The sequence below is a fragment of the Mytilus edulis genome, chromosome 1, assembly GCF_963676685.1.
Source record: "Mytilus edulis chromosome 1, xbMytEdul2.2, whole genome shotgun sequence".
NCBI classification, from domain to species: domain Eukaryota; kingdom Metazoa; phylum Mollusca; class Bivalvia; order Mytilida; family Mytilidae; genus Mytilus; species Mytilus edulis.
The window spans coordinates 76,139,499-76,209,817 of record NC_092344.1 but is presented as its reverse complement, the minus strand read 5'-3'; the positions used below and the strand labels follow the sequence as shown (position 1 = coordinate 76,209,817).

Below are 70,319 nucleotides of genomic sequence, written 5' to 3'. Positions count from 1 at the left end.
CGCAGATGGGTCGGTCAATTTAATTTAATTATCATCGTTATAAGTAAATTTTTATTCTGTACGGAACTTGTAAGTACCGGTAAATATCATCTACATCATATAGACCACCACACCCAGTGCATTGCCTTTGATTTTATAAAGGGAACTACAGGGTGCTTAGTCATGTTAGTGGGCAAGCAAGCCAATATTCTGAGTACTTTTAACTATTTTTTTAAAATTTATATCCAGGGACTCCTATACATTTTTAGATGAAAATTTAATGTTGGAGCAACTTTCACCATGGAAAAACTTGTATTTACGCTGTTGCATGATCGAAAATATTTCATTCCCTCATTTCTATGTAAGGAATGCTGAACAGGCTGATACACATTGCTCATTATACATGTCATATATATATTTCATTATATAATAACAACTAATTTCCTTAATTGTCATTTTTATCAATTTATCAAGTTGCAGTTAACATGGTTAATATTCATGTTTTGTGAGTGATGATGTATTTATTTTTAAACTTGAAGAGTGATCAAATATTACATGTATCAATAATTGCTGTACTAATATGCTTTTTGGTATATATAAAATTATGTTCAGTTTAACGTCTTATTTTGTACTCTTTTAAAAAAGGGAGATGCTGATTGCGCAATTCAATCATATGTTCCACTTGTAATACTTTTTTCTCTGTCATTCTGTTAAAATACTGGATTTAACCTTTATCTTTTTTATTTAAAATTTTCATTAGCATTTGCAGACATTACCTAATAATCATGATAATGCATCAATTGTTAAAGTGATTAGTAATTTTTAGCCGGATATATCCCTTAGGGCTTTAAATTTGTAATCAGGAAGACCCTTTGGATTGTAATACAAAAAGCTTAAGGGTTAATTGATTATAGGTTGCTAACCAAGAAAATGGGGGTCGCTAGAGAAACAAAAACATTTTTTCTATAAATGAACAACAGCAGTTTTTTTTTACATTGTTTGAGGATGGCGGAAGATAATTTAATGATGGCAGTGATCTTTGGACGGTGGCAGATGATAATTTAACAATGGAGGTGCCCCATCTTAAAACAGGTCATGGAGATCCCCTATATTTATACAGATATAAGATGTGGTTTGAGTGCAAATGAGACAACTCTCCAAGTCACAATTTGTTAAAGAAAAACCATGGTAGGTCAAAGTCTTCAACGTGGGTCTCATTGGGGTCGAAGCGTGACACGGGATTGCTGATTTTTTGTAAGCGTGACACGTGAAAGTCGAATTATTGTGCCGTTTAAACGGGAAATGGAGTCTAGCGGGACCCGGGGAAATGACAAAGAAGAGTGCACACGCTGAAATGTCTCGCCTTCTATACTAATCATTGATATTATGTTGATAGTCCTAAGTATAAAGTTAAGCTTTATAACAACTGTCACATAAACTTAACATTAACCAAGATAACTATTTAAACAAAGACCAATGAACCTTGAAAATGAGGTCAAGGTCAGATGAACCATGCCAGACAGACATGTACAGCTCGCAATGCTTCTATACAACATATATAGTTGACTTGTTACTTATAGTTTAAGAAAAATAGCCCAAAACACAAAAACTTAACACAGTGCAATGAACCGTGAAAATGAGGTCACGGTCAAATAAAACCTGCACGACTGACATAAAGATCATAAAATATTTCAATACACCAAATATAGTTGACCTATAGCATATATATATAGTATTAGATAAAAAGACCAAAACTCAAAAACTTAACATTGACTACTGAACCATGAAAATGAGGTCAAGGTCACATGACATCTGCCCGCTAGACATGTACACCTTACAATCATTCCATACAACAAATATAGTAGACCTATTGCATATAGTATGAGAAAAACAGACCAAAACACAAAAAATTAACTATAACCACTGAACCATGAAAATGAGGTCAAGGTCAGATGACACCTGCCAGTTGGACATGTACACCTTACAGTCCTTCCATACACTGAATATACTAGCCCTATTGCTTATAGTATCTGAGATATGGACTTGATCACCAAAACTTAACCTTGTTCACTGATCCATGAAATGAGGTCGAGGTCAAGTGAAAACTGTCTGACAGACATGAGGACCTTGCAAGGTACGCACATATAAAATATAGTTATCCTATTACTTATAATAAGAGAGAATTCAACTTTACAAAAAATTTGAACTTTTTTTTCAAGTGGTCACTGAACCATGAAAATGAGGTTAACATGGTCAAGGACATTCAAAATGTGACTGACGGAAACTTCGTAACATGAGGCATCTACAAAATGTATATACAAAGTATGAAGCATCCATGTCTTCCACCTTCTAAAATATAAAGCTTTTAAGAAGTTAGCTAATACCGCTGCCGCCAGATCACTATCCCTATGTCGAGCTTTCTGCAACAAAAGTTGCAGGCTCGACAAAAATGAGAATTGCTTAAGTACATAGTGTATGCAGGATACGGGAATCTGTCAAAACAGTAAGCGGGATCCAGGATCAGAACCCCCCAATGAGACCCAAAAGGACTACTGATAAACTAAGTTTTCCTCACCACTATTTTCATGCAGACAGGTCGCCATTACATGTATGGTTCAGTCAAGTGATATGTATAAGATGGTGCAAATGCGAACTGGGTGTGACTTGTCTACGGTTTGCTTGTTTCAAACATGGAAGCCGTTACACAAACTATGTCCGGTTGAAATAGTTAAACTGAGGACAATTATTTAAATTATTGTTTTTATAAGAAATTTGTCTCTGATAGAAGAGGATCCCCAAAAAAAATCTATTAACCGTACAGCACTTTGAAAAGCAAAGGGTACCATAATTTCCCAGAGTATTTTAAAATTGAATAATATCCCAAGGACACTTATTTGTCCTGAAAACATGATTTTAACATGAGGGCTTAGAAATTATTTGCAAATGGCTAATGAGCTGCAACGCAAATTTTTACCCCGGCATCAACTTGTATATATACATAATATATTTTCCGCAAAGCCAACATTTACGATCTTTTGTTCCTAATTGTCAAGGTCCTTGGTCCCTTCCCCTCCACACCAGGGTTTCCCCTTGGTCAATTACTTTTTTCGCCACCTCTTTCGCCAAAACAATATAATTTTTGCCACTTTATTATTTTTTTCGCCAAGTAACACAGATATATTTTTCTTTTAAAAATTTCCTTTTTTTCCTAGCTCCCCCCCCCCCCTAAATAAGAAGTGGTTTTTACAACAAAACAAAACATTTTACCACTTGAAATTGATCCAATTTATATGCTTGAAACACGTTGGTCACTGAAACGACTTTAAAGTACCCACTCAAATCAATTATCTATATGAAATTTAAATGATAAAGTTTTAAATCAGAGACCTTTCTTGCTTTTGAACATTTTTCGTCATAACAACAGTTTTCTTTTCTGGACTATCACTAAAAGGAAGGAGAGGAAGCGTAAACATTTTGTTTCAAACACGTGCGTCGCGAAGTGGTTAATAAATCTCTTTTGTGACATTTGACAGAAGCCATTTAACCATATCATTTTGTCATATCATACAATCAACACTTGGTTATTATTTAGTCCTTTGATGTCTATAGCTATAAATGCAATCAGCTGATTATTGATTTTCTGTCAAAATCTTAACGAGTTCAAGGTGAATTCCGAGTATTATCTGATCGGTAAAATCAGAGAAACCCGAAAAAAGTAAATAAACAAGATGGTTGAAAATAAATCGTTATATATATTTCTTTCGCCAATGACGAATTTTAATCGCCACAATCATTATTTTTTCGCAAATTGCGAAAATGGCGACCACCAGCGGAAACCCTGCTTCACACTATATAAATCACTGTAGATAAATCTACTGATAGTTCTGATTTACCATGTTATATAAAAGTATTAAAGATTAGAATTATTACGTTAAATGGAAACTGACGGTATGAATCTGTTCCTGGACCTGTTCTCCATATGAGGCATTTTACTTAACGTGTAAATCGTCGAAAAGAAAAGACATCATAGATGGATAATCAGGGGCAGATTAAGGCGAGGGCTTTGCAGGCAGGGGCTTGGCAGGCGTGCGCCCCCTATAAAATTTGCAAAGCATTGGTTGTCCTCAGCTCAATAGAGTATCTGAACAGATGACGAAAAATTAATGTCGTCGCATTACATCTGTTAACATTCAAAGAATTATATAAAACAGTAAGTTTAACAGAATCAACATGATTACTAACAAACTGACCTATGATTTATTTATAAGTTCTATAAATATATTATACTTCAAAGAAAGGTGTCGAACGCGGTACTGAGTTTGATGACAAAAATGATAGGCTTCTGTCAGTTAAAGTAAAACAATTGTGACAGTGTACATGGTGTAGTTGCTGATTTTATAAACACTTTCTTTGATAATCGAAGTTCCAAAACATCCCAACATATGTACCTCACTTTCCCACAAAGTAAAATGAATTAGGCGAAAGGCCCTACCCGCGGTTGGATTGGTTATTTCATCATTGTACGGCCAAGAAAACAGTTCAGGTAAGATTCTTTCTTAATCATGTTAATGAAAGATAGAAATACTGGTTCAAACAAAAGGTTAGTTTAGTTTGTATCATAATATATATACAACTATACGTTGACAGGTCAAGGCCCCAACTCGTATTTCCATATTACAAAGGATCCCATTAAAATAAAAATATCTTTGTAAGCATCTTATTGTGATATAAGTGGTTAGGTTTGCAGTAAAAAATGTATATAAAAAGTTTGGCACGACCTCAGACATTGTCAGAAAACAACAAAAAACAATAATTTTTTTTTTTTGAAAAGACAATTAAAAATCACTTGCAAAAGAAGAAATATTTGTTTTCAAAATCTAAAATTGGTCAGGTGAGCCACTCCTGTGAGTCATTGAATAGAAGCTCACAGATTTCTTGTTATAAATTATGGTGATTGTAGATTGACAGGGGTGGATCTATGCGGTTTTAGCTTGAAACTTTTATTTCTCGTTAATTTACAAAGGCACTTGTCTCAAAATTTCCGCCCCCCCCCCCCTATATATACCTTAAAATAGGATTTTTTCTGAGACATTGTGCCTGTGTTAATTTACCACAAAATATTTCTCGCCACGTTTTGCTTGGCAGGCAAGATATCTACAAAGCACCCTCTCTAAAAGAATATTCCAATGTTTCGATAATTATACCTAAAAAAAATAACTTTGCGTCCCCCTCCCCTAATCTAAAATCCTTGATCCGCCCATCATAATACATGAAATAGTGCAACACAAATAAACTTTACCTCGCTGCTAGTTAATCGGTCGCCATTTTGTGCTTGGTCACATGATATGAATAAGATGGTGCAAACGGGGACCGAGTGTATAACGTCCGCGCTTTGCGAGTTTCCAACATGTAAGCCGTCACACAAACTATGTCCGGTTGAAATAGTTGAATTGAGGACAAATGTTTATAAAAATGTTTTTGTAAGAAAATTTGTTTCTGATAGAAAAGGACGCAAAAAAATTCGATTTACAGCACTTTGACAATTGGGGACGTCCCCGTTTGATATGTGTCCCCAATTGAAGGGTTTCCTACACGTGTGTGTCCCCAGTTGACACGACTGACATACGCACCCACCCACCCACACACACACACACACACACACACGATATAATGTTATCGGAATCTTGAACTTATGAGATGTATGTAGAACGACGCATAGTAAGGAATAAAATTCATAATTGATACAATTATTTTGCTTGATAATTTTGATTTGATAATCTTGCTGGTAATAGCATAATTATTTTACCGGGATTAGCACAATTCCGACTTAGCAGATGTATTCTATTTGTCTATCTTGGAGATCCTGAATTTTAATTGCGGGATAGTGTATAACAAAGGAGTTATTAATGATATGTTAATAGCTTCATGAATATTTAAAGAGGATTCCATTATACTGGACTTCTGATATTAGCGATCAACAATTGACTATTATTATTTTTTTTAAGTCACCACCAACTTAAAATGTGTTCAATTTGCCTGTCCGTCTATCCGTCCGTCCATCACACTTAAGTTTCAGTTTAGAAATGCATTGACCAAATGATTCTATTATTGGTTTGTTAATATTATGTTACAGGTCAATTTTGTGATTTATGCTGGAATAACATCTTAGACGGATGTGTGCCATAAGAAATTAAGAATTTTCTTACAATTGTTAGGGCCATATCTATCTTGCCTTGCCATAAGCCAGGTTGGCCCAGTTATTGTAAACCCATGAAGTTCATCATCTGCTAACTTCCAAAAATTGATAATCAGATGATGAACTCGGAACAAAGTCCGACCAAATTATCTTTTTAAGTACATTTTAAAAAATCAACATACCCCCCCCCCCCCCCTTTCCCCCCTTCCAGCCCCAATGTTACATTATATATTACATTTATTGAACAATCTGAAGGAAGAAAACCCAGACAAGACTGTGAGTTAAGCAAAGAATGAAGCCATATTCCAATTTGAAAATAAACACCCTCTATTTATGTATTTTTTTACATAAATTTCTATTTTTGCAGTTTTTAAGTGAATGTTGCTATGGATAATATGTGTTTCTGTGGTAACAATTGAAGTCAACAACACTTGACGATAGTAATTTAAAGTTTGCGTTGGCTTTTATGTATTTTCTTATTGGTTATAAAACAATTCAGGACATTTAAGCTCTAAAACTGCAATATTCTGCAAATAAAAACTCTGTTTCCAAGGAAAAAATCGGTTGCTATGGTGATAAAACTAAAAAAAATCCCACGCATTTTTCTATTTAATTTGGTAAAGTAGTATCCAACTTCATTACTACACTGCTAACTATTCTGTACACATTTGCACTTTTTATAAAAACACCTGAGAAAATTTGATAATTTCGAAAAAATCCCAATTTCAGAAATGTTGAAAATATGCATTTTTTCGAAAATTTTTCAAAAAATATACAAACTTGGTTGACTTGCAATCTTCACTAAAATGAGGCTTAAACCAAGTTGTATAAATGTTACATATGAACTTTAATGAAAAATGCATGATTCTATTCATAATCAGGCTCTAAAATGTGGTGATTTAGCTGATTTTTGAATGATTTTACAATGCTTAACAACCCAAAAATAGTGTGTCCGTTACCATGGCAACCACTCATATTTTCACACTCAAAATTATTTTTTGAGCAGTATTCATTTATTGCTTCTATTAGTCCAATTATAGATAAAATCTGGAACCCCCATATATCACATGTATATGGCACTCTGCCTGGTTCTTATAAAGAGCTGTACTTAATATAACACAATAAAAAAATTTAAGGGACCCATGCAAAATTTTTGACACTGCATCTTTTGACAACATCTAAGTCTTGATCAACATTTTAATGGGTTTTGGTTTTTTTTCTGTTACATATAAATTAAAGGAAAAGTTAGTATTCTTCTGAATGAAATTAAATTGGTTTAATTTTTTAATTTACATTTGTCTGTATTTAGCAGAGAAATTCATTGACAAAAACATCTTAGACAAACTGTTTTCTTTCAGGTTGTTATGAATTAAAGTGAAATAATCATATTTTGATTTTTTATTGACATTTTTGTAATCAGTTTTGATTTAAAGAGGAGGGGAAATATTATGACTTTTTTGTTTATTTCTTTAAGAAATCAAAGATGGTTCTGGAAGTTGAAATTTTAATAAAACTTATAATGATATAATAATCTTCATTGAAATCTTTGTTTAATTGACCATAAATTTGGTTTTTATGCCCCATTTATGGGCATTATGTTTTTTCTGTTGGTCCATCTTTAGGTTAAAGCTTTTGGTTAAAGATTTTAGGAAGTTTTTGATGAAGTTTAACTTGAAACTTAGTACACATGTTCCCTATAATAGGATCTTCCTAATTTTAATGCCAGGTTAGAGTTTTGACCCTAATCTCACAGTTCACTGAAATTATAAATGTGAGTGGTGCATCTTATTACTATTGACACATTATTGTTTACTATGATCATTGCAATTGTTGAGGAAAATATCTTATGATTTGAGATTTTTGTTGTACCAAATTATTAGATTTGGTTTAACCAATGACAGAATCAAGTGAACAATTCGCTTGTGTCTGCTTTGGTAGTTGATTTTATGCCCCTTTTATGGGCATTACGTTTCTAGTCTGTGCGATCATCTGTCGGTCCGTCTTTTCCGTTTCAGGTTAAACTTTTGTTTAAAGTTTTTGGTCGAGGTAGTTTTTGATGAAGTTGAAGTCCAATCAACTTGAAACTTAGTAAACATGTTCCCTATTATATGATCTTTCTAATTTTAATGCCAAATTAGAGATTTTGTCTAATTTTCAAGGTCCACTGAACATAGAAAATGATAGTGTGGATTGGGCATCCGTATACTTGGAACACATTCTTGTTTTCCTCTAAAGTAAAGTAGGAAGAGGACTTGATACATTAAAACTTTTTGTCAAGTTAGAAAAAACATAACTTATAGAACTTTGAAATAAGTCTGCTTTGTTGCAAACAAAATTTCTGAGAATGGATTATTGTGTATTATAAGGATATAGCTTTTTACTTTTTATTCTATCCTGAAATCATTGTAAAAGTTGTTAGCTAAAAGATGAAAATTTGGCACGCTATTATTACTAAAACAGCATTGTTTCAAACACAACAACAGTCAATTCATGGAATATAAAATGATATATAATACTTAACTTACTTCATTTAATTTTCTAAAATATATTATGCAGGTTTTTTTTTTTTAAGTTTTATAGTCTTCTTTTACTAAATCTGTCAGTTGTTTTACAAATTGACAGGTTTGATTGTTTATCTAGTTAACATAATCCTTGTCAATAAATACTGCTGAATGAAGTATTTTGTATTTTTCATATCATGTGTATTTTATTATTTTTTTAAATAAAGTTGTTTTTTGTTTTGCTGATTTTATCTATATCTTATACCCCATCACCCTCTTCATATTGCTCATCTCTCTCAGTCTGTTAGAGATCTTTTTATGACCCATTTATGGGCATTATGTTTTCTGGTCTGTGCGTCTGTCCGTTTGTCCACCAGCCCATTTGTCTGTTGGTCCGTCTCGCTTCAGGTTAAATTTTTTAGTCGAGGTAGTTTTTTGATGAAGTTGAAGTCCAATCAACTTGAAACTTAGTACACATGTTCCCTATGATATGATCTTTCTAATTTTAATGCCAAATTAGAGATTTCCCCCAATCACAGAGAAAGACATTCAATGTAGCTCAAGCTGCCAAAGATTGAATATAGAGTGATTTGTAAGTCATTTGGGTTATTTTGACCTTTTTTTCAGGTGACAGGTCAAATGGAGGAGAATTCAAATTATAAAGGGAAAAAAACAAATCTCCTTTGGTTTAGTATGTCATCTGCTGTTTCACATTTCTGTCTGAGATATTTCACTAATTTGAAGTCAAAGCTTCTTTTTATATTGCACATAACTTCATCCAATATGTCATACAGCAACACATTTTTAGTACATTCAAGGTTCTTCCCTAGATATGGGAGATGACATTCTTGGAAATCCTTCTGGTACAACCTTTATATATACAAGGTCTATTGTTTAGTTGAATTTTATTGACATTGAAAGACCAATGGGGTCACCCTCATTTAAGTGGTCTCAGGTAGGTTTTCATTATATATTTTTTTTAAGTATCAAACTGGCACATTGTGCCCTCTGTAAATATGAAAGACAGAAAGTTAACCCTAATTCCCCCTTTTTTAATGAACAAAACAAAAAAACTTGGAAACAGTATATCTGAAATTTATAAAAAAAATGAAAGGGAGCTCATATCAATAGATATAAACAATTCACCAAAGTTTTATGCATATTGGTTGAAATGTTTTTGAATTAATGTGCGACTTGTTGAAGTCAGATAGTTGACGGACAGTACGACAGACAGAATGACAGACCAGAAAACATTATGCCCCTCTACTATCGTAGGTAGGGTATAAAAATACAAATACAGGTGCCAATTCCAATTTTAGTATACAATTATAAGACACTTTTAGAGATATAACTAATAATGTCAACTATAAGATTAAAAACAACATGGATTATATAAAAGGTAGTAATATTGTAAAGATGTCAGTTACTATTCACAGGCAAACATAATCACCATATTAAATCCTCATGTGAGTGGGTAAATTAAAAATAGTAACTAACTTACTATCCTGTTCACAACAGCTGAAAAAAGATTGATTTATTGATTGATGTTTAACACCACTTTCAGCACTATTGTGCTATTTTGTGGCGGTCAGTTTTATTAATGAAGGAAGCTGCAGTGCCAGTTAGAACTACCAATCGTCAGTAAGAAAACTGACAATCCTAGTAAATAAAGTTAGGAATTGAGTACATCTGCCACATGCAGGATTTGAACTCACAACCTTAGTTTTGACAGGTAATGATTCAGTAGTTCTGAAGACCACTGAGGCCTTGGAAAAATGAAAAAAAAAGATGTAATGTGTATAAATTTATTGTTTATTTTTATTGTAATACTACAATTATATAGCTTTTTTTATCTATAGTAAATCAACAAAAGAAGCACTCTTAAAAATTTATTATAAAGATCTTTAATAATCAGGAACTATCTTCTAGCACAAAAAGGTACTGTGGAGTCATTATTATTCGTGGGATACTAACTTTCCTGCATTTCTTTGGTACAGGTGAACAACAAAATAAAAAGTTTAACAATTGACAAATTATACATAGGCTTGTATGCGGACATCGGCAAAACCACGAAATTAAATATCCATGAATATGCAAGTTTTCCATACACCATGAAAAATTGGTACCCATGAAAATAAATGAAATCCACAGTTTTCAGCATACAACAGTAAGTAGAATATTCCAGAAATAACATTAGTATTTTTTTTTTTTATCTTTATCCTGGATCTAATATATAATTGTTTCCCAATTCACTTTTTTTTTAATTCAACATTCAAAATTAAGATGACTCCTAATTTCTCTTCCTGGAAAATTCCTTGTTCAAGAATGCCAGGATTGCTCATACAATTAGCTAATGTTTACCCTGTGTTGACTATGACATTATTGTTAAAAATGCAAAAACAAAACAAATCCCTGAAAATCTAGTAATGACGAAAAAAATGCACTATTACATAAACTAATACTCAGATCTAATACTCATATGTGTAACTATTAAAAATTATTTACACCCGGAAAACCTTATAAGTAAAAATATATAAAGATAGATATTAAAAATTTACTTTCAAACTGACAAAATGATTGCATGTTATGTAAAACTCAACAGATTATGTCAGTGTTTGGTCTAGAATATGAAACTTGAGTTTTAGACTTGTTTTAGACTTCCGCCTATAAAGACATGAACGAAAATTTAATACTTATGTGAAGAGTCAATAACACTCAATGATGTGCATTTCAACTGTAATTTCATTTTTATGCCAGGGTTCTAATTTCGGGGATTTTGTGAACTATAAATACATATATGCAACCAATACCAAATTTCCTTTATGTGTTTTTGCAGAATTTGTGAAAAACAAAAACATGAATTCAAGAATCAACGAGAATTTTTTTTATCTTTAATTAAAAAATTTAGTACCCACAAAAAATAAAACGAATCACATTATCATTATTTTAAGCAAATATTCATTTCAACTACTGGTATAAAATAATGTTAAAATGACAACACGTGACAAATTTACCTATGTTAAAAATGTCTAAAAAAATCATAAATCCACACGGATGAAAACACTTGATTGCACTATTATACTACTGAAACAGTACAACTATTAAATTATACATTTAACAGAAAATGACTTAAGCTTCAATAGAAAATTCTCCATGTTACCAAACTGATGATACAATACTCACTCTTCTATAAGATGTTATTTGAATTCTAAACACAATTATTTAGGAATCATTTTCAATGGTAGAAATCTGGTGAAAGATAATTATTCAATATTTCGTTTTTTATTTCTATGCCCTATTTAGTATTTTACTGTAATCATAACTGATCAAAGGGATTTCATGTTCATATAAACTGCAAAACAGAAAACAATGCTGCTAAAAATGATGAGAAAAAGAACCCAATTTATTAAATTAAAACAAATGTGGTTGATGAGGATATGTTATAATTCAGAATACAGAGCTTGTAATGAAAGATGTGGACTGATTGATTGATTGTTGGTCCTTTAATGTCCAGTGGAAAATATTATTTATAATGTCATTGCTTATAAAGACAGAAGATGAACAATGTTACTAAAAGGACAATGTATGATAGAAGTAGATGGACATATTGACAAGGGCATTACAGCCAATAAATACATTCAGATAACTAGGTATTTTTTTGTGACTGTTTATCTTGCAAAAAAGGTCTATTAGTGAATAAAAGTACTATAAAGGTATCGTTTTCTAAATTTCATGGCAATGGGTACATTCAAATTTTATAACATATAGAGTGGGGCGCTCATATTTGCCGTGGACACAATTTCGCCGTTTTATGATTTTGAGGTATAAAAACTTCAAAGGATGGTTGAAATTGAATAAATATGCCAGTAAATTATATTTTTATAACAAATATGATTATTTTTGAAAATGAGACCAAATTTCGGCACTTACCGCAAAGGACCGAAAAACGATTTTCAGCCAATTTCCTGAATGAAAAAAACGATTTCAAAGAAATATTTCTTCAGTAATTCTTTGACTGATTGCCCTAAATTTTATTTTTTTTACACCTTTCAAATGTCTGCTATTCATCTATAATGAAATTTATTTGATAAATATTGTTTAAAGCTGCAGTTATTTGGTTTTAAAATAGATGTGTAACAACGGCAAATATGTGTCCCCTGTTGACAAATAGTTATCAAAAGTACCAGGATTATAATTTTATACGCCAGACGCGCGTTTCGTCTACATAAGACTCATCAGGCATCAGACAAAACATCAGGAAATTTCAAGCACCCTTTAATCCAACATTTCAAATGATTTTTCTCAAAACAAACACGTTTTAAAGCTAAGAATATTTTGAATTTGAAGTTATCTTCATATAGAAATATCAGTATACTTCAAAAACATATAGACCTGAACATAAACTGAAGAAAACATGGAAAGATATGGCGAAAATGAGCACCCCACTCTATAATTCCTAGGGAATTTGAGTAATTGTTTGACATGTGTTTTTTCCACTTCATTGCTGATCATGCTATTCAACTACATATTCTCTGGACTTTCAACCCATTTTATTCCATTCCCTGAATGACTTATAAAGATTATAAAAAATATTGTGCAACAGATTATCTATGATTCTAAAATCAATCAGCAAGATGTTAAACTTTGATGACTGGATGTAATACTGATAAAGTTAAAGTAGACAGAATACTGATACCATGGTATAGAAAATGAAGAAGTTGACAAATATAAGATATGGAGGGAGCACATAAGCAAAGCTAGATTTTTGAGTAGGATTGGATTGCTCCAGCTGGTAGACTTATCATAAGAAAAAAGTCAACTAGACTAAAACCCAAACTCCAGACCTGCTGGCATGACATAAATGTTAACAGAGGTACAATTTTATGAAATTTTATGAAATTGTACCAGTCAAAAGGTCTTTATTTGGAGAAAAATATGTCATCTGTAGCTAAACACAAGCTCAATCTGTATGACACTACTATATACTATTAATGTAATAGCAATCTAATCAATTCATTTGGTCATAAAAAAAAGTCTTAAGCAAATTGGTTTCAGATTGACAGAAGTACGAATAAGGTAACACTACACTTATTACCAATAACTTTAAATGATATGAAATATAAATCTAAATAATTTTACATTTTGAACTGGTTGTTGACATTATCTGCATTAATTATGATTTTTAAATGTTTTCATGTAAATATCAAACTTTACATGATGAAGAAAAAGATAAACATGTGTTTAATATTTACTAGAGATCATTTAGATACATGCATAGATTTTAATGATTAAGGTAAGGTACAGTATAAATTTTTACACCGGTTTAAAAATTGGTAAAAAATGTTCTAAATATTTTAAAATTAAAAAAATAACACATTATTAATGACCTCTTTGCTAGCATTTATCTGTTCACATTATTGTACATTTCCCCTCAATTCTTTTATACAAAATAAGACAATTTTACCAAAACAAAGACTAAAGCTTAAACACAGAGACAGAAACACATACTATATATAATATATTTTGGAAAGACAAGATAAAAGCAATGTTTGGAAGCATATGAAAAATTCTATTTATGGTCTTAGCCATGATCTACCTTAAATGTATATAAGATAAATATAAATAACTAACAACAAAAAGAAATATAAATAATGATTAAATGAATCGAGGTATGTGAAACAATCTTTGGCTAAGATCTTGTGTTGACAGTATGGGAATTTCAATCTTTGTCTTCTTCCTTATCTTCATTCTCCTGTTCTTCAAATTCTCTCATTGAATTTTCTTTCTGCTCTTTTATGATTTCAAGTTGTTTTTCTGTAGGCAGGTCAACTGAAAACATATAAAATAAGGTCTGTTGTAAGGTTCCATGGCATGCATATTATAATAGCTGTAGAATAGATGTGCTGAACTCCCTATAATGAATGAAGATCATATTTTGAAACATAGAATTATGAAAAAAATCTAGTGGTAAATAAAAATTTCTTTTACATATGTAATATTTATAATAATGAAAATATATCTTTTAATTCATTTTGATACCAAAATATCCTTCCTCCCTCCTCCAAATCTCAAAGCAGGATAAAATTTTTGCTGAATGATGAAATCAAGGATAGTTAATTCAGTTATCAACATTCTTTTCCTATTTAAAACTAGAGGCTCTAAAGAGCCTGTGTCGCTCACCTTGGTCTATGTGCATATTAAACAAAGGACACAAATGGATTCATGACAAAATTGTATTTTGGTGATGGTGATGTGTTTGAAGTTCTTACTTTACTGAACGATTTTGCTTCTTACAATTATATCTATAATGAACTTTGCCCATTAGTAACAGAGAACTATATTTGGTAAAAATTTACATAAATTTACCAAATTAATGAAAATTGTTCAAAATTGACTATAAAGGGCAATAACTCCTTAAGGGGTCAATTGACCATTTAGGTCATGTTGACTTATTTGTAGATCTTACTTTGCTGAACATTATTGCTGTTTACAGTTTATCGCTATCTATAATAGTATTCAAGATAACCAAAAACGGCAAAATTTCTTTAAAAATTACCAATTGGAGGGCAGCAACCCAACAACCAGTTGTCCAATTCATCTGAAAAATTCAGGGCAGATAGATATTGACTTGATTAACAATTTAACTTCTTGTCAAATTTGCTCTAGATGCTTTGGTTTCATTGTTATAAGCCAAAAACTGCATTTTACCCCTATGTTCTATTTTTAGCCGTGGCGGCCATCTTGGTTGAATGGCCAGGTCATCAGACACATTTTTCAAACTAGATACCCCAAAGATGATTGTGGCCTAGTAGTTTCAGTGGAGATTTTGTAAAAGATTACTTAGATTTATGAAAAATGGTTAAAGATTGACTATAAAGGGCAATAACTCCTAAAGGGGTCAACTGACCATTTTGGTCATGTTGACTTATTTGTAGATCTTACTTTGCTGAACATTATTGCTGTTTACAGTTTATCTCTATCTATAATAATATTCAAGATAATAACCAAAAACAGCAAAATTTCCTCAAAATTACCAATTCAGGGGCAGCAACCCAACAACCGATTGACCGATTCATCTGAAAATTTCAGGGCAGATAGATCTTGACCTGATAAACATTTTTATCCCCATGTCAGATTTCCTCAAAATGCTTTGGTTTTTGAGTTATAAGCCAAAAACTGCATTTTACCCCTTTGTTCTATTTTTAGCCGTGGTGGCCATCTTGGTTGGTTGACCAGGTCACGCCACACATTTTTTAAACTAGATACCCCAAAGATGATTGTGGCCAAGTTTGGATTAATTTGGCCCAGTAGTTTCAGAGGAGAAGATTTTTGTAAAAGATTACTTTAATTAACGAAAAATGGTTAAAAATTGACTATAAAGGGCAATAACTCCTAAACGGGTCAACTGACCATTTTGGTCATGTTGACTTATTTGTAGATCTTACTTTGCTGAACATTATTGCTCTTTACAATTTATCTCTATCTATAATAATATTCAAGATAATAACCAAAAACAGCAAAATTTCCTCAAAATTACCAATTCAGGGGCAGCAACCCAACAACCGATTGACCGATTCATCTGAAAATTTCAGGGCAGATAGATCTTGACCTGATAAACATTTTTACCCCATGTCAGATTTGCTCTAAATGCTTTGGTTTTTGAGTTATAAGCCAAAAACTGCATTTTACCCCTATGTTCTATTTTTAGCCGTGGCGGCCATCTTGGTTGGTTGACCGGGTCACGCCACACATTTTTTAAACTAGATACCCCAATGATGATTGTGGCCAAGTTTGGTTTGATTTGGCCCAGTAGTTTCAGAGGAGAAGATTTTTGTAAAAGTTAACGACGACGGACGACGACGGACGACGGACGACGACGACGACGACGGACGCCGGACGCCAAGTGATGAGAAAAGCTCACTTGGCCCTTCGGGCCAGGTGAGCTAAAAATGAACAGTAAATATCATGTCTGGGTATTTTAAAGATCTTAAAAACTCAAGTCTCAAGAATTATACATTTAACATGTTTAACATATCTTGAAAACTTTTTGATATTACTACACAGGAGTTCACCTAGGGAGAGAAATGAAAACAAAACAGTCTGAAAAGGTCATCATCTTTGTGTGAAGATTGGGAATCAACTCAAACATAGAAATCCCTAAAATCTTTGTATGCCTTAGAATCTGAAGACCACAAATCATTTGAGTTAATGGTGGGAAAGAACAAAATACTAAATATATCTGCTTGTAGACTAAAAAAATCATTTTATGTATATCTTTAAAGCGACTGGTATCCTAAAATTACATTGGTTTATAAAGCTGAAACAGTAATCAAAGAGCAGAATGCTCTGAGGGATACGATTGCCATAGTTATCATTGAAACATGTACATGTATAGCAGTTCTGCCAACTTTTCACTAAGCAAATGCGTGAGATTTGGCCAAAATTAAAAAGATCAAAGAGGGGAAAAAAATAGATCCAAGGATACTGCCGCAAAAAAGCATGAACATGCGTGAGTTTCACGCATTTTTGGCAGCTGGATAGTAATATTTTCAAAACTAATTCAACTGCACATGCAAAATGTAATAATCTGAATCTGTATATATATAAGCCAGTCCATGTGAAAAGGTACAAAAACGAAAAGTTTATGAAATTCTAAAAAGTGTGCAAAATTATTGGTAGTAGACTTGTGATTTATAAAACACATTTACTTTTCCTCATATCCTTAAGCTGTGAGCTACACGCACCTGCAAGTGTTATGCCCCCTCCCCCCCCCCCCCCCCCCCACTTTAGATTTATCAAGATTTTTAATGAATTATTTCATATATTTCAATCATTTTCAAAGTACAGTTTTAATGGCTTGATTTGCCAATTGATAATGTTAACCCCGGTAGCAGTGGGTATAAGGCCCTAGCTTACGGTGCTGATATCAATGCAATCAGACCGGGCAACGGTACGAATCCCGTGCAACGACGGTTCATTATACTATAATGTTAAATAACTTAACTTTATCTTAAATTTCAATTTCTAAAACACAAGAGGTCATAGTTTTTGTATTTTCCCTCATGTTTTAATGTTGTCTAACTTTCCTTAAACAGGTAAAACTGAAGAAAATTATTGACTTAGTCTTTCTAGTGTCGTAAAATTTTAATTTTCTGGTCGGTATAGCATTTATAGTCCGGGGAACAAATGATTTTACACTTGCTCAAAAACCAAAAATTCAAATATTTCTACGTCTTTTGCTGTTTTAATTGACAAATTCGGGACAGAATAGACAATGTTATGAATGTTTACATTAATGTAATTTTTTTTTCGGATAAAATCGTTTTTCAAAAATAGTATAACAAACTTTGATTACATGTCCTGTAAAGTTTATCAAAAGGACTTTTTGAACCTTTTTGCATGGACTGGCTCATATAGTCACTCAACTTTAGAAATAGCCAATCCCGGATACAAGTGTATGAGCAATGTACTTATTGTGTTTTATTTTTGTACTATCAATTCCAAGATAACTTTCCACAGCAGTCACTGAGAGTGAGAGAAGGTATTTAACTTCGTATCTTATCGCCGTTAATTCTAGGAGGAACCCCATTTTTAACTCTTTAAATATTAATTTCCTTTGGGTCCGTCGGCATGACTCCTTTTCTGTACACACTCCTCTGTTTAAATTGAGATCGTTCTTAATATAATACGACGTTTATCGACATCTAACGAGTTAATTTTTCTTGACGAGTCGAATTGTATTTCGACTGTGACGGAAAATACTTCCGGAAGGGAGACAACTCGAAACGATAATATGGAAGACTCCATTTCGGCTGAAGGGGTGTTAAAGGTAAACACTACATTTATCTTAATTTAAATGATGCATATGATTTAAAATTATGCAACAACAATAACCCTCAATAGCAGACAGACATAGAAAGAATCCAATGAGTTTCAAATTAATCAATGAAGCGGGGAATCCAGAGCAACCACTCAATCTGATACCCCTTGAAATCAAGAAAACTATACGCATGCGCATTAATACATAAACAAACCCGTGACTTGCGATTTGAAACAAGAACGCTTATTAAATGATATGATGAATGGTTCTCCATTTCTTTATGAGAGTACAGTATCAAATATCAGTTTCATAACGGTAAAATCTGAAAAATCTTCACTTCAGTTCTTATATGACAGAAATAGAATTATCGGAATTCAGAGAACTCTCGCATTTATCAAAACTGGGGAATTCCCTCTGACGTGTTTCTAAATTTATAAAAACACTAAATATAAATACTGCTTAATTCTGATTTTCCGTGTTGTTAAAAACACCCATATAGGTCAAGGGAAATATCAAACATAAAGATTATGAGAAGAACATTACAGGAAAGTTGTTTATGTTCAATCCTTTTGCTTGTTTTTATCTTTTAAAGCAAGACAATCATAAGAATCTGAGATGTTGCTGGATGTTTAGAATAAAACGGTTGACGTGAGGGAATGCAGCCCCAAGTCAACGGTAAAAGTCTACAGATTGCTTGAAAGCAATCGTATCCCAAAAACTGTAATTGTGTAACCAGTCTCATCATCATGCCTCTATCACGATAACAAAGAATCAATGCTTAACCATTGTAACTAATTTTAAAACATATTTTAAGAGCCTGACTGATACCTACCTCTATATTGTAAGGATTTCCAAAATTCTGATTGTATATCTATTGTGTCACAAATGCTTGTCACAGCACTGAAAAGAAAACAGTGGATTAAAAAAAAAATACATTTACAATATGTGATTTGCTATGTTATAAATAAGATTGCCTTTGAGTTGTTTTGATAAACCAATATATAGAATCAATTCACATTCACTTAATGTAGAAACTGGAAGACACTTTAATATTTCCAGAAATGAGCATGTTTGTAATACATGTATGTGTAATAAGAAAGCAATCGAAGACGAATATCATTTTATATTAGAGTGTGATAAATATGTAAATGTCAGAAGTAAATATATTAAGATATATTATTATAGAAACCCATCTACCTTCAAATTACTATCTGTAAGAAATATTAAAGAATTAAATAAGCTTGGTAAATACCTGTATGAGGCAGAGAAAATTCGTAACACTTGATTTTTTGTTATGTAGCTTTATTACCAATGTAAATTGTATGCCAAACTCCGCTATATATTAATGCTGTATATGTTTATGTTTATGTAAACTGTATAATTTGTGTATGTATTTAATCTTATGAGCTGTATATTTGCTTACAGAATAAAGAATTATTAGAATACATATCAGTTGTAATCTGTCAACAAAAATAGACAGTTTAAATACTGTAAATTCAGAAATAAATGCGAGGTTTTTATTATTGCGAAAAATGCGACTGCGTTGTAAACGCAATAATTTAAACTCGCATTTTGAAATATTTTATATGAATTTAACCGGATTTTTCTCAAAATCGTAAAAATTAAAATCGCATTTAAGTCTAAAATGACAAAATCGCAATAATAACTGCACGCAATAATTTCTGAATTTACAGTATAGTCATTGAATCATGAAAATAACTTCAAAGGCAACTATGCAACAACTCTTTTAGGGGTTAAGAGTAGGCTAGTTGCAGGGATGAATTTATGACACTATACAATACACCCCCATTTTTCAGAACTTGATTCTGAGCAGCCCATTTTACAGGACCTATGTATTGTTTATTTGTTCTAGTCTTGAACACACTTGAAATATTTGTAACTGTAAGTAAAGCAAACAACACATTCTGTCCCAAGTCCTAAGCCTGCAGTTCAGTGGTTGTCATTGGTTCAGGACTATCATATTTTTTTCTTCTTCAAAAATTGTATTGTTATAAATTAAACCTTTAATTTTCTAAATTGAATAGTTTCATATTTTTTATGATGGTCCTTTTATAACAAAATATAGAGTATGTTTTTTTTTCTCATTGTTGAAAGCTGTTTCCTATAATTGCTTACATCCACTTCATTTTAACCTTGAGTGGATAGTTGTCTCATTGGCAATCAAACCACATCTCCTTATGTTTTCAGAATATGAGGCATCTGAATACAAGACAATCATGTTTCCTTCCTGTATTCATAAAGGTTTATACAAATAAATTAGGTTACTACTGCCATCAGATTTATATCTTTGTCTGAAATTTAATGACATTAATTACAGGCATAGAAAAAATTCAATAATTCTTACCTTTGACTTGGTATCATGGAAGATAAAGAAGGCAAAGGGTCACCTAATAATGTAGAAATACAGTAGGCCATTGATTCTGATGTCATGTCCAAGTTATATCCTCCCTACAATAAACATTTGTAATGATATGTTTTGTTCAAGTCCCTAAAAAAAAGGATCAAACTATCCATATATAATGTTTCATTTATTATTTGCCAATTGTGGAGCAGAATCTGCTTACTCTTCAGGATAACTTTTCATATATGAGTTTCAAAGTCCCTTATATATCTTTCACTTCTTTCAATAGATGATTGAATTAAAAAGTATAACTTTGTACAATTTTAATAAAGAATAGCTTGAATTTATAATTTATTGATTTGGTGGCCTCAGTATTTTTATTGTATTGTCACTAACTATCAATGCAATTATTCACATCAGTCAATTCTATTAAGCTTGGAATAATTAAAAATAAAATTCACCATCTTAAAATCCTACTGAGAGCTAATTTTAAGACAAGGAATTGTTAAAAGTATAAAAATAACAAAAGTTTGACCTAGCAAGAAACAACTTCCAAAAGGAAAGATGAGGTTAACCAATCCATTCTAGTCAATATTCCAGTAGAACTAGCTTTGTTTGTCCTATTCCTGAACTGAAGAAAAGTTACATTGAATCTGCAGACCATCTTTTTAAACAAACTTACCTCTAGTGCCGTGCCAGAATAATTTTACCATGAGCTAGGCCTTTTAACATACTAGTCATGTGACCAAACTAACCTCCAGTGCCAGAATAAGTTTACCATGAGTAGGCCTTTTAACATACAAGTCATGTGACCAAACTTACCTCCAGTGCCAGAAAAAGTTTACCATGAGCTAGGCCTTTTAACATACTAGTCATGTGACCAAACTTACCTCCAGTGCCAGAAAAAGCTTACCATGAGCTAGGCCTTTTAACATACTAGTCATGTGACCAAACTTACCTCCAGTGCCAGATAAAGTTTACCATGAGCTAGGCCTTTTAACATACTAGTCATGTGACCAAACTTACCTCCAGTGCCAGAAAAAGTTTACCATGAGCTAGGCCTTTTAACATACTAGTCATGTGACCAAACTTACCTCCAGTGCCAGAATAATTTTACCATGAGCTAGGCCTTTTAACATACTAGTCATGTGACCAAATAATTCTGGAGATAATCTGTAATTTCCCTGAAATAAATTAAAAGAGACATGTTCTATTTTCTCCAAAGGCTGACAAAATAAAAATTGGTCCTTTCAAACCATGGTGAAACAATTTATAAGATCTTAAATTTTCAAGACTTTCTTTTGTAAATAGTAACCAAGAACTTTGATAATTGATGCATTACAGAATACAGATGGCTAGGTACTTTAAAAGGAGCAACCTAATAAATTCCTTTAAATTGTTTTTCTTTTACTCCAACCTCCAGAAATGGCAAAATTGATATCAACAAAATGAATTCAAATTATGTTCAAAATTCACTTACTAAATTGTCTCCTTTAGCACCATCAAAACCTGCAGCCACTAAAACCAAATCTGGAGAAAACTGAAAAGATAATGATAACCAATAAAGAAATTGAAATTAAATATGATTTTTTACTATGGAAATCAGTTTTATCTTTTCTTATTTGTGTAAAAACATGTTAAACATGAAGACATTGGTAATCATACCACATTTTATTTTTATATACACAATATCTACATGATATTGAATCTGGGTACATTTTTTGATGCAATATTTTTTTTGTCATTTTATAAAAGAAACATTCATCTCTGGTCATAAAACTACACTTCAAGTCTTAATTAAACTAAATCTAAAAAAACAAAAGGTAACCTGAAATTATTATATTTTTAATATATGAGATAAACAATATATAAATACCTCATAACATAAAGGAAGGATTACATTTTGAAATGCTGCTATGTAATCTGAATCCCCTTTGGGTTCCTTCAATAAAGAACAAACTATCAAATTGATGTAGCTTATGAGTACAATAATGTTTTATAGGTTATAATATAATGTTTAAGTTTAAGGCTAGACATACATATTCCTATCAAACTGTCCCAAAAATCATGCCTAAAACAACATCTGATTCAAGAACAGTTATTGTTAGCAGGAATTCCCTGTATTAAGCAACTATCAACACATTAACAGAGAATTTTATACTCAAATTTGTTTGCAATATGTAAAAAATGCCTAACATCTGACAGTAAAAAAATTGGCTCGACTGTGATGATTTAAGTCCAAGAACTCTTGAACAAACCTGTAAACAATTTAAATCAACAGGAATCTTTCTTTTATCTTTTCAAATATTCAATAAAACTTTCAAATTATCAAACTTCTGAAATAAATTAAAACATTGCCTATAATTCTCTAACCTAAAGATCCATGCATAAAATCTGACTTACATCGTTCCAAGCAATATTAACATTGTATCCCTGAGCAGAATTTCCACCCACACACTTGTGGTATCCTTCCCCTCCATATGGATAAAAGGATCCTTTATCAAACCGGTGTAGTGATATGTATAAAACACTGAAAATACATAATGTTTATTATTCTGACACTTTAAAACAGTATATTATCATGATTATAATTATCTTAATTATGAAAATATTATGAATATTGCAATAATTAAATATCTTAAAATTTGAATAATCAATTAAAGTAAATTGTAACTATCTAAACATCGAAAGTACCTTTAAATGTTCATATTATTAATTTTATTTATCAATGCAACAAAGATATTTGCATATAAATAACATTGCTTCCTTTCACATACAACTTTTACCTTGTATCATCATAAAATAACGTCTGTAATGCATTACCATGGTGTATATCCCAGTCTATAATCACAATTCTAAAACACAAATAATATGGTAATTATTACCCTTAATGAAACAAAAACATAGATTTCACCCGACTTATATTTGTTGCAAGCATTTATAGAAAGGAGTAGGTTCAGTAAGACCCCTTTTTGGCCCCAAAATTCAGCAGTTTTGCAAAATTGTGAAAATGTAATCTTTTAGCTATTTTTTGGAAAGTAGAATGCTTCTGCTACATAAATATGTGCTGTTTTTGACAATACAATGTACATATATCGTGTACTAGCATCATAAAGTCATGCTTAATTACTGAAATCTTCACAATTATAGCATTTTAGTTAAATTTTAGACGGTTTCCGTCTTAAATGAAAGTGGCCGCATTCGTTTTCATTCATAATATTGAAATGTAAGTTGTATTTGATGATAATACATAACATATATAAAGGTTGAGGATGAACACGGATGCGGCCACTTTCATTTTTGACGAAAACCATCTGAAAAGTGACGTTTTTTGGCATATTTGATAGATTTTTCATATTTAAGCTCCAATCGGAGCGTTTTTAATGACTGAATCAGTTAAAATCTTTTACATAAACTAATCGAATCAATTGAAATAGACACTTAAGTGTTAAAAAAGTGTCCTAAATATCTCGTTAGATGAAACTGAAATTTGGGGCCAAAATCGGCCCTTACCGGACCTACTCCTTTAACACAGCTAATGGGAAGTTCAGGCATAGCAATAGCTTTTAAGCTATTCAAAAGGGTCAGGTATATATAAAACAATGATTTGAAGGTGGCATTTGGGGTAAAAATGAAATTAAGTATCTTAGAAAAGTGTTGAAACAGAAATACCGAACTCTAGGAGAATTCAAAACAGAAAATCCCTAATCAAATGACAAAATCAAAAGCTAAACACATCAAACAAATGGAAAACAACTGTCTATTCCTTACTTAGTACAGACATTTACCTTTATTCTTATTGCTTTTGTTTTTTCCCATTAAATCATCAATGTATATACATGTATGATCAGTGCTGTACTAATTGATATAGTATTTCTTGTTTTTTTTGTGCATGTTTTTTTTTAAACTTACCTATTAACATTATGTTTTTGTTGAGCGTATTTGGCGGCAATGCCGACATTATTAAACATACAAAATCCCATTGTAGTATTGGCCTCTGCATGATGTCCTGGAGGTCTGCAATGGTGTATAGTCATGATTAATAGATCTTTTATTACCAATGGAAATATAGTGCAGATATATCTTAGAAAATAAAAATGTCTTCTAGTTACCAATTACTATTAAATGTATTGTGGAAAAAATAATTCATAACTTTGGATTCATTTATTTTCATGAGTACCAATTTAATTTTTCATGAATATTTGAAACCGTTATTTTGGCAAGGTCTGCTTATATTCCTATGGAAATAAACTCATCAGAGATACCAGGACTAAATTTTGTATATACGCCAGACGCACGTTTCGTCTTCAAAAGACTCATCAGTGACGATCGAATCCAAAAAAGTTAAAAAGGCCAAATAAAGTACGAAGTTGAAGAGCATTGAGGACCAAAATTCCTAAACGTTTTGCCAAATACAGCTAAGGTAATCTATGCCTGAGGTAGAAAAGCCTTAGTATTTCAAAAAATTCAACACTTTGTAAACAGCTAATTTATAAATATAACAATATCAATAATAATTCATGTCAGCACATAAAGTGCAGTGCTGACTACTGGGCTTGTGATACCCTGGGGAAATAAATCTCCACCAGCAGTGGAGAATATTCATTCATTGTACATTAGAATTTGTGATTCCTGGATACCTATTGAAATCCTAGAAAATGGGTCTTCAAAGAATAATAATGAATCCAGTTTATTTTTAAATTTGAATTTGAGAATTTTCGGGGCTAATCAAACCTGAATGGCATGACATGTGTGAGATGTCACAGTGTTAACCAAACATTATTGAGTTTGAATGGCCCAACACAATTGAGGCTGAAAGCTTAACATCTTTATGATGCACTTTAATAAACATAAGTCATTGTTTTAATGTTTAAAAATAATTTGTATGCTTACCTTATTAGGGCAACACCACTCTGAGACTGAAAATAAATATTTAAACAAGCATGAATATACCATTTTTACACTAACCAAATGTGTCAATTTGAATATACACAACACTGTCCAAAAAATATGTGTTGTCATAGCCTTCAAAGGCTTCTCAAACAATACAGCGTATTGAATTTAAAAGTAAAAAAATCTTTACTTGTTTTGCACTATCAAAAAGTTAGCATACTTTGAAAAAACAATAAAATTTATCATTATTTAACTCTGAAACAGTAAAACATGTAGCAGTAACAGTGAAAATCTACATTGAGGGCAGCAAATTCAGCAATATTGCAATTTTATTCAGTCCAAATCCATAGCAAACAAATAATAGTCCTGAAACCATTAGTGTTGGACAAACAGAAGGACAAGAGCTTTATGCTCTACCAAAATTTTGTGGATCATTCTAAACTGACAAAAGTTTACCGATCAGTCTAGATCTTTCAAACTGTTGCTGAGAACAGACAGGAGTTGACCAATATTCAAAAGTTATTTTAGTAATAGTGAGCAGTGACAACTTTCCTAGTGTGCTTAACTATCCATGCAGTTATACTCAGTGATATAAAACTGGCCTATGACTACTTAAATTGCCTGTAAAACCATAATGTATATCTGAAACCAGTACCCATCAATTCAATGGTTCAAAACTCATGTTACACTCAGCATGTTTACTAAAAAAATCTATCCTGTTGAACTTACTTTAAATAAAACTAATACTAACAATGACCACTGCCCTTTCCTCGATCTTGATATCTATATCATAAACGGGAAGCTTAATACAAAAAGTTGTTGGCATGACACGGGTTATGTTCTTCTCATATATTTTATGTTAGTATGATACTAAACCCCTAACAGGAGGGATTGTGCCTGATATTCATATGATGAAGACATAATCTTTCAATCAGTTTAATTGAGGACTGGAGCTGCATGTCAGTTAACTGCTAGTAGTCTATTGTTATTTATGTATTATTGTCATTTTATTTATTTTCTTTTGTTACATCTTCTGACATGGGACTCAAGACTTCTTTTGAACTGAATTTTAATGTGTGTATTGTTATGCGTTTTCTTTTCTACATTGGCTTGAGGTATAGGGGGAGGGTTGAGATCTCATAAACATGTTTAACCATGCCGCAATTTTGTGGCTGTCCCAAGTCAGGAGCCTCTGGCCTTTGTTAGTCTTGTATGATTTTTAATTTTAGTTTCTTGTGTATAATTCGGAGTTTAGTATGACGTCCATTATCACTGTACTAGTATACATATTTTTTAAGGGCCCAGCTGAAGGACGCCTTCGGGTGTAGGAGTTTCTCGCTACATTGAAGACCCATTGGTGGCCTTCGGCTTTTGTCTACTCTATGGTCAGGTTGTTGTCGTTTTGACACATTCCCCATTTCCTTTCTCAATTTTAACACATACCTGTCCTGTTAAAACATCATCCACAACTGAAAGCAGTGTCCCAACAGACCAACTAGCAGCTGTGAAACTCTCCTGTAAATGAAACAGACAAACTTTACTTCAGTTTGTGCTTCTAAAAAATTGCAATGAAGAATTCACTAAAAGTTTACTGCAGGTGAAAATTTTGAAATATAAAAATCCTCAAATGTCTGAAATATGTGTGCTGTACAAATAAATTTGTTTGTACGATTCTTTTAATTGCTTATCTAGATTCAAGCCAATAATTATTATTCTAGTTTCTGAACTGGAATGTTATTATGTTGCCTATTACTGGTGTCACGTTTTACTTTTAGATTTTTAGAGAAAATTTGCATTACATGTAAAAATTTATTTACTTTTGTATACTTTTTTCCTTAAAATACACAATTATTTTATATAATATCTATTTCTTATGTAATGTGATGAATATCTTATACATACATTTTTTCCTGTAGTTCAGGAATTTGACTATTATTGTTATTTGGTATTTTTTTTAAAGAAATTAAACTAATGTCATGACCAGAATTCTATCTGATTGTTTTTTATTGATAATTGCTAAGCATAGAATCTGCACTAAATAAAGCTAGATTGCAAAGGAGTTCTTTGACATTGGGTAGGAACTGTTTGTATGATTAAGTTGATAAAAGAATAATGTCAACAATACAAATAGAATTAGGAGATAACTGTATTGTATTTTAAGCTCCGACGGCATCAATTGGGGATATGATGGTGCAAATTATGTTTACTGGCGACGCGTTAGCGGAGACAGTAAACGGGTATTTGCGACCATCAAATCCCCAATTGATGCCGTCGGAGCTTAAAATACAATATTGTTATCTCCATTCTAATGAAACTGACAGAAAACAATGTAAAACATGTATTTAAAATCTGTCATATGCCGTCTGCGCTTGCGCGTACGTCCCATAGCATCAATTAGGAGATAACTGTAATGTATTTTAATCTCCGACGGCATCAATTGGGGATTTGATGGTCGCAAATTAAGTTTACTGGCGACGCGTTAGCGGAGACAGTAAACGGGTATTTGCGACCATCAAATCCCCAATTGATGCCGTCGGAGCTTAAAATACAATACTGTTATCTCCATTCTAATGAAACTAACAGAAAACAACGTTAAAACATGTATTTAAAATCTGTTATATGCCGTCTGCGCTTGCGCGTACGTCCGATAGCATCAATTGTCAATTGATGCCATGTAAATAAGTGACGTTATCCAATCAAAATGAATGTTACAAACGTTGTTGCATTAGAATTGTCAATTGATGCCATGTAAGAAAGTGACGTTCTCCAATCAAAATGAACGTTACAAACGTTGTTGCATTAGAATGTATCACAATATACCTGACAAAAGTAGACAGATTTAAAAGAAGACTGGTATTTGATTAAAGCATCTTCCTCCATTGTCTCTATTTTCTTCAGCTGTCTGATGAAGTCCGGACTGAAAAGTACAATTTGTAAACATTTAATCATTTAACAATATCATTTTAAAGTATATGTCTTCTTGAAATTTAACATGGGGTTAAACATTTTTTTCCTCTTTTATTTCACACTATACAATAACTTTAATATACATGAATTATAAATATCATAATGAAATACTTTAATTGTTTATCTTTGAAATGAATCATTTTTTTTCTTCTAAAAATCAAGTCAAAATAATTTGCAGGATTTATTACTAACTGATATTTGTAATGTTTATTTGTTGGTGTTTCATTTGAACCCATTTGTATTGGAAGAGTAGCCTAAGTACCTGGAGAGAACCATTGGCCTTCACCACGAGCACTGGCAATCATTGTGAATGAAGATTTGAATCCAAAACACATTGCACTAAGCAGGGTTGGAACTCACAACGTCAGAATTAAGAGACAAGTGGTCATCACTAAACATGCCCTTCTTATACCTCTCTGCCCCAAAGGTCCCTCTTTTCAAGTTTTGATCTTTCAAAATTTTTCAAATTCCCAAAGGTCCCCCTTTTCAAGTTTTGATCTTTCAAAATTTTTCAAATCGTCAACATCTTAATCGCTTATTCATCTAGAGTTTAACCAACCTTTATATAGTAAGGTTGGTGTACTCCAACTGTTGGAGGAAGATATAGAGGATAGATGAACAACCATTTTAACATTTATGTATTACCTGTGAGCAAGTGATAATTCATCATCTGTAGCTTTTCTTCCCTGAAAAATATTGGGTACTGTAAAATCAGAAACTATTGCAAGCATTCATAACTGTAAATTCAGAAATTATTGCATGCATTTATTATTGCAATTTTGTCATTTTAGACTAAAATGTGATTTAAATTTTGCGATATTGAGTAAAATATTGTTTAATTCATTTAAAAATTTTCAAAATGCAAATTTAAATTATTGTGATTATAACCGTGTCACATTTTTCGCAATAAGAAAAAAACATCGCAATAATTTCTAAATTTACAGTATATCATTTTTGAAGACTGGACTAAAATAAGAGATGCATTTTTGTAATTTCATGAAAAGCTGCATATATAAATTATATATATGCTTGAGATATGAGAATGCATGTTCTTATTATTACAATACAAATTCAGTCACATTATTCACATTAATGCAAACCTCACAATTATTTCTGAATTTACATTTTAAAAGTAAAAATAAGATGTGCTAGCTTAAAAAGTCTACAGAAGACATATCAATAAATTCTGAAACTTATTACAATTTCAAGTCACTTACTATCAAATGCTGTTTGTTAGAGAAGCAATAAATATTAATTTCAAAATTTTGAGTGACCTCCTGTATTGGAGGTGAGAAATTCTATAATAAACCAATAAGATCAGTTGATTGAATTATAATTTTAAAGTTTTTCATCTTCTCAAATGTTAATGTCAAGATTTTGGAGATCACCACTGCATATATAACATGTATAATAATAATAAATATACCGGTGTTATTAAACATCTATCCCATATTCCTTTATTCTTCAAGGTTTTACAGAGGTGTTGTAATCTTTCTGGACATTCTTCAAAGCCTCTGAAATATAAGTCTTCAATAAATGGAAGTCATAGAATTTGAGTGATTTGTCTATGACAATTCCAATTAAATGCAGTCTTTGGTTACATCTTCTGACATCGGACTCGGACTTCTCTTGAACTGAATTTTAAAGTGCGTATTGTTATGCGTTTACTTTTCTGCATTGGCTAGACATGTTTAACCCCTTGCATTTTTGCGACTGTCTCAAGTCAGGAGACTGGCCTTTGTTAGTCTTGTATTATTTCAACTTTTAGTTTCTTGTGTACAATTTGGAGTTTAGTATCGTGTTCATTATCACTGAACCAGTATATATTTGTTTAGGGGCCAGCTGAAGGACGCCTCCGGGTGCGGGAATTTCTCGTTGCATTGAAGACCTGTTGGTGTCCTTCTGCTGTTGTCTGCTCTATGGTCGGGTTGTTGTCTCTTTGGCACATTCCCCATTTCCATTCTCAATTTTATTAGTATAAATTTCAGTTCTTTCATTATCTCAGTTTAATTCTCAAATTAAGAATCAAAAGGATTATGGGTAATTTTGTTCTTTGTACCCCAAAATATTATTAACAACAGATCATTAATATGATTTCCTATGTTTGGGACATTTTTAATCAATCAAAACCATTTGAAGTGTGCTTTCAAAAATATTACCCAAAATGCATAAGATTCTGTAAAGGTGTATTCTTTTAATTTACAATTATTATTCAATTCCCTGTTCTATTAGAGCTTATCATATTGTATAAATGATTAAACTTTGTTTAAATTTTAAGACAGAAATCTTTGTTGAGTTGCTCCTTATATATAACTATATTTGATTTCATAGAAAATGTCAAAAAACATTTTTATTCGAATTCTTTTACTGCTTTATAACGTTTTTTAATCTATTTGCGTGTGCTTTTTTCTATTTCTTATTTAAAAGGTTTCTGTTGATATTATACAGACACTTTTTTACTAACATAGTATGATTGGTATATCAGTGAAGACTTACCCACTACTTATATCTTTATGTAATAGTGACTGTTCTGAATAGCCTAAGCATACTCTGAAATGTAAACAAGAAACTACATATGATAACAGTTACATTATATAGTCTAAAGTGATAATTGTTTAGTGATTAAGATTATAAAACAATGTTGACTGCTGTATATTTGTCATTTTAAAATATTATTTCTGTTTGTTTTGTTCACACATCATTATCAATGTAATGGAATTTGATGTGACTGTCATACAAGTGAGCTGTTTAGCTACCTATAAAACTAAGTTCAATCCATCATTTTCTACATAAGAAATGCCAGTACTAAGTAAGGAATATGACAGTTTTTATCCATTTGCTTAGTGTCTTTGAGCTTTTGATTTGGCCATTTGATAACAGACTTTTGTTTTGAACTTTCCTTGGAGTTCAGAATTTTTGTGATTTTACTTTTTTCTTACATTTCTAAAAGATTTTCTTAACTCATGTTTAAATTTCACAGGAAATTTTGCTCAAATATCCTCTTTAAAAATCCAGGTATGGTTCAAATTCCGGCGCTTAAATGTCCTACAATGTTGGTGCTCAAATGGCCCTATACCCTTTTAAATCTTGTACAATAAAAGAATTTGAACATACAGTTTTTGAATGAAAATGATACTAGTTTCAATGAATGCAAACTAAGGAACAAAATTAAATAAAACATTTAAATAGAAACACATTTATTATCATAGGCTTTAACAATTTCTTTTTACAATTCTAGATTTGTCTCCAATTCCCCAGTTTTATTTATTCATTCCCCCTATATTTATAACAGAACTTTAGAAAGTCCTACACTACTTGTTTGGTGCACAGGGCTGTAGAGGCTTTTTCATCAGTTCAGCAACTCTCAGTTTGAGTTCCTCTTCTGCATCTAAGTATTCAGGATTATAACATTCTTGACTCAGGGAGAAGGTACGAGGTCTCTCATTGGTGTAAAATTTGACATCTCTCCTGAAAATAATGTAAGATCTTATTATACATTTTCCTAAAAATACTACATTTTTGACACTTTCTAGAGCTTTTCACATGCTCACTCCTGCTAGTTTCTGAGGTGTTTTAAAACAACAACCTTTTTAACAACATTTGGTGTTTTGTCTATCATTCATTATCAAACACCTACATCAATTGTAAAGTACATTGGTATATGTATATATAAGTTGTATATCTTATCTAAGATAAAAATATATCTATATTTAAATATCATACTATACACAACCTTCTGCTAATAAAAATGATTAACAGAAATACAAAGTATAATCATAACTGTCCTGATAAAACTTTTGTACATATTTGTATCAAGGCCAATCAAGAACACCCTTGAATTCAGACAATACAGAATTATACTTACAGAGGAGGCCAATCCAGCACACCCTTGAATTCTGACACTACAGAATCATGCCTACTGAGGAGGCCAATTAAGCACACCCTTGAATTCAGACTCTACAGAATTATACTTACTGAGGAGGCCAATCAAGCACACCCTTGAATTCAGACACTACAGAATCTGATAAATGTCCTTGAAACTGTAAACATTTCCAGTGTGGTCGTAACGTTTTAATCACATTTAATATTGATTCTCTTGTCCTGAAAAAAACATGCAAAAATTGTATTAAAGTTGTAAGCCGATTATTGCTACATCTACTATTTACTTTATTCTTCTTTAAGCTGTATTGCTTACAAATAAAAGATTATTATTATTTAAAATTCAATTCTTGACTTTTTAAGCAGTTGCTGGTGGGCTAGTTTACTTAGTTATAATTTTAAATGATAAAGATCATGTGTCAATTGGAACACATAGTTTGGCTCTGTGGCATCATTTGGGTCAGATCCAAAATTTGTATTCTAATAAGATGTGGAAAGATTGCCAATGATATAACTATCCAACAGAGACCAAATGATGTAGAAGTTTGCCACTTTATGTCACTATATTGCCTTCAACAATGAGGAAAATCCATACATCATAACAAGCTATAAAAGGTCTCAATATTAAAAAAGTAAAACAATTCAAACAAGAAAACTAACGGCCTGATTTATGTACAAATCAATAAATGATATAAAAATCTGATAAACAACAACAAGTGACAATAAGAAGTTCCTGCCTTGAGACAGGAACATAAAATTTGTAACTGTTTCTTATGCTAACCGTTCTATAAATAGACAAAAATTGCCCAGCCAGGTGAAAATAACCTACACCTAAATAATGTATGCAAGATGTGGTTCTAAAGTTTATAATAATAAACAATGATCTGTTTGTTCTTCTTGGTGAAATATACTGTTATCACAGAGATATCTCTTGCCTTTTTGCAAATGATGAAATTAAAATAGCAATTCTTTAACATCTTACATAAGTTATGCAAATATACAAAGTCAATGAACCATGACTAAGGTTCATGGCTAAACAATCTCCATGTGAATGAGATGTGCCAATGCTAATGCTTTAAACAAACACAAACATTCAAGTCAATGAACCATGAAGAAGGGAAGAGCTATACAGTCTCAATTGAAATGAAACTTGCAAATGCCAATAAATTTGTATACCAAATATCACCGACTTAACATAAGCAGTTCATCTTAAACTGTTCTAATCACAAACTGATACGTGTAAACTGAGCAATAGTTTCAAAGTTGATAGACCATGACTGAAGAGGCGGGGCCAAATATTCTCCATGGAAATGATATGTGCTAATGCACAAACAACTGAATATTCATTAACACTGTCCTGCCACTAATGTTTCCCCTTGAAATGACCTAATCACAAACTAATGCATGAAAACTTAGTCAATAGACCATGACTAGGGGGCAGAGCCAAATAATCTCCATATAAATGAGTTATGTCAATGTTTATACAACTGCATAACAAATATGATTGACCTTCTACTAGTGGTTCCCCATAAACTGACCTAATCACAAACTAATACATATAAAATAAGAAAATTTTCAAAGTCCACAGACCATGATAGAGGGTCAGGCCAAATAATCTCCATGTAAATGAGATGTGCCAATGCTTATACAACTGCATACCAAATATGATTGACATACCACTTGTTGTTCACCATTAACTAGATCTAATCACAAGGTAATACTTTGTTTCTGCTGCCGCCAGAAACAGCAAACCTATGTCTCGCTTTTTTGACTCCATCATACTGTTCTTTGGATAAGGTTTTAATAGTTATACAAATGGACTATGTTCTCCTTAAATTTTCCTCCGTTACAAAGCTATATTACCAAACTGTAAATTGGATTATCAAACTGAAATTGGATGTGGTTCTGGTAAGATGTCTTACAATGTCAAGGATCTCATAGCAATGACCTTAATGAGAAGAATAACTTCAATTTTATACTGTACCTTGGATCTGGAGTTCCTAAAGGTTCTAACATGGGACATGGATCTCCTAGTAGAGTCCTCAATGACAAGGCTACACCTTCAGCTAATGTGTCTATGCAGTAACCTCCCTGGAAACAAACAAAAAAATTCATGGTTTAATACCTACATAATTGACAATGTTGTATTAAACTTTATATTATTAATATTCTTTGCTCTGCTATAATCAGATTAAAAGTTTGACATTTATATCTGCAAATTTAGAAGCAGTAATGACAATTGTTAACGTTCACTGTTGAAGATTTGATTTTGATAGACTCCTCATATGTATTGGTCTGCTATTGTAAATCATAAAATTCATCCTAGTTTATAGAAGCAAAATACAGATAATATAAGTAAATGTGCCACGTTTCGTGCCATTCCAAAAAGAAGACTGAAAGATATTTAGTGCTGACGAATTTCAAATTCAACTTATTGTTTTTGACTGTTCATTGAAATTTCCATTTTATTTTCACTATGCAATATGTGTAGTTATGACAGTAAATATTTTACTTATGTAATCCTGAAAAAATCATTATAGTTCAAATATAAAAAAAATAGATCAAATTCTTCACATTGTCCATTCTATACTTCTATGCTTTATTTCATTCTATTACATTGTAAAGTGTGGGACACTTTTCACTGAAAAAATATTTGTCAATGACAATTTGTTTTCTGAGAAGTATTTTTTGAAGTATTGTCTTTCCATTGTTTTTCTTCTGTCCATAGTATTGTCTTTTTTCTTTGACTTATGTATTTGTATTGTCCTTTGATATCTTGACAGAAGTTATTCCTTTGTATATACAAAACGTTCAAAAACATGAATTGTTTATCAAAATGGATCACAATACCAATAGATACTGAAAATCTATTTTGGATTGTATATAAATTAATCAACAAATATTTGAAAGAACTGGTGATAGACTAACATAGCAGTTACCTCCAACACAAGACAAAGTTTTCCACCAGCCAGCGATGAAAATAAATTAACAAAATGAGCAAAACATACAGGTGTAACTTCCATCTCACCCTGAAAAAACAACCATTACAATATGTTAATAATATTTACTCAAGGCTATACAGTGTAAGCCATATTTACTCAGAGCTACATAATATGTTAATAATATTTACTGCTTCATATACCATAACATGTATAAGATATTAAGACATATAAAAGATTGCTTTATCTGAATTTTTATTTTAATTACTCTTGAAAGATTGATCTGAAAATTAATATTGAAATGTTCTATTAAAAAAATAAAGATGTGACATGATTGCCAGTGAGCTATCCACAAGAGTCCAAATGACATATATTGATTTATGCAACTATAGGTCACTGCACAGCCTTCGACAAGAATGATAGTATACATGTTATCCAATAAGTGAGAATTGGTGAAGGTATACATGATAAATGGTGAACCATGCTAGGAGGTCAGATAGATGGACAGACTGGGGGTAAACAATCTTTGATTGGCAGTAACAACCTGCCCAATTTTTATAAAAACCAACTATAAAAAGATTAAGCTATGGATATTTTATTCCACTACTTGATATTCTAAGTAAGCCTACCTCTGGACAACCTAATGCAGCATCAAAGCCAGCTGATACTATTACTAACTCTGGATCAAACTGAAAATAAAAAATTATGTTTAATACATGTGTTATGTTTCAGGATACTAACAATTTTAATAATGAAAGTATTTTACCTTTTTCTGAACAGACATGCAATGGATTTCTAACATTTCATTTGTTCCATTGTTACTAAATATATTGTCATTCTAAGGTCTTGTCATATATGTCATATTTCTAGGAAATAATTTAAAGATATCACAGTGGACAAAATAAAGTTTGTCTGAGAAAAAAGTCTGTTCAGCTTCAAGACAAACTATTTCTAGGCACATTGCTACTAATCACTAAAATTGCTGATGCAATATTTTAATGACATAATCAGTGACCTAGTGACCTATCTGTCAAAAAAATAACGCCCTGAAACAGTAACTCACACTGATACTGTGGATTCATTGATTTTCATGGATTGATGAAAACCCGCAGTTTCGTGAATATTTCATTTCATGGTTTGTCATACAACCCAACATAAAATTTGCAGTTGGTAGAACATTTAAATTAGCGCTTCACTTGTAAACTAAATCACGAACATTGGTATCCAACCAATAATATAAATGAATCCATGGTGATTCTTCCTGATTAAAATTTCCTCTGCTTACCTTATAAAATCATGATTTTTTTAATAGTATAACAAACATTAGTTTGCTTTAATTTCTATTCTTTAAAATAAAAGACACTTTACCTCATAAGCTATTGGTAAAATAATCTGATGAAATACAGCCATGTAATCACAGTTACCACAACCTATCTGTAATATAAACATTAAAACATGTGTAAGTTATAAGTGTGCACATGTAAAATAATCTGATGAAACACAGATATGCAATCACAGTTACCACAACCTATCTGTAATATAAACATTAAAACATGTGTAAGTTATAAGTGTGCACATAACAGTCTATTATTTGAACTATGGAATTTGCTTGATTTCTTGTTATTGAAATTTTTAATAAATTCCATGATTATTCTGTACTGAAATGTTCTGTGCTGCGCACAACACTTTCTATTACAAAGAAAATAGTATATTTTCAATAGAATGTACTGTGCCGCGCACAACACTATCTAACCAAAATACATTGTATGGAAAGTGTTATTAACCGCTCAAAAGATCATAATACAAAATAAACATGGAATTTATAAAAAAATTTGAACACAAGAAATTATGCAAATTCCATAATTAAAAATAATTCCAAGTTCAAATAATAGCCTGTTACATGTAAAATAATCTGATGAAACACAGATATGCAATCACAGTTACCACAACCTATCTGTAATATAAACATTAAAACATGTGTAAGTTATAAGTGTGCACATGTAAAATAATCTGATGAAACACAGATATGCAATCACAGTTACCACAACCTATCTGTAATATAAACATTAAAACATGTGTAAGTTATAAGTGTGCACATAAAAAATAAACATGAAATCTTAAATGATAACTTGAAACAAAATTACAAATTTCAAAATAGTCAGTCATCCTGCATTGAACTCACTTCCGTAATACTACAGCATTATGTCATGTAGTCAAATTCTCTTATATCTAGCTCTTAGACATATCTAAACACAAATGTTAAATTTATATAAAGAAAGGGAGTCAACATTGTCAGTTATAATCCAGTGTGGTTAAAAGTAAAATGTGGGGTATACATCACTAATACAGTATCCCAACAACATACCACCTTTCCCCCTAAAAAACACAATCCAGTTATTCTGCTATTTTGTTCTTATACAGGTATTACATGTAGTACTGTGTTTTTAAGGAACTTAATAAGACTTAAGAGTGTTTTTGGCATTTGATTTTGTTGCAGTTCCGTGTTTCTGTTGTTCTGTCGTTTTCCTCTTATAATTGATGTGTTTTCCTCGGTTGAAGTTTGAAACCCAGATTTGTTTTCACTTAATGAGATACAAGCATATTTTATAACAAAATCAGCTATACAAATCTCAGTCTGCCAATATTCTTTTTATTACAATAACACATTGCATTCTATATTCTTCTGAATTAAATATATACTGACCACATTTAAAGGTATATTAACATTAAATCCGACTCCATCCCCTTCACCAGTATGGTCATAATCTGACTCTCGTAAATATGGCCATTCCTTCCCATCTAAATATTTATGTATGGAGACATATAACACACTAAAAATAAAAAAATAAAAGTGTTCATCAATTTAAATAATAAGTAAAAAGTAAATCTAAAATTATTACATGGCAGAGCAAAATATTTCTTTTACAACACTGAATTTCAAAACATAATGACCATTAGAGTTCAATGAAACAGTTTAAAATAACAAAAAACAAAAAATTGAAAGTTTGTTTCACAGTTTATCTTTCAAATCCTTGTTTAAATCCTCATCATTTTTTGATCGATTGTTGGTTGCCTAACATCCAGTGACAAATATTTTCAAGACAATCACTCTTAGGTGTAGTGGTGGATAGTTGTCTCATGGGCAACGAAACACCATCTGCTTATTTTCAATTTCAATCACTTATCTTAACCAATAAGATGTTTCTTAGCTATATAAAAACTTACTTTGGGTTATCATAAAAACAATACTGTATTCCTTGGCCATGATGGACATCCCAGTCAAGTATCAAAATCCTGAAATAAGAATGAATCCATATCTACAATAGGCACACAGATTGACAAACATATCTTATAAAAAGTTTTAGAGATGACTAAGTCAACATAAATAAAGATAATTTCTGTGTTATTTGCTCTCTTGTGAAGAGTTGTCTCATTGGCAATCATAATACATCTTCTTTATTCTATTCAAATATGTATGAAAGTTTATTAACCTTATAAATATATGAATCATTTAAATATATTGGTTGACTGGTGTTTAAAAGCCACTTCAACATTATAGTGCTATTTTGTTGCAGTATATTTTATTGGTGGAGGAAGTTGAAGTGCTGGGAGAGAACCAACTACCTTTGGCAGGAAAACTGCCAATCCTAGTGAATTTAGATTAGAGTTAAGTACACTGCCCCATGTGTGATTTGAAATCACAACCCCAGTGTTGTCTAGCTAGTGATACAGTCGTTTGACTACTTAGACCACTCTGCCATTGAGGCACTTCATTCATTCACATATATGTCTGTATTATAAAATTTTAGTCTATCCATTTGATAACATCATCAGGGCATTTAGACATTCATTTCAGATTCCAGTGTAAGCCAAGGCAAGACATTATTTTTGTCTCCAGGATTCATAAAATAACAATTAACCTTTTCTGAACCTTTTCCACATATATCTTATCTTTTTGATTTTTTTTTTAAATTTTCAAATAAATATCTTGTGTTACTTTTATAATATATACTTTATCTTTGTGATGACAATTAGAAGTCAAACTTATTTGATGATACATGTATAAACTAAATAGAACACAACTATTGTGTATGTTTTTCATGGACTATTACTTAAGATTTACCTTTTCAAACCATGATTCTTGATAGCTAACTTGGCTGCTGTAGCCACATTATTTAAATAGCAGTATCCATTGAATTCATTACTCATTGCATGATGACCTGGTGGTCTGCAAAAAAAAAAAAATTACAATATATTTTATTATTTAAATAAAAAGATTTCAAAAGCAAAACACATTTAACATTTACTTTCCTGTAAAAGAAGTCTGCACAATAAAAATCACATAACATACAAAAGTTTGTCAATTTTTGTGGAAAAATTATAACAGTCTTTGGACAATAGTCATGATACATGTACTATATTTTTGTATAGCATAGTAATTTTTCTAAAAATTGATTCAAATTATCAATTGATAACAAAGGAAACTATTTTTTAATATATATTGGTATATATAGAATAATGGCATTTTCATTTTTGATACTGACTTTCATCAGCAAAAATATCAAACAATCCAGTCATAATGTGTAATTTTATGAAGAGCTGAGCATAAGGAAGACCATAAATATTAAATATAATATATCATGAAAAAACAACAACCTTATGACTTCTGGGCTCTCATTCATAAAACTATACTCAGTAATTTAGGTTACCTTATAACTTTTGGTCTCTCATTCATAAAACTTTACTCAGTAGTTTAGGATACCTTATGACTTCTGGGCTCTCATTGATAAAACTTTACTCAGTAATTTAGGATACCTTATAACTTCTGCGCTCTCATTGATAAAACTTTACTCAGTAATTTAGGATACCTTATAACTTCTGCGCTCTCATTGATAAAACTTTATTCAGTAATTTAGGATACCTTATAACTTCTGGGCTCTCATTGATAAAACTTTACTCAGTAATTTAGGTTACCTTATAACTTCTGGGCTCTCATTTATAAAACTTTACTCAGTAATTTAGGTTATCTTATAACTTCTGGGCTCTCATTCATAAAACTTTACTCAGTAATTTAGGATACCTTATAACTTCTGGGCTCTCATTGATAAAACTTTACTCAGTAATTTAGGCTACCTTATAACTTCTGGGCTCTCATTTATAAAACTTTACTCAGTAATTTAGGTTACCTTATAACTTCTGCGCTCTCATTGATAAAACTTTACTCAGTAATTTAGGCTAACTTATAACTTCTGGGCTCTCATTGATAAAACTTTAATCAGTAATTTAGGCTACCTTATAACTTCTGCGCTCTCGTTGATAAAACTTTACTCAGTAATTTAGGATACCTTATAACTTCTGGGCTCTCATTGATAAAACTTTACTCAGTAATTTAGGCTACCTTATAACTTCTGGGCTCTCATTGATAAAACTATACTCAGTAATTTAGGTTACCTTATAACTTCTGGGCTCTCATTTATAAAACTATACTCAGTAATTTAGGTTACCTTATAACTTCTGCGCTCTCATTTATAAAACTATACTCCAGTGTTCTCCCCATGCCGATATGACGCTGCGGTGCCGCAGCGCCTTCATAATATTTTCGAAGATCCCGCAGGGTCTTAATTGTCCGCTGTCCCTTAATACTTGATCCCGCAGCGTGTTAATTTTCACATTTTCATTATAAATGTTGGTTAAAATTGTCAACTTGCTGATCTACGCTGAGAGGTCGGTCAGTGTTGCGCAATAACTGATAATTAGTTTTACCTGAGCCACGCTTATCTCAGCCTTATTGGACTATGTTATCATGTAATAGCGTACATGATCATCAAGAAGATAGATATTTGTAGAAGAAAAATTAACAAAAATAAAAACTTCAGTGCAGAAATTGAAGAAATAGATCGCAAATACATTGTATTTACGCATTGTGTGTGTGATCACTTGACCATTTAAATAACAAATTTTTTCATTGGTCGAAAAAAATAATCTATTTTAACATGACCAATGAACGTGATGAATACACGTGATAAATTTGAATACACATTGCTAAAGATATTTACGATGAAAATTATGAATGAGAGTATTTGTAATTGAAAAAAATGAAATAAACTTTGATTAAAGATAAAGAGAAGTGATTTATTTTAATATAAAGTGAAAAAATGTTACTTGCAAGGTAAATTGTCTCAAACTGTCGTGTTTTTAGAAATAAAATGATCATTGAACATCGATCGTAAGTAAAATTCCGTTCGTCGGGAAATATGTGAAAATCAACACGTACGGAATTACTGCAGCTTCTATATAATGTCACTAGTTGATAATTTCAATGGTCTTAACTTTAAAAAACTTGCAAAGTTTCGTTTATATCTACCTGCCAGAGATAGGTTTTAACAATAATACACACGGAAGTGTAATGTAAAACTACGGAAACTTGTCAGCTGTTCATTAACATATTTTTGTTTTAAAAAGTTGTATACCAAATATGATCAAATATCTTAACCATATTCGATTTTATTAATTCTGAATGAACATGTTCTCTGCAAATAACAAAAGGGTGACTTCTGAGCAAAAGGCAGATGATGGAAGTAGAAGTTTTTTTCTTCAGCCTAATGATTTCTAATGAAAAGGGGAATACACCTTCCTCTTCACTGTCAGTATAAGCAGATGTCATTGCTTCTAATCCCAACCTAGCTAAAGTTTTAGCAAGTGATAACAGCAAGCACCATGTTTCTGGTTTCAATGACAAGTGGCTGACTGAGTTTTCATGGCTTACAAATGTTAAAGGGGGTATAAGCAAAAGTTATTGTGAGAGGGGGTTTTCAACCCTAAAGAGGATAAAGACAAAATTTAGGAACAGACTGTCCAACAAAATAACACTATCTTGAAACATTATCCCTAGAAGGAGCAGAGTACAGAGATGAATATTTATATTTTGACTTATAAATAACTTTTGTGTTTAAAATCAATTTATTTCATATATATATATATATATATATTCTTGTAATTCATTATTAAATACTCTGCATTATCAAACACATAACACAAAGCATTATAATTCATATTGCATGTCATGGATTAATGACTGATTGCTTCAGATCACAAAAGTTCACTCTAAAAAAAGAGTTATGCGCCCTTGAATTTTGTGCCTTAAAATAATCCTGGGGAGAACACTGTTAACTCAGTAATTTAGGTTACCTTATAACTTCTGCGCTCTTATTTATAAAACTATACTCAGTAATTTAGGTTACCTTATAACTTCTGCGCTCTCATTTATAAAACTATACTCAGTAATTTAGGTTACCTTATAACTTCTGCGCTCTCATTTATAAAACTATACTCAGTAATTAAGTTACCTTATAACTTCTGCGCTCTCATTTATAAAACTATACTTAGTAATTTAGGTTCAACACCAGAATCTGTATTTTGATTGGTTGATTTCTGAGTCTTCGTGAGATAAACATGCTCAAAATTTACATAATCACAAGGCATGATTGTTATCTGTATGTTCTGAGTCAACAGTGCATTATGAAGATTTTAACTGTAAAAGTTTGTTTTTTTAAATACTTGTATAAATATAAACATTTCAAACTTACCTAACAATTGCAAATCCATTTAAAACCTGAAAAAGATTAGTAGTTCTTTAGCAGAAAATATATAATAGAATGTTCGAGAAGTCTTACACAGGTTATATGTATTATAGTTGATAATACTTGAAGAAGTCCAATAAAAGATGTAACTTGTGGTTATCTTTGAATATTTAGATACAATCTTAGTTGGACCATAGGCCATCTTAATCTTTTTGTTTTAATCATAGTTGAAGAACAGCTAATTGTAAATGATGAATTGCAAAAACAGTGTTTATGCTTGGATGATACCAAGTATTCTATAAAGAATAATTTTCTCACATGCAATTACCAATTACCATTTTTTCCAATGATAGGGCAAATATTTTCAAAAAAAAAATTCAACTTCTTATATGAGAATTTTTCATAAATCCGTAGTATGCTTTATGGTCAAATATTCTAAATTATAAATTTACAAGGACAAATTTTTGGCCATATAAAATTCTGTAAATATTAGATACAATTTGTATGAACTAACCTTTCCTGTTACAACCTGTTCCACTAAGTCTATGGTACATCCTAGTGCAAGTCTTGCATTATTATATATATCCTGAAAAAAATTAAACTATCAATATAACAATAATACATTTCAAAATCAAACTGCAATTCCCAGTAGTCAACCAGAACAAGTAAAACTGTGAGCTACTGCTCACTGATCATACCCTCCCCAAATATGTCAGTAAACAGAAAGTTGTTAAGAGATGAATCTGAAAACACATCACACAGTATAGCTGACTTATATAAACCTTGAAACCAAATTTCAGAAATATATCCTTGTATTGTAGTTCCTGAGAAAAATGTGATGAAAGTATACCTCCACTTTTTTAAAGCCGTGTATAATTAGCTATCTTGAGAACTTTTGAAAATGTTAAAAATAAACTCAATGTGGTTACTATCAATTTTATTCACGTTAAAGCTATTGCTTTAAATTACCGGAAATTATACCCCAATATTTTTTTACTAAATGACATATTATTATGTCACCAAAATATTTTTATAGCATTTTAAGGTAAGAGAAAACTGTAGGAAATATAAACATGCAACAATGTATGCTATAACTAGATGACATCTTGATAATGTCTGTGTTACATGATAGTCAAAAAATAAATAATGTAAAACATAACTATGACATGTATGTAAGTTGAATAACCTAATAAATAAACATATTATACACCTGGCAAACACCTCTGCTTGGCATATTACCAGAACAGTACCTAAGTCTTAAGGGTAACCTATATTTATTTAATTCTAGGTTAAAACTGACTTTTATACATGTTATATGTCTGATACAAAAAATAATGTGCAGCTCACTTCAATATAAACAGGGCAAATTTAATTATCTGAGTATAGATTATGCTTGATCATTTTAATATAAGATTTTCACAAAGTCTGTTTGATATTAACTCATTACAAATATGTCTATTCATTGAAACCTTTACTGCTTGACACGTAAGTGTCCAAAACTAAAGCTTAACAAGGAGTGTATGAAAGAGAAGACTTTTTCATCTCATTAAATATAAGGAGGCTCGTTGGCCAAGTGGTCCAAGTAGTTCTACTACTGTAATCACTAGTCAGCCAACACTCGGGTTGGGAATTTGAACCCTGCTCATGCGGGTGCACTCGACTCCAATCTTAATTGACTAGGATTAAGTTTGTTTTCCTATTGAAGGTCAATGGTTTTCTCTGGGCACTCCAGCTTCCTCCACCCATAAATACTGAGCTCCAGTGGCCCACGAAATAGCCCAAAAGTGGCCCTTACAAGTGGCATTATAACACCAACAATCATTCAATCAATCACAAAATATAAAATGTAAAAACAAAACTGCATCCACAAGGCATAAAAAAAATGACCTATTAACCTGACCTCTTTTTTAAACAGACACTGTCTGGTGAGAACTGGTGTCAAAAGAATAATTAAGTATTCCTCATTTGTCTCCATGAAATAAATTAGTTCGTACTGTTCAAGGTCTAAAGAACTACATAAAATTGACACTTTTTCCTAGAATATCTTTGTATAAGCACTTTTGTCCTTAGGAGCCAACTTCAATCTACCAGTAATCCATCAAAACTAATTGTAACTGAATTCTATTTACAAAAAAATGATTTACAAGGAATTTCTACACAGTCTTTTGGCCTACCTGGCCACATTTAAGGTCAACAAAACCATTCAGATTCAATTTACAAAATGAATGTTGGTTATAGATATATATTCATTTCCTCATTTCCTATTTTTCACCTTAGTCAAAAGGGGGTAGCAAGACATCTTTTTTACCTCCACACCTTTGTGTTTGTCTATATTTAAATCAACCCTAACAGAGGTTCAAAAGGAAGTCATTTCCGATATGTTATAACTTATTGTGCTGACATGAATTGTCATTGATATGGTTACATTTATAAATTTACTGATTACAAATTTTTGAATTTTTTGAAATGCTAAGGCTTTTCTACCTCAGGCATAGATTACCTTAGCTGTATTTGGCAAAACTTTTAGGAATTTTCGTTCTCAATGCTCTTCAACTTCGTACTTTATTTGGCCTTTTTAACTCTTTTGGATTCGAGCATCACTGATGAGTCTTTTGTAGACTAAACGCGTGTCTGGCGTATATACTAAATGTAGTCCTGGTATCTATGATGAGTTTATATTCAGAAAATAAACATAAAACAACTACAAATAGCTATTACAATTTCTAATCTTAATCACTTTCATATTTTCTTTCCTAAAAACAGTCTTGTTCAACTTTTATATCTTTCAAATAGTTGTGTTACCATGGTTACTGTTGAAATTTTACAAATGTTAAAAGCTATCAGACATGTCAGAAAAGAATCATCATAAAGACCTTTTTTTTTAAAAGAATAGAATGACTCTTAACCTTGACCAATGTAAACAATTTATTAAATTCTGAAATTTGGTCCACCCTTTTTCTACTACTTACAGTAAAACAGGAAATTTACCTTAATTTATCTGATTAAACTGTTTACCTTATGAAAGTAGAGGTAGTCATACAGTCGAGATAACTTTCTCATTTCTTCTAACGGCAGGAATTGAGACTTTTCTAGGATATCTATTAATTCTTTGGTATGATAAACCATCATTTCCTCTTCTGTTGCTAGTCTAGACTGTAAAGAAACAAAATGGAAAATTCTGACATAAAATTTCATGTCTATAGGCCAAACATAACTGATAGAAATTGTAAATATTTTTTTTGGGGGGGGGGGGGGGGGGGAGAGATCTTATTTTCAAATTTTTAATTAAAACTTTCTGCAAATGTTTTTTAGTTTTTAGATTTTCTCAGGTCTGATTAATTAATAACACATGTTTAAACCTTCCAGTTATTGTGTTATTTATGGCCTTTGCTTCTAAATTATAGGATACAAGGTTCCATGCCAGGCTACTTGAAAATGCAAATAAGTCATAAGATTATAAACTAATATACCTGTTGAAGTCTTCCTTTAAAAAGAATGAAAGACCAGGATAACATGGGTATTTGACAATCTGTTTATCACTTTATTCCCTTTGACATCGTTTATGATTACATTGACAACTGCATGTGCATCAACTGTGCATCTTTAGTTTCTGACTAATTTTATATATATCAAGCAAGAAGCATGATATGAAAATTCTAAAAAAAAAAATTAAAGAAAAAGACACAAAAAAGCGATACAGCTTGACTTTTTCCCATTAATAATTCCATTTGGAATTAATTAAAATATGTAATCATCTTAAACATGTTAGAAGTGAATATATTGGTGTTTATTTCATACTTACAGGTACATATTTACATCTCTCTAGAAGACCATATTTTTTACATCTTTTTATCGTCTCAGTAAATCTCTCTGGTTTTTCCGTGAAATCTTCTTTCCATGAATGAAAATGGCTACTCATATGTTCATCATAACTGACAGCAGTTCTATATCTTCCGGAAAAGAGGAGATATATATACATTGTAGCATATAATGCAAAGTCAATTAGTTCAAAATACATATGTAAACAAGAATGTGTCCCCAGTACACGGATGCATCCGCACTATCATTTTCTATGTTCAGTGGACCGCGAAAATGGCTGAAAATCTCTAATTTGGCATTAAAATTAGAAAGATCATATCATAGGGAACATGTGTACTAAGTTTAAAGTTGATTGGACTTCAATTTCATCAAAAACTACCTCGACCAAAACCTTAACCTGATGCCAGACGAACTGACGGACAGACGAACAAATGAACAGACTGACCGACGCACAGACCAGAAAACATAATGCCCATTTGGGGCATAATAACATGATGTGGTTTGATTGATAGTGAGACAAATCTTCACAAGAGAACAAAGGACAAAGAAATTAACAACTATAGGTCACAGACAGCCTTCAACAATGAGCAAAGCCCATACCACATAGTCAGCTATAAAAGGCCCCAAATTGACAAATGTAAGACAAATAATACGAGAAAACTAATATGCTTGTTTCCTATATTGAATATATGATTTACAGTGTAAGATCATATGTGCTGCTGTCTTGATGTAAAAAAAAATGAATGAAATAGAAAATTACTCTTACACTAGAGCTCTGAATATATATAAGAATTGTGAAAAGTGATGTAATTTTATATTACCAGAAGTGTGCAAAACCACATGACAGTATAACATGTATAACATTTTTTGATTCAATAATGTAAACAACCTGTTGACATAAATATGTCTTGCCTATACCTTACTTTTATAGTATACTGCAAATGTTGAAATTAAAATGACAATACAGTAGTATGTTAACCATGTTAACTATGTAAAACATTCAATACATAATTTATGTGTACACTATACAAAGCATTCAAAGTCAATGAACCTAGACTAAAGATGCAGGACCAAATAACCTCTATGGAAATTAGAAAAATATAGACTCGGATCATTACAAATATCTTTTTTCAATCATTTTTTTTTAACCAGAAAATCATCAGCCCCCCCCCCCCCACCCCCCCTCACAACTAAAAATAAATCATTCAACTATTAAATATAGGTCAACAATCCTTTTACATAAAATTTTTAATATTTTTACTGTTCAACTTCGAAAATATTTATAAACATGATAAAATTTTACATTAAACTTTACCAGGTAATTAGTATATATGTGTTAAATGGACGATTACAATGTGTTACCTATACCTAACATCTCATTTGAATTTTAATATAAGAAGAAATATCATGATTATCTAAAACAATATATAAATACAAATGTAAATAAAAAACTTACTTTTGACCGTCAGAATCAACCTCTTCCTCCATTACGGTAGATCTTCTATATCACATTTAATTGTTTGAAGTGTTAACTAAAAAGTAAAACAAAACTGTCATAAATTTAACAACTATGTCTTCACATCTTTTTTCATCATTAATCTTAATTTTCTTCAACTTATCCTTACAAAAATGACATTAAACTGTCACCTCAGGAAATTTTCGGTGGATGAAAAAATAGAAACAAATTCATTCTTTGTATCGTTAACGTCTTTTTTCTGTAATTATAAAATGTATGAAAATGACATATTTCTTACTGACACAAGATAGTATGATAGGTCATTATTGACTTTTAAAAGTATGACAAAGTAGTTAATTACATTAATTGTTAATTAATGTTTTCCAAACACTTCATACATTTTGTGTCATAAAACTTTGTGAAAAAAATATAAAATCTAAATTTAAGATTTTGTTCACTTATTCAAAGTTCAACATATATATTTAAAAAATTCATAGCATTGATGGAAACTTTCAGAACCATTTCATTATTTTTTTCAAATTGCAAATAATGTTCTGTTTTCTTCACTTTAAACCCATTTATTAGATGCTTACTGTATGTCACAAAAATAAATCCAGTATCAGAAATATATTGCCGATATCAAATTCCATACCTGCTTTTATATGGAACAAGTCAATCTTCTGATGAGTCAACTTTCTATTTTTTCAAACATAAAAAACTTCAATATTATCTGATTATATAAAATATTGCATTCACTTTATACAATCAATCCAAAAAAACAAACCAGCAAATGTGTTATGGCTGACAATCTAATTAAATGTTTCAATTGACAGAAAATAGATATGTAACTAAAAGGTAAATCACCCTAATTAACATTATTTTTTAGTTGAGCAGAATGTCGGCCAAACACCTGTTAGGGCAAAATGATCATGAACAAAACTAGCATTGTTTCTAGGTCATTTAGATCTGACCATGGTACAATGTGGTAGTTAACATGTATATTATATTTCATGTACTTTAAAGGTCACTTCGGGCCTTAGGTATAGTACATATGTATGTATACAACATATGTATGCATACAGTCAAACATGAATACACATGATTAAATGGGTCACATTTAAAATTTGGAATCTATAAAAAAAAAAAATACAAGAATATTATTTAAATCTAAAAAAAATTTTTTATAATATTTAATAATACATGTAATAAAGGTAATTCTTTTCTGAAACTAGGCCATGCATGCCTCAAGTGTTAGCTTGTTTTATATTTTAACAATATATTTCTGGGATAAATTACTGAACCTTGTGGCACAATTTCTGAAAATTGAAATTTCATACCTTGCTTTATATCTTTCAAATAAATACCTACATGTATATATATGTGTATCAAGTGTATGTAATATTCAAATTAATTCTTCATTTACAATTCTAGGTGTAAAAATAGACTTTGATAAATAGTTCTATTAAGTTATTTTGCAAAGAGAATGAACAACTGATTACAGTTATTTAAAACTTTGAGGTCAACTTTCTCATCAAGTACATAATAGAGACTTGGAGGAACTTTATTTATTACTGCTAAAATATCACTGGTCAACAAGCAAAATACAAATATGTCATGCATGTACATGCAGGAAAGGGACTTTTCTTAATATACTGTGGATTCATTTATTTTCCGACATGGGTACCAATTTTCATGGATGAAGAAAAACTTACATGTTCGAGGATTTTGGTTGTTTCGCAAAAGCCTGCATACAAGCCTTAAGAAAATATTTCATTTGTTAACATTTAATTTCATAGGTCAACTGTACTCACGAAAATGGTTTCTATCGACAAAAAAAAAAACCCACAATAAAGCTGAAGTCAAAGAGATCTTTAATCTCTCCTAGAAAGTTGTTTGTCTGAATTGAATAGCTTGTGATTGTGTGATGATCAATAACTTTAATGAACAACGCAGAATATGTCAAGAGTTAGAACCATAATAAAATATGAGTGATTGTAATACTAGTCAACTATGTGATATGAAATACATATACTGTACATAAAACATTAAAGATTATATTAATAATGACTTTTTTGCCACATTTTTACCTTAGGACTCCATGAATTATTTACTTTAGCTAAAAATTATCCCATTAAACATATTTCTTCCTCATAATCATAATATTTTCTTCAGATCTTTTTAATTTCAACTTTTTCTGAGGACATAAAAGTCAAATGTAATATGGATTGTTGAAAGTGAAAGTAGTGATTTTGCTAAAGTGAAAGGAGGGTTCAAATTACACTTTGACATTTTTAATAACCAAATCCTAGATTTTCATGATTTTTGCCTGCCAATTCATATACAAACGACCGACAAAAACCTCAAATGGTCTTTGTCAGTAACTTCGACATATATTCCAAGTGAAAACAATTTAAATAAAAAAAAATAAAAATTAAACTGCATTGTGGGTCATTAGGAGTACTCCCACTCAGGGGCACCCAAAGAGTATCCTGTCCACAAGTACCTGTGACAATGATAATCTCTTAATAAAAGAGAAATTTACATGACTAACAATCCTTTTTTCTAATCAGTCGCTGAATCATTAAAATAGGTCAAGGACAATGGGCAAATGTGGAAACTTTGTAACATAAAATCTCTAGATACATGGTTTGAAGCATTTACATCTTCTACCATGTCTACTAAATGAAATTAAGTGCTAAATTTATATACATATGTGACTTGTTATCTCTATTAGGTCTTCCATTCAACGAAAGCCACAGGTTATTCCCTATAAAGAATAAATATGATTGCCAACTAGACAACTCTCCATCAGAGACCAAATGACATAGACGCTACGACCAGTTCTGATTTTAATAACATTATTTGATATTGTATATTGTTCAATATTGTAATTTACTACTAAAATCATGTAATTCATGTTATTAAATATTTCTCTTGATTTTTTATTGATGAAATTTAAACAAAAGATCTTTATGAGTTGTTTTTGACATCTAAAGATGTAAATAGGTCATAATTAATATTTTTAAACAACATACCTCATCATAAAATCAAAAAATGACAGTAAAATGTTATAACAATGAGATTATTATTTAATAAAGCTAAAAATAAACATATTTTCATACAAACCATTAATTAATAAACAACATGTGCAATATCCTGTTCAACTAAAATAATACTGTTTTTATCATGTTTATATTAAAACTCGAACAAGGAGCGAAATACTGATAGGACCAGAATTTGGTATTTTTGAACATTTTTGTACCTTAATATAACTTCAAAGCATTGATAATCATTCTTGTGTTCTCTGTTATAAAAAAAGAGGCCCAATGGCCTTTTCGTTTATTTCTAAAGACTTGAACATGTTAATTATGACTTATTTTACAAAGTTGACAAATACATAATATAAAACAGGTTAAACATGCATGGAAGACATTTATACAAAATGAACTTGACTTAAGTCGTCATAATTTGACATAGACTTTATCTACCTTGTTGCACTGCATTAAAGTTAAAAAAAAAAGTCATTAACTGTTATACATGTACAAGAAATTATCATTGCATGTTTCATTTAGGTGTGATGTCAAATAAATAGTTTCTCAGTGCTCTACTTATTCTACTAAAACAGTTGGATGCCCAGACCAGGGTGACCAATATACATGTATATGCAAACAATTTTTAGATTGACTTACAGAAATAAGAGACTTGCAATTGGGACTGTTGAATTAAAAAAGAATCCAATTACATGTAGGAGTTATTTTGGTCAAAATGTGAAACTTAATTGACTGACCCAAACAGATGAATCTATACATGAAAATATAGTGGTTCAGGCCACATATATATTTTATAATTAGTTACAACATATTACACTCAAATAATGTCTACTGGATAAACACGTAAACTGTATTTTATCAATATTCCAAAATACTTATAATTGATAACCATGGTTACATTGTCATATCATGAATATGGAAAGTAGAAAAACATGGATATTGTTTATCATTTCATACCTACATCTAAACATTTATTGATTACGGTACTCTAGTTTTCATTGTTTATGTGAAAGTGGAGTGATTACACATAATAACATGTGATTTTTTTCATCATAATTTACACAGCAAACTCATACATGTAACATGTATGCTAGCTGAGGAACCATAGCTCATATAGGTCCTTACTTGTATGTTATTTTTTCATTATTTGCGGACTATCTATGGTCTGAAAATAGTCAAAAATAACATAAAGACCTATAAACTACGGTTCCACAGCTAGCATACATTTGTACATGTATGCATGCCAAACAATTATAAATTCATGATTACAAAATGGATTATAACCAGGTCAAAAGTTAATCTTGAATATTCTCTGAATTTGCTGCAAACAATATTTCATTATTACATAAAGTTAACTGATTTCAAAAATCCCTGTAATTCAAAAAGCTGAGATATGCCATGACTATAGACTTTTACCACTTTCATGACTAATTATTTAATGATAAATCCACCACAACAGCAGCAAAGCCATGGTCATGAAATACAATTTTTGTTTACTCAAGTAAGTACCCAAGTCTGGACATGCTGGTTACAACAAACATGACAGGGGGTTTTCAAAAAATACATGTACATGTACATGATGTACGGTATATGAGCCAGACAGACATTTCTTTTATTCTGATTTTAATCCTTTAACATGTTTAAGACTAAGTAACAAAAAGGCCATCATGGTGTTAATTTAGGCATCATGACAATGACATAAAAAGGAGGTCCATATTACTATAATTAGTTTGGGGGTTTCTCAAACAAAATGCAATGAAAAGTGTCAGAACTATTTACATGTCATTGCAAGACATTATATAGTGAGTTAATTGTACATGTATGTCTTGTGTCAAAAACTCGTTGGAAGTACTTGATAAATTGCATGTTTATATTGGTGATTTTGAATCTGTTCAAAGTTTTGATTTTTCTACCCTATATACCACATTGCCTCACATTCTCATTAAGAAAAAATTCATACACTTAATTAAATGGGCATTTAAAAAGTCAGAATGTGAATATATATGTTCAAACTCTTTTAAGTCATTTTTTAGTAGCAATAAACAAAAAAACTATGTCAATTGGACATGCTTTGATACTATATCTGCCCTTGAATTTTTACTAGATAACATTTTTGTTCGCTTTGGAGATTCTGTATATAGTCAGGTTATCGGAATTCCAATGGGGACTAACTGTGCACCACTTATTGCAGACCTGTTTTTGTATTGCTATGAGTTACAATTTATGACAAAAATCAGCAAAGACCCATCGAAACAACATCTGATACACAAATTTAATAATACTTTCAGATATTTGGATGATATTTTGGCTCTCAATAATGACGACTTCAGTATGTATACTAAAGAAATTTATCCTGTTGAACTTACTTTAAATAAAGCTAATACTAACAATGACCACTGCCCTTTCCTTGATCTTGATATATATATCATTAACGGAAAGCTTAATACTAAAATTTATGATAAAAGAAATGATTTCTCATTTCCTATCATTAATTATCCATTTTTAGATGGTGACGTTCCCTTGTCACCATCTTACAGTGTTTACATATATCTCAACTTGTACCATTCGCTCGTGTATGTAACAATGTTTTAGATTTTGACAAGAGAAATTTATGTATTACTGAAAAATTATTACACCAGGGTTTTCGATATCACAAACTAGTCAAAACATTTACTAAATTTTATCATCGGTATATCATTCGGAAATATAGCTCAACTTGCAGACTTCTTATACATTCAGGTATTTCACATCCAATATTTTATGGAAATATTCTTTATAAAGCACAAAAATGTCAGTATTCACCTCAGAAGCTACCAAGACCTTTAAATAGACTTATTAAGAAGGGATATAGTTACGATACTGTTGTCAGGTCAATAAAGATTGCATATTTTGGCGTTAATATTGATTCACTTATAGGGTCTTTGCATCGGAACTAAACACATTTATTATTAATAAACCAGTTGTGGCATGGCACGGGTTATATAAAAAAGAAGATGTGGTATGATTGCCAATGAGACAACTATCCACAAAAGACCAAAATGACACAGACATTAACAACTATAGGTCACTGTACGGCCTTCAACAATGAGCAAAGCCCATACCGCATAGTGAGCTATAAAAGGCCCCGATAAGACAGTGTAAAACAATTCAATCGAGAAAACTAACAGCCTTATTTATGTAAAAAAATGAACGAAAAACAAATACATAACACATAAACAAATGACACCCACTGAATTACAGGCTCTTCTCATATATGTTATGATGGTATGATACTAAACCCCTCACGGGGAGGATTTTGCCTGATATTCATATGATGAAGACATAATTTTTCAAACAGTTTAATTGAAGTCTGGAGCTGGCATGTCAGTTAACTGCTGATGTTATTTATGTATTATTGTCATTTTGTTTATTTTCTTTTGTTACATCTTCTGACATCAGACTCAGACTTCTCTTGAACTGAATTTTAATGTGCATATTGTTATGCGTTTTCTTTTCTGCATTGTGTTATTTGATATATCTATACTATTAAACGAGAAGACCTCATTTTGTGTGTCGCTTCTCTTCCTTTTACAATAAATCAATCATCATGCCTCTGTGTCCTGTAGGTACCATGTATAGTCGCAATTGTCATCCATTCTTATGATTATTCAGATTGGGTAATTTTGGGAGAAAAATGAAAAAAAATGCTTCCGGATATTTTTCCGTCATTGGATGAAATTTTAAGCCAGACTAGACTTCCGGTTTGCGTTTTTCTTTACTTTGAACATATATACAAAGACTATGAATAAAGTGTATTTGCTATCTGCTATCATTTTTCAAGTTTACTAACCATGGCGGTCACAGAGTTTATTCAATAGAGAGGGTCTATATAATATGTCAATGACTGCCGTGGATCGATTAGTAAAAAGCAAAAACACTTTATTTATAGTAATGAACGTTCATAATATTATACAGATAAACGCTAACATTATCAATAACTGATTATTGAAATTAATAAGGGAAAAAATGGGAATTTTGGAGGAAAAAAAATAAAAGGCGAGCTAGAATAACAATTGTCATGTCCCAAAGTACCTATAACTTTTGATATATTTTCTGAAATCCTCCAGTCGTTAAGGTTCATCATAACAAATGGACAAATATGGTTGTATTTTCATGCCAAAAAATTACTCTGAGTACAGACTTACCTGTTGGACAAGTTTTAATGCCTGGCATCCACTAGATATAATAAAGTTAAATGCATTTTGTGTTTCAGAAAGATAAAATATCTTTTGGATTTTGATGGGCATTTTTTTCCTTCATGCAAAAGGTGTGAAAATTAACTAAGTTGTGGTACAACTATGAGATGCTCCCTCAGGTAAAAAACAGGTTTGTATTGTTTTGATTGTCCTTAATTGACATGGACAAGAGTTATCTTCACAACTACAGGTGAGTTAAAGAGTTTATCTGAGTCAGTGAGTGGACAGTATCAAAGTAATTCAGGTGTTTGTTTATTTTTACAGCTTCTGCAGAAAGGACAAAAAATGCCCATCAAAAACCAAGAAAGATTTTATCTTTCTTAATCACAAAATGCATTTAAATTTTATATATCTAGTGGATGCTAGGCATTAAAACTTTCCAATCAGCACAGGTGAGTCTGTACACAGAGTAGTTTTTGAGGTAAAAAATACGGCCATATTTGTCCATTTGTTATGATGAACCATAAATCTTGTACAAAAATTCATCCAACAACACCGTTTACATATTTTGAGAAATATATATGTATTTTTATGGTATATAGAAAAACAGAAGGAATAAAAATAGGTATTTGGAAAAAAGGGGGAGGGCAAAACTAGTGTTTCCAATCTCAAAGTAACATGCCTCTCCTGAAATTCTCCAGTTATTTTTTTTTTACAGTTTACATACGCTCTATTTCCCTGCGATTTCGCGGGTGTGTTCTAGTAATACTTTCATCATTATTCTCTTTTACAACATTATATAATGTAGACCTGGCTGTTACCTAGTATTTATCTCCCTCCTCTAACAGGAGCATTGTCTTCCGACTAGTGACTACACGTATTATTTGCACCATAATACGGCACACTTACACATGGATCACTCACAGTTTTTTTAGGGGTTCGTATGGATAGTAAACCCGGCAATTGTAACAAGCCCCTGTGGATCACTCTTTTAAAATTGGTTTACAATTCATTTACATCATTAGGACTAATACATTACCATATAAAGGAATGTAACTACGATTAAATTTAGGCTAATGAAATTTGTCCAGATAGTCGTGAAGAAGTAAGATGTCGGATCCCTGACGAAGCTGTTTCTTTGCATTTTCCTTTAAACATTAAACTTGTAAGTATTATGAGGGTGTACGTGAAGTAATCCAACATAAGATTTTTGTTTATCATGTAAAAAGATCGATAAAAATGTAAATAATCTGCTTACAAAAATTTAAACCCATTCACCCGCTTCAAACAACTTCCGGTGTTGCTATAATTTGGACTGGGTACGGTAACTATTTCCGTGAAAACATTGTATTTTGATATGGTGTCTTCTTTGACGTCCGAGCGTGTCGAAGAGAAATTGTGTCTTCAATCAGGTCCGCGTTATAGGACTACAATCAAGGACGTATATTATTAGTATAAATACGTCCTTGAATTAATCAAGGAATTGTATATTTAAATATACAATTCCTTGATCAAAGTTTTTCAATAAAAATAAATATGACCCTTTTTGTGTTACGCTGGCCTCTAAATTAACATTATCAAGCATTAACTTTAGATAATGTAAATGCATAATAAACCAGCTGTCTATCCATAACTCTATACAAAGATGATCTTATTCAATATTTTATTTCTGCCGGACTGATTTAATCTAAAATCTTTTATGATTGGCGAATTATTGCCAACCGATCAAGTTCTCGAGTTATCTTGGTACTGTAGTTTCTCTGGCCGTATGCCGTCCCATTGTATACTTAGGTAAAGAAGTTCCGTGACTAGCTATAGGCGCAGGATCGGAATTCATTATGGCTTAAGTGTATCTTGAAAGCGGTGCCCTGAACTCTGAGTTTAAATATTCTCCTATTATATCCGCTGTTATCTTGTATGCATCTTTCTTTGCTGGTGCTAGTACGGTTTGGACTGGGGAAAAAATGACATTTGTATTATTTTTGTCACGGGCTGGGATCCACGATAGGTAATTTCTGTGTCATTTTGGTCTCTTGTGGACAGCTGTCTCATTGGCAATCATACCACATTTTCTTTTTTATTGTTTGTATGCCGCCTCTCAGGAGGGTCATCAGCCTTGTGCTTCTTTTTTCAATGCGTGTAATTTTGAATAAAAAGGGACTAAATTTACTCAAATAGATCATTTTATATATTTGTTCAAATCTTTTGTAAAAGTCTGAATCTACTATGAATTCTACGTACTTCTAATTTCTTATATTTAAAGCAATTCACTATCTGCTCAGATTCGATATGCTGTTTGGTATTTTTTTCCGCGAGCCTGTGATTTATGTCCCAAAAGCGAGACAAAGCGGCGTCAATACTTAGGTTCCGAATGTGGATAAAGTCTTTTGAATGACTCTCCGTGAAATTTTACAAAAGTTGTACAGAAACTGTTTATCATCAAAAGAGTATTCAGAGCAATATAATAATGCAATGATATCTTTAATTTTTCCAGCATTTGAAGGACAAAATGTATTTCTTTCTGCAATTAATAAGTTGTCGCAGTTTGGGTTTACATTTTGTTATTTTTTAATTACATTAACTACTTGTCGAACCTTTATGGAATTTTATGAATAATGCCGAAGAAGCTTTTTCTATGACTAATGTCTAAAGCTAAAATTTTGAAAGCATTTGTTTTCGTTCTTTTCTGATAGACAGATAGCCGGACTCTTCTTTACGCAATTAATTGTTTTACATGCTCAATTTATAAACCTTCATAGATTGTCATGAAATATTCCAGATCAAGAAAAAATATCAAAAGAAAATTTTAGATTTTTTTTTAAATCCCTTTAAAGGGATGATAAATTGTTTCACTTTTTGTGCCCGAAATCCTAGGTGTTCCAGATTTTTTTTATATTGCACCTCTTAGAAATTTTTTTTTCGTGTTCATTAAAGGTGCTTTTGTCGATTGTATGCTCACTCACGGCACCCTTTAGATTTATTTAAAAGTAATATTGGTTAGGACGTTTTCTCTAAAACCAATGACCATTAGGCTAGCTTCCAGTTTAACACGATGAATAAGTCAACATATTACAAAATTTAACAACAAAAAAAAAAAAAAAACATTTAGATTCAAAAGTATGGTGTTATCAATGATTTTTTACAGACAGGAATCATTATGGTATCTCATTCTCGATAGCTTTCGGGGGCTTCGTCCCTTTCGAACCCACTACATTGAGCGGTTGGCTCCCCTCATATCCCTCGCCAAGGTTCGGGCGTACACGTAAAAATTACCCAGCTACGCCACTGTCTTTCTTGCATTGAAACGGCTTAATTAATTTTTTGATATTTTTTTTCGACAATCAGGTCCCAAAGCAAACTTGAACAAAGATTCATTGTAATTATAGACTTTACGGTATTAGAGACAACATTAAAAGACCCATATGTATAGGATAAAGCAAAAATCGTAATTCTCATAATTATTAAAACCGTATATGTCTGTCTGTTCTTGTCTTGTATTGTAATTAGACTTTGGTGATTTTTTTATGACTAGATTTAAATATAGTGACATTGCAGTATTATACTTTAAGTACTAGTCACACTAGGGACCATCTTCACCTTCTTTTACGATCTTTTACGGTATTAATGATTCTTTAAAAGTATTTATGAAGACCATCCGGCAACTATCAAGATGAAGAGCAGGAACACAAACTTTGACCATTGATCATTCGTATTTTTTCTATACATTGACTTTGTGTGCGATTATGTCCCCATACTCCTTTATTATCTGTTAAAGGGTCTCAACACGACTTAATGCAAGTTTAACCTTTCAATGTAAAAGGTCATATATGGCAATACCTTGAGGTTTTTTTCTTCAAATTATTTGATACCAAGAAATATGTGACCTTACTTTAATTAAAACCATGTCAGCTATCTAGTTTTATTTACGATAAAAACAAACTGTTTTGTATTCTTTGATATCAATTTCAATTATCCATGCAGAAAGGACAATTTTTTTTTGGTGTCCACTGAGTAGCATCGCATGTTCTTAAATATATTTCTCGCACAATTCTGAACATCGGTGGACATGCAACATTGCAAAACCACGTTTACAAATGAAAATCAACGCTCAGACTATATAGACAAACCCGGAACACAGAAGTACAAACAATAGACCATCAACTCTGAAAACTAAAAGGAAAATAGAAACATGGATAACGAAAAACATCCAGGGGATACACCAGAGAGTGGAGATAACTTGCTTCTTGCAAAACACTTTCCGTGAAAACAATTTAATATGAAAACCACCTTTTGTTTCATAATTTTATTTTTATTTACATGAGGCATTTCGCCTCATTTGCTTCAATGTAGTTACGGCCCTGTAGGTATACTAAACTCGATCTGCCTCTGCCATGCATGGAAGTTTTATAACTACTTGTGTTGCATTGCGGCATGTCGATGGCTTAATTTATATAGCCCTATGAAATGAAGCTTGTCGTTCATATGCATTAGTTGCTGGTAAGATACTCCTCCATTATTTTAAAAGTCCCAGTCCATCTGTTGATTCCAAAAATAAAATAAAAAGAGATTTGTTATCGACGGTTTTCAAATATTTCAATTCTTACTAAAAAAAAATGATAAGAAAGGGATTTTTAACATTTTACCAAAGCTTTACATGTTAAAAGAACATGCATCTTGTCTTTTATTCCCTCATTACAGTGTTAGCATTATCTATTTACTATAGTTTAATATTTAACAACCAAGGAATTCCTTATGTGATTTTTTTTTTATCAAACCGCATACTCGTTATTCGAATTAGTGTCACTTAATGGTTATATATAAAGGCAACAGTAATATACTGCTGTTCGAAAGTATATCATGAAATATATATAGGGAAATAAACTCTGAGACAAGTGATATTAAGTGTATGGGGAAATAAATTCTGCGACAAGTGATATTAAATATATGGGAAAATGAACATGATTCTGAGACAAGTGCTTGTGGGTAGGCAGGGGCGGATCCAGCCATTTTAAAAAGGGGGGGTTCCCAACCCAGAGTAAAGGGGGGGTTCCAGCTATATGCTCCCATTCAAATGTCATGATTGGTTGGCCAAAAAAGGGGGTTCCAACCCCCGCAACACCCCCCCCCCCCCCTTTTGTGGATCCGCCAATGGTAGGTGTTTAGCTCCTGCGCCAAGTCAAGAATATGACTGTTGTTATCCATTCACGTGATGTGGTGAGCTTTTTCGCCAATACACCTTATCGCTAATCCCGGCTGACCCGGCCGCTTGAACTTTTGACGCATACAACAATCACTTTTCCATTGTGGCGTCAGATATTTTGTTTTATGACGTCAAAATTTTACGGGAACCTGTGTGATATCCAGCAATGACGGACAAATAGCGATAAGGTGTATTGCCTAGGGCTTACCATTTAGAATTTTCCTCTTTAGTTCGGTAATTTTTTATTATTAATTAACGTTATTTTACTTTTAAGCATACTGTGCTCAATTTTGAATTAAAAAACTCCCGTCATTTTTTGTATCAGAGACATGTAATACCGAATTTTATTATATGCCTCTGGTGTTATTGATATAGGAAAAACACGAAAATCAAATTGTGTTTAAATATTTTTGTAATTCCCGGGCTTTTCAACTAACAAATGAAAATTGCCACGCCGTATCATGTGGTTTGAAATTTTTCGTTCTGTCACGTGATAAACAGGAAGCCATGTAAAATGGAGACACAGGCCGAAAAGGCCTCTGCTCACATTTCCTGTCTGTTTCCAGAAATTTTGACAATAATATTTAGTTATTTAGAGGTAAAAGACAAAGGTCGAGCTGCCCAGGTGTGCGTGTCGTGGAGAGACGCTGCTTATAATCGTATGGTCTGGAGAGGGGTCATATCAAAGCTCCATCTCAGACGTGCAAACCCGTCTTTGTTCCCGAGTTTGGTAAAACGTGGTATCAAAAGAGTACAAATTTTAAGTTTGCGACGTAGCCTTCGAGATGTCGTAACTGGGATCTCTAATTTAGAGTGTTTAGATTTGAGTGGGTGTTATAATGTGACTGATATAGGCCTTGGTGGTGCTTTTTCCAATGATCTCCCTTGTATCACTGCATTGAATCTCAGCCTCTGTAAACAAGTGACAGATAACAGTCTAGGCAGAATTGCACAAAGTCTAAAAAATCTTGAGATCTTAGAATTAGGTGGATGTTGTAGCATTTCTAATACAGGACTTTTACTTATCGCATGGGGATTACGAAAGTTAAAACAACTCAATCTGCGGAGTTGTAGACACATTTCAGATGTTGGCATTGGGCATTTAGCAGGACAGAGTCCACATGCTGCAACAGGAACGTTAGAATTAGAACATTTGGGTTTACAAGATTGTCAAAAACTTACAGATCAAGCTTTAAAACATGTCAGTGGTGGAATAATGCAGTTAAAAACAATAAATTTAAGTTTTTGTGGAAGTGTTACCGACACAGGTTTAAAATTCATATCTAAAATGCCAAATTTACAAGAAGTGAATCTTAGAAGTTGTGATAATATTAGTGACACAGGCATTGGTTATTTAGCTAATGGTACAGCAAAAATTTCAACTCTAGATGTTAGTTTTTGTGACAAGATTGGGGATCAGTCTCTTCAATATATTGCTCAAGGGTTATTTTGTTTAAGATGCTTATGCCTTAATGCGTGTAATATTAGTGATGATGGTATTTACAGACTTGTTCAAACGTTACATGAATTAACCACCTTGAACATTGGCCAGTGTATCCGCATTACAGATAAATCTCTTGGACTTGTTGCTGATAACTTGAAGAATCTAAGTTCCATTGACTTGTATGGTTGTACAAAAATAACAACTGTTGGTTTAGAGAAGATAATGCAGCTGAAAAGACTGACAACTTTAAATCTAGGATTGTGGCATAAACGATAATAAACGTGTATAATATCTTTAATACTGTCAGTTTTTAACGTGCTAGATATATTTTTTTATACAAAGGTTTTTGAAGTGATTATTTGATTGATAAAAAAGACAAAAGTACATTGTATGTACATGTATATTTGTATACACATCAATGAAACAGTTATCAAATGTAGTTGATCAGTGATATTGTTTGCCTTAAATCATTTTAAATTAGTGGAGAATAAAGGCTTTTTCCCCTGGAGAAGAATCCCAATTTGAAAAAAAAATGGCTTAAAATTATTCCCAAAAAGACAACTTTTTCCCCAAACATTGCAGTCTCAGTAGTAATTGTGCATCAATACAAACTGAAAAACACTCATTTAAACAAATTACATGCCTAAAATGACTATGTGCAGATTTGAGGGTCTATTTATGTATAATCACTGACAAAAAGGGGTCTTATTTCAAAGCAGGGGTTGACTCTTGAAAGGGGGTCTGTAAATTGAAGTTTCAGTCAAATTTGTCGTTTATTTTAAATTTCCCAATTTGATTAAAATGACTCATATTTTCCCAATAAAAAAGGGTAGAGATAGTGTTGAAAAAAAGCTAACAATAACACTGATGATACATACATACCAAAAAGACATCTTTATTTGATTCATTTGATTTACTGTTTTGCACAAAATAATAAAAAAATTATATATATATATACATTGGTATGAGCTCAGCTTGATTAAATAAAATTTTGAAAATCCTTTTCAAGTGTAACATCACTACAAGTTAACATTGAAGTTGCAAATGTTACATACATGTACTGAAATGATACACACAAAAAACAACAGTATTAACAAATTGAAACAACATATTAACCAGCAAATGAACAGTGAATTTGTGAATATTTTCAAATTTATATTAAAACTGTTATAATTTACAGATTGAAAGAACTTCATCAGTTAAACCAAATTACAAATGAATGTGTCTAACTTTCAGCCATATATATTATATATATATACATGTACATGTAGTACTTCCTTTTGTTATTGATATATATTTGTACATTGTAAAGTGATTGTCAATTGTAATAAAAAGTGTTCTTGTAAATTAAAGAAGCAAAACCATGACATAAGTACAATTGTATTATGAATTAGTTTCATTTTCACAATTACAACATCAATTATATGAGTTACAGTACCATGAGTACAGATATGATTTATATTTTTCTTGCCATACTTTCAAAAAGTGCTATTTTGTTCTAGTAAATATTTTTGTTTCAGTGCGTAAATAAATGAACATTTTTTTAAAGTTGAAATTACCATGTTCATGATGTTTAGGAATGTCCTATACATGTATATCTTGTACATGTAAATAATGTATGTCAGAGAAGGTAACCTGTCAAAAAATATAAATTCAAAGAGTCTAAATTTGGGGGGAAAGATAGAATGTAAAAAGAGTTATGTTGTCAAAATTTAAAAACCTTTCCTTAATAGCTTATCCAAATTACTTTTAAATATCAATAGGTTAATACATTTGTAGTTACGACATAGACAGATTTGGCTGAAAAAGATGTGTAGAAGTTCAGAACCAGAATTGGTGCTTTAAATGCCAGAGCCTTGCTTGACTGAAACAAAAATATTTACAATGTGTAGTACATATTTTTTAATGTGTTAGTAGATCTATTTCATTGTAGTTTAAAAGGTTTGTTAAGTTTATATTTTTTGTTTATGATTTAGATTTTATTTCACAGTTTGAATTATTTATAAAATTTACTGAACATTTCTATACCTATATTTTCTATGAATCAATTGCAGAAAACATATTTATGAAAAAATTATTATACAAGTACAATGTAAATGTACATGAAGCATTTTACGAAGAACAAAGTCTTGTTAGTTATAATATTATATACATGTAGTTGTGTAGTAAAAACATTTCATGTATACACATCAATGTACAGTCTCATTTTATTTAAATGTATGCGGGATCTATCCCACTTAAAAAACATAACTACAGTATTTAAAGAGTGTTGATCATGTTGATGCGGCAATTCTTAAAATACATACAGACATACATGTACAAGTTACTGTTATTTCCATGTTAACAATAACACGTTAAATGCATATCTGTAACATGATATATATTGTATGCAATCCTCTTTAATTTTTTTCAATAGAACATCGGAAATATATCTGGTTGCCCGCCCAACCTCCCCACCCCCCTCTGGAAAAAATTTGGTTTATTAGATAGGAAATTACTAGAGCATGTCCACAGCTAGCTCCCTCTTATGCAGTCAGTGGTTCCCCACTGGATTGGCAAAATTTAAGTTATAAAAAAACCAAGGAGAATACATGTAACTATACTAAGCTTTTGATTTAGATATATTGTAATTAGAATGTAAGATCTAACATATAGGTATTTTGTGGCGGTATTAAACAAAGAAATGGGTCATCGTATATATTGCATGACATGTACATCTACCATTACCTTTACATTACTTAAATCTGTATTAATTTCTTATTACATGTAGTACACTTTAGTGTACACGTAACAATTGTGTACATCATGTACATTTACACATGAATGTGTCACAGTTACATTAAAAGTGATGCAATACAATATTTATCCATTCCCATACCAAATATACAACTATCATGACTATGTTTAATCTTTACATGTATATAAGTTTATGCTTTATCATTTGTAAACAAAATACAAAGTACCATACAAAACACATACAATGTATATTGTACAAAACACATATATTGTACAAAACACATATATTGTGGTATCACATATTTATATACATGTGAATAATTTAGTAACAAGCATATGCATTGAAGTTGATTAAACATGTTAAAGGGCATTAACATGATTAAATTTGATAAGTTAAATTTTCCACTGGCTACCACAAAGTTCATGTGTACGTTTTTTCAATAAAAATCTTCTTTAATCATGATTGTATATGTGCATATAAAATCATAAAAGGAGAAGTATAAATTAACAGTGTTCTCCCGGGCTTTTAAAAAGGGCATTGCGCTTTGGCATTTGAAACAGCGAAATAAATATTGGTTTCACTTCAAAGGGCATGTATATGTAGCTACATGTACCAACAGGGCACATTTAATGGCATTGTTTAAACTCCAAGAGCATTACCATGATTCAGGCTTATTATTAACAAGGATTAAATTATAAGCTGAATTGTTTTTGGGTGAAAATAAACTACAGTAACACTGAATATGTAATTTCCTTACTCAGTGGTACAGCAGCTGCTATTTAATACAATATTTCAATCATTATTCTGTAATGAGTAAAATTAATAGCGTTGAAATTTGGCTTTTCATGATATAGATATGTAAGGGACAGATATTTAATTTGAAAAGTTGCAAATTCAATGCAAAAGAAGTCTCCTTAATTATCATTTTCTTTTTGAAAACAAATAATTATTTTTTTTCCCTGTTATAAATAACTGTTTGTTTGTTTGAATTTTTTTTGGGCATTTTACATAAAGGATCACTAGTTTTGAATTTGTTCTTTATACTTACACTGGCGGGAAAACACATGTTAAGTATACATTGGTGGCCTTCGGCTGTTGTCTGCTCTATGGTCGGGTTGTTGTCGCTTTGACACATTCCCCATTTCCTTTCTCAATTTTATTAGTTACCATGGTTACAGTTGTATCCTCATCTGGATTCAGATCTAAAGTAATTCTTCACATAACTTTTTACATGAACAAGTTTAAACAGTATTATAATGTTTGTAATTATTTACATATCGGGTACTTGCTCTAGATTATAATTATGATCTGATACTTTAATTGGTATATTTTCTTTTGTAAATCTTTAGATTTTTCTTAAGGACTTGTACATGTAATTGATAAAGTATTTTTATTTACTTTAAACAGAATCAGCTAATTGAAAATATATGACAGAACAAATTATATCATATTGATTAGAATCAATCGGAAAGCAGCATATTGAGAGATTGTCATGAACGTAAGAGTGGGGAGAAGTGGACTAAGAGAGAGAGAAGATTAATGAACAAGAGAATGACATGAAAAATAGAGAGAAATGCGCCACTTCTCCACTATTTACAGACATTAAATGTTCTTTACATGTACATGCAGGTCTTGATGGGGTTTACAAAAGAGAACAATGAACCAATAATGCTGAAAAATTGACCAAAAATGAAAGACTTGCAAAAAAATAATTAAAAAAGGAAAGAATTACGGGTTGTTGAAATATATAAAGAATAGAGAATATAACCTACAAAATTTATAAAGAATAGCGAATAATGCACATAATTTAAAAAGAAAATGAAAAATGACATTTAAAAAAAAAAAGAATACAGGAATGTAGAACCCGCCCATCCAGACCCTATTACAACTAGTACATTTTGTACATGTACAAAAAATGTAGTCATAGTTATACAGACACTTGACTTGCCTTTCTTTGTTGTTCATACAATTGTAATTTTTATTTTCAATCTTTTTTTAACAAGTTAAAAAGCATTATGTCTGATTCCAGTTTTCAAATATAATTTTATTGATAAATAGAAGGTACATATAATGTACAGCATATAATGTAATAATATTAAGATATCATGTCATAGTTTAAAAAAAATTGGTGCAAATTATATTTATACAGCACTATATGGCCATATATTTGACAAACATGATCTGTATTTGTGGTATACAGTTACTTATCCAATGTGCATGTTTTAATACCTTTGTTTATGTAGTAAGTAGCGATTTTGTATTGTTTAAGAATTTACTTGCAGGTGAATACAATTTGCAGATCAAGTTTGTCAAAAAAGTTTTATTTTGAGGATTATTATTTATACAAAATAAACAAAATATCCAAAGATTCACATATAGACTTTTTACTGCCAAGCCTTGTAATGTATGACCTATTTTTGATAATCAGTTTTTCTTTTATTCATAGCTTATTTTATCAGGTTGACTTGTATTTACTGAGGAGATTTTGAGACTGTTATTTTAGAGGTTGACATACAGTGTTCCAGCTAGGCCGTTTTCAGAGGGCGCGGCGCCCGCCCTTTTCCGAGTGGCGCCCTGTGCCCTTTTTACAGTTTCCAGGGCGCCCTGCCTTTTTTGAAGATCGATTGCATATTAATTTGCGTATTGATATGATACGCTAATTACTAAATTTTACCTGGGGAAAAGATTATGACTTTGTTTACCACCCCAAGCTAATCAATGGTTACAACTGGTGTCATAATCTGTTGTTATAGATAATCCGTTTATCGGATGGGTCATTAATGATCATCAACATTAATTCGTTCAAAAAAACTTGTGTGACAAGCTGCTTGACAAGTTTTTCAGCCTTAAAAGTAGAAAGATAGAGTTCTATATGGGCTAAAGATGTTGTTCTTGTATAACCTGTGATTCAACGAATAAACACAAATGTTTGATTAACATCTTTTATTAAAATATGCCCTTTTCATATTATCATATCGCGCGTTAAATGCCCTTTTTCAGGATTGGCACCCTGCCCTTTTGAAAACCTAGCTGGAACACTGACATATCTGTATCTATATTGGCATGTGTAGAATCCGCTTTTATACATGGTGCATACATTTGTACAGATAATTGTCTTTTTCATAGGAAAATATTGGACCCTCTAGATTTGTTCTGGCTTTTTGTGCTGTTGGATTGCTTTCTCTTGTTCTCATCTCATGTATTTAATACATATCTTTTTATTCATTACAATTAATCCCTAAGCTTAGTTTCTATATACATAAATTTAGTATGCTCAATTGTGACTCCACATGCTCCATGCACGTTGTATTGTTTATATAAAAAAACTATGTGGTAATGAAACAATCATTTATGATAAAAAAAAACATAGAATAATGATGCGAACAACATATGATCTTCAAAAATGAACCAAAACATGATAAAGTAGATTTTTAAGATCAAGGGTTAACCTGGGTTCTCTAAACCACTTTATTTTGGAACATTGGTTCTTTTTCCAGCATAAACTTTCTAATAGTACTCAGGACAACACTAACCAATTACTCAAAAGATAAAATCTGATATCTTAAAATTGACAATGGAAATGAGAAGACCACAGAGCAGAAACAGCCAAAGGCCTTCAATAGGTCTTCAACACATTGAGAACATGATTATCCAGTATCCAGAGGCAGGTTTCAGCTGCTACCTCCTAAACACAAATGTGTTCTACATGTACCTCATCAGTGAAGATAAACGTTACACTAAACTTGTTAATTTATAAACAGAACATATAAATCAACTTAGATTAAAAAAAACATACAAGACTAACAAAGACCAGAGTCATGACCTTATTTTCGTGGTTCATTGAACAATTTTGAGGTTTTTGTTTTGTCTGTTTTTTAAATACTATAAGTAATAATTATCTATATTTGGTGTATGGAATGTTTGTTAGATGTTTATGTCTGTCAGGCAGGTATCATTTTTCCTTGACCTTACATGGTTCACTGGTCACTTTTAAGTTCCTGTAGTTTGGTTACCTCTCAGATCTACTACAAGTTAAAGGTCAACTGTATCAGGTATATTTAACAATTGTAGGATTAACTTGTCTTTTTAGTAGGGTTCGTCTGACCTTGACTGAATTTCCATGGTTCATCAGTTAATAATTAGTTTTCCTGGTTAACCTGGTTTTTTTTGTGGAGCCTGCGACTTTGTCGCAGAAAGGTTGACATACATTTGTAGGGATAGTGAACTGACTATGGTGGCGGCAGAGGCTGCAGTGTTAGCTAACTTTTTAAAAGCTTTATATTTTAGAAAGGTGGGAGACCTGGATACTTCAGACAGTTTTCACTTGACCTCATTTCATGAAACAGTGGTCAAGTCCATATCTCAGATACTATAAGCAATAGGTCTAGTATATTAGGTGTATTGAAGGACTGTAAGGTGTACATGTCAAACTGACGGGTATCATCTGACCTTGACCTCATTTTCATGGTTCAGTGGTTATAGTTAAGTTTTTGTGTTTTGGTCTGTTTTTCTTAAACTTTATACAATAGGTTTGCTATATTTGGTGTGGAATGATTGTTAGGTTTACATGTCTAGCTGACAGGTGTCATCTGACCTTGACCTCGTTTTCATGGTTCAGTGGTCAAAGTTAAGTTTTTGAGTTTTGGTCTTTTTTTCTAATACTATATGCAATAGGTTAACTATATTTGGTGTATGGAAATGTTTTATGATCTATATGTCAGTCACAGAGGTTTTATTTGACCTTGACCTCATTTTCACAGTTCATTACTCAGTGTTAAGTTTTTGTGTTTTGGTCTGTTTTTCTTAAACTATAAGAAATAGGTTAACTATATTTGTTGTATCATATGGAGGAGTTGTTAGCTGTACATGTCTGCTTGGCATGGTTCATCTGACCTTGACTTCATTTTCATGGTTCATTGGTCAAATTGAATGTTAAGTTTTTTATACGAACGCAAAAATTTTAATTTTTTGGTCGTATATTGCTATCACGTTGGCGTCGTCGTCGTCCGAATACTTTTAGTTTTCGCACTCTAACTTTAGTAAAAGTGAATAGAAATCAATGAAATTTTAACACAAGGTTTATGACCACAAAAGGAAGGTTGGGATTGATTTTGGGAGTTTTTGTCTCAACATTTTAGGAATTAGGGGCCAAAAAGGGCCCAAATAAGCATTTTCTTGGTTTTCGCACTATAACTTTAGTTTAAGTGAATAAAAATCTATGAAATTTTGACACAAGGTTTATGACCACAAAAAGACGGTTGGGATTGATTTTGGGAGTTTTGGTTCCAACAGTTTATGAATAAGGGGCCAAAAAGGGGCCCA

General features: G+C 31.5%; 2 protein-coding genes across 4 annotated transcripts; one reads left to right on the top strand and one right to left on the bottom strand.

The window, feature by feature from the left end:
- Positions 1 to 13,912: 13,912 nt before the first annotated feature.
- LOC139490537 (histone deacetylase 6-like) lies at positions 13,913 to 56,948 on the bottom strand. 3 transcript variants are annotated; one of them, XM_071277345.1, is made up of 30 exons: positions 56,875 to 56,948; positions 48,392 to 48,467; positions 46,919 to 47,066; positions 46,132 to 46,269; positions 43,631 to 43,702; positions 43,123 to 43,148; positions 39,660 to 39,764; positions 38,762 to 38,830; positions 38,241 to 38,367; positions 36,905 to 36,970; positions 36,166 to 36,225; positions 35,537 to 35,626; positions 34,582 to 34,688; positions 32,694 to 32,819; positions 32,034 to 32,186; positions 31,215 to 31,268; positions 30,145 to 30,232; positions 29,364 to 29,404; positions 28,572 to 28,668; positions 27,195 to 27,266; positions 25,752 to 25,777; positions 24,771 to 24,875; positions 23,645 to 23,713; positions 23,262 to 23,388; positions 22,735 to 22,800; positions 22,339 to 22,398; positions 21,953 to 22,042; positions 20,862 to 20,965; positions 19,329 to 19,396; positions 13,913 to 14,505 (listed from the first exon to the last, which is right to left on the bottom strand). In XM_071277345.1, exons 2-30 carry the CDS (start codon positions 48,421 to 48,423, stop codon positions 14,396 to 14,398), a joined length of 2,496 nt encoding a protein of 831 aa, XP_071133446.1. In that variant the 5' UTR covers positions 48,424 to 48,467; positions 56,875 to 56,948; the 3' UTR covers positions 13,913 to 14,395. The 3 variants fall into 3 exon arrangements, with proteins under 3 accessions (XP_071133446.1, XP_071133465.1, XP_071133455.1); XM_071277364.1 differs by lacking the exon at positions 56,875 to 56,948 and adding an exon at positions 56,656 to 56,728; XM_071277354.1 differs by lacking the exon at positions 56,875 to 56,948 and adding an exon at positions 49,044 to 49,149.
- Positions 56,949 to 61,307: 4,359 nt separating this feature from the next.
- LOC139490206 (F-box/LRR-repeat protein 14-like) lies at positions 61,308 to 67,369 on the top strand. The gene has a single exon (XM_071277059.1). The coding sequence runs from the start codon at positions 61,331 to 61,333 to the stop codon at positions 62,534 to 62,536; it is 1,206 nt and encodes a 401-aa protein (XP_071133160.1). The 5' UTR covers positions 61,308 to 61,330; the 3' UTR covers positions 62,537 to 67,369.
- The last annotated feature ends 2,950 nt before the right edge of the window (positions 67,370 to 70,319 follow it).

Coding starts and splice junctions, on each gene's coding strand:
- LOC139490537 (XM_071277345.1), bottom strand. CDS start 48,423: ATGGAGGAAGAGGTTGATTCTGACGGTCAAAA. Junction 36,971..38,240: donor TTAATATACCTTTAAATGTG/GTCAGTATATAT, acceptor TTTATATTACAG/ATAGGTTGTGGTAACTGTGA. Junction 24,876..25,751: donor AGTGGTGTTGCCCTAATAAG/GTAAGCATACAA, acceptor ACACCATTGCAG/ACCTCCAGGACATCATGCAG.
- LOC139490206 (XM_071277059.1), top strand. CDS start 61,331: ATGGAGACACAGGCCGAAAAGGCCTCTGCTCACATTTCCTGTCTGTTT.